Source organism: Rana temporaria, chromosome 4, assembly GCF_905171775.1.
Source record: "Rana temporaria chromosome 4, aRanTem1.1, whole genome shotgun sequence".
Lineage (NCBI taxonomy): Eukaryota > Metazoa > Chordata > Amphibia > Anura > Ranidae > Rana > Rana temporaria.
The window spans coordinates 12398758-12470846 of NC_053492.1; the positions used below are offsets into that span (position 1 = coordinate 12398758).

Genomic DNA, 72089 nt, shown 5'->3' on the forward strand with positions numbered 1-72089 from the left:
TTCTTCATCAATTAAGCAGGTAAAATGTCTGGATTTGATCCTAGGTGGGGTATTTGGAATCTATTGCTGTGAACCTACATCATGCGTTTAAAGGAGCTGTCCATGCAAGTAAAACAGGCCATTGTAAGGCTTCAGAAATTAAACAAATCCATCAGAGAGATAGCAGGGACATTAGGATTGGCCAAATCAACAGTTTGGTACATTCTGAGAAAAGAAGAACACATTGCTGAGCTCGGCAACATAAAAAGTCCTGGACGTCCATTGAAGACAACAGTGGTGGATAATAGCAGGATCCTCTCTATGGTAAAGAAAAAAAACCATTTACAACATCCAGACAAGTGAAGGACACTCTCCAAGTCTACAATCAAGAGAAGACTTCACGAGAGAAAATACAGAGGGTTCACCAAAAGGTGCAAACCATTCATAAGCCTGAAGAATAGAAAAGCCAGATTAGACTTTGCCAAAGAACATCTAAAAAAGCCAGACCAGTTCTGGAAAAGAATTCTTTGGACGGATGAAACTAAGATTAATCTGTACCAGAATGACGGGAAGAAAAAAGTGTGGAGAAAGCTTGGAACAGCTCATAATCCAAAGCACACATGGTCATCTTTAAAACATAGTGGAGGCAGTGTGATGGCATGGGCATGCATGATGATGTGACAGAAGCAGACAAATTAATTCTGCAGTGTTTAGAGATATAGGGCCAGATTCTCTAAGAATCTGCGTTGGCGTAGTGTAAGCCATTTACACTACGCCACCGCAACTTACAGGAGCAAGTGCCGTATTTCCCAAACACTTGCTCCGTAATTTGCGGCGGCGTAGTGCAAATGGCCCAGCATATGGCCGCGTAATTCAAAGGGGCTGCCTTGTATTCAAATTAAGCGCGCCCCCGCCCTGATTGAACTGTGCATGCGCTGGCCTGAAAAATAGCCCAGTGCGCATGCTCCAGCTCACGACGGAAAACGTCAATGACGCCGACGTGAGCGTCATTGACGTAAAGTCGTATTCAAGAACGACTTAGGAAAACAACGTAACCGACGGAAAAAGATGACGCAGACCCGATGCCATACTTAACATGGCATACGGCGGACTGGCGTAAGGTTACCCCTCATATAGCAGGGGGAAACGACGTAAGCGACGAGTACGCGACGCAAATTCGTTCGGGAATCGGCGTATCATTTGCATAGTCAAATGAGAACTGAACGTAAACGCCACCTAGCGGCCGGCGTTGCATTACATCTAAGATCCGACGATGTAAGTGACTTACACCTGTCGGATCTTGGCCGTATCTATGCGAAAATGATTCTAGGAATCACTCGCATAGATACCCGGGCTCAGAAACAGAGATACGATGGTGTTTCCTGAGATACACCGTCGTAACTCTTCTGAGAATCTGGCCCATAATGTCAGTCCAGATTCAGCCAAATACAGCAAAGTTGATTGGACGGCGCTTCACAGTACAGATGGACAATGATCCAAAACACACTGTAAAAGCAACCCAGGAGCTTGTGAAGGAAAAGAAGTGGAATATTCTGCAATGGCCGAGACAATTGCCTGATCTCAACCCAATTGAGCATTTCACTTGCTGAAGGCAAAACTAAAGGCAGAAAGACCCACAAACAAAGAACAACTAAAGACAGCTGCAGTTAGAGCCGGGCAAAGCATTAAAAAGGAGAAAAGCCAGTCTTTGGTCATTTCCATGGGTTCCAGACTTCAGGCAGTCATTGCCAGTAAAGGATTCTCAACAAAATATTAAAAATTAACATATTATTTATGATTATTTTAATTTGTTCAACTACATTTGAGCCCTTGAAAATGGGGGGACTATGTATAAAAGTGGTTGCAGTTCCAAAAATTTGGACTTGATATTCATGTTCAACCCCTTGAATTAAAGCTGAAAGTCTGCACTTCAAATTAATTTGGATTGTTTTGTTTACATTTTATTCTGGTGGCATACAGAGCTGAAAGTATGAAAATTGTGCCTGTGTCCAAATATATATAGACCTAACTGTATGAGATGGGCGGAGTCTGCAGACATACTACAGGACACGGTCAGAGACATATTACTGTATATAAGACTTTAGGAGATCATGAATTCCATTCATATATCAGTGCTGCCATATTTGTTCTCCCTACAGTCCGCTAAAAAACTGTATCATCATCACATGAAAGGGTTGACCAAGTCTGTGGTAGCCTTAAACCAGCCAATATCCTCCAAAGAAAACAAAAGGAGAGCGTCAAACAAATCATGGAGGACTCTACACAAATAGCTCAATATAAACAGCAGAAGATCATCAGTAACAATCTGTCCAATATTCACATGTAATGCTGGCTGATTTACGATCCGCCGCCGCAAGTGCTTAATTCAGAAAGGCGAGTGCTTAATTCAGAAAGCACATACCTCAAAACTTGCGGCGGCGTATCGTAAATCCCCCGGCGGAATTCAAATTCCGTGGCTAGGGGGCGTGTACTATTCAAATCAGGTGCGTCCCCGCGCCGATCGAACAGCGCATGCGCCGTCCGCAAATTTTCTCAGCGTGCATTGCTCCAAATGACGTCGCAAGGACGTCATTGGTTTCGACGTTAACGTAAATTACGTCCGGCCGTATTCGCGAACGACTTACGCAAACGACGTAAAAAATTCAAAACTCGGCACGGGAACGACGGCCATACTTAACATAGGATACGATGCACTTACCCCAGGGGTAACTTTCCGCCTGAAAAAGCCGAACGCAAACGACGTAAAAAAAAGCGCCGGGCGGTCGTTCGTTTATGAATCGGCGTAAATGCTCATTTGCATATTCGATGCGTAAAAGACACGGAAGCGCCACCTAGCGGCCGGCCTGGAATTGCAGCCTAAGATCCGACGGTGTAAGTCACTTACACCTGTCGGATCTTAGGCATATCTATGCATAACTGATTCTATGAATCAGTAGCATAGATACGACCGGCCGGCCTTAGAGATACGACCAGGCCCGGACTGGCCATACGACGGCGTATCAGGAGATACACCGTCGTATCTCCTATCTGAATCCGGCCCAGTGTGTTCTCCTGGTGTGCATTGTGCAGCTAATCAGTGTGTTATTGGTGAGAGTGGAGATGACCCATCTATAAGGATATACAGTACATACACACACAGCACAAGACCGTGTTCACACTACAAAATGTTTCTCGGGCCTGCAGTTCCAATTAGCTCCACAAGATGGTGATATAATTTGTAGTCAAGAAGATAGCAAGTCTATGGAAGAGAGTAAGTGGTGCCAGGTACCGACAGGAAGTTCCAGGTGAGAGGTGAGTCGGGAGGAAGTAGAGAGGAGACATTGCTGGAAGGGGCAGCAGCGGAGGTAATTATTATACAGGATTTATATAGCCCCAACAGTTGTGCAGCGCTTTACAACTTGAAGGCAGACAGTACAGTTACATTACAATTTGGCAAAAGAGGACCCTGCTCGTTAGAGCTTACAATGTTTTGGAGGGATGGAGCTGGAGTGGGTAGACACGGGTGGGCAGGGTGCTCGATTTCTGTAATCCCTCAGAGCTCAACCTCGAGGAGGAGGAGCCGGGAAATGGAAAGGAGGGCCACGGTCAAGGGCCTCAGAGAGGCCAGTATTTCCTCCAAGGGAAAGGTGGGGGGGACTTGTAGTAGGGAAGAGGGGACCCCAGAAATCCACAAAATGTCAAGAATATTTTATAAAAAATGTCGGAGATAAACATTATATCTTATAATGTTAGGGGCCTAAATGCACCCATTAAGCGCGCATAGAGTTGCCACCTCATCCCTTTAAAACCGAACACATATGAATTACACAGGTTCTGAGGCTAATTTAATGCAGGTAAGGCACCAAATGATTCTAATTACCACCTTAATTAGCCACAGAACCTGTGTAATTAATATGTGTTCGGTTTTAAAGGGATTAGGTGGCAACCCTAAGCACGCAAATATAATGAAGGAGCTTAGCTTATTGAAGGGGGATGTGATCATGTTGCAGGAGACCCATCTTACCATAGAAGCAAATCGCAAAAATATGACACAACTTTACCCGGCATGGTATTTTGGAGATTCTCCAATTAGTCGAGCGAAAGGGGTCGCTATAGGTTTTGCAAAGGAGATCCGGTTAATAATAGATGAGAGAAGGGCAGATCCTGAGGGCAGATATTTGTTCCTGAGAGGAAAACTGAATGGAGCAGAGATCTCATTGGCAAACATATACTGCCCAAATAAAAATCCTATCCGCTATGTAATGAAAACGATAACTGAGTTTATGGAGTTTAAACGGGGAATAGCTATAATAGGGGGGGACTTTAATTTTCACATGGATCCAGATTTAGATAGTACATTTCGTGCACAGGGGACCGGAATGGCATGGAGAAACAAATTGAAAAAAAAACGTCATCAATCTCAATTAGTAGATGTATGGAGGATACAACATAATAAACAGCAGGATTATACATTCCGCTCCCCAGTACACGAAACCTACTTGAGGATTGACTTTTTTTTGATAGAGCATAGGTTTCTAGAAAATATAAGTGATTCCAGCATAGGTATAGCAACTTTCTCTGACCATGCACCAGTTTCATTACGACTAAAAATAGGGGAGAAACGGGTAAATAATATGAAGTGGAGGCTTAACGAAGAACTCCTTCAGGACAAAGATATAGAATCCAGGTTAAAAAGGGCATTGGAGGAATTTTTTGAAATAAATTTAACAGAGGACGTCTCAGAGGCTATAGTCTGGGATACCCATAAGGCTTTTGTGCACGGAGTACTAATTAAGATCGGGGCGGAAAAAAATAAGGAGAACAGAATAACTCTCACAAAATAAATGTATAACTTAGAACAACAACATAAACAAGATAGAAATAAAGAAACTTTACTAAAATTAAATATCAAGAGAGAAGAGTTAAGAGAGCAAATGGAACAAGAAACCAGAAGTACATTTAATCAAGTAAAGAACGAGGTATTTATGGGATAATAAACCAGGGAAACATCTAGCAAAATTATTAAAAAGAAAAAAAATCTTAACTTTATTGAGAAAATTCAAACAAGTCGGGGTGAAGTAGTGCACAAAACTAGTGAAATAGTGGAGAGTTTTAAAGAATACTACGAAAAACTTTATTCTATTAATAAACAGGAGACTATGGAAGAGCAAAGCTTAAAGAGGAAAAAAATATATGAATTCTTAAAGGAAATAGAGTGGGAGGCAATATCTGAAGACAATACTGTATCAATAAGCTTGAAGCCCCGATCTCAGAAAAGGAAATGAGAGAAATAGTCAAAAACGCGCCAAACGGTAAGAGCCCAGGACCGGATGGTTTAACGGTTCTATATTACAAAAAGTTTATTGACATTCTGGCCCCAAAAATGTGTTCGTATATGAATGGCTTAGGTGAAAAGTGGGACATGAGTAGAGAAGCTATTGAAGCTACTATTACTCTAATCTTAAAAAGAGGGGAAGGATAGCACACTTTGCTCGAATTATAGACCTATCTCTCTATTGAACTGTGACACCAAGATTTTCTCTAAAATATTAGCAGAGAGGATGAAGGGAATAATGCAGGACCTGATCCACTCTGACCAGGTTGGTTTTGTACCAGGACAGGAGGGGAGAGATAATGGGATAAGAACATTGTTAGCCATCCAGAAAATTTGTGATAGTGGAGCCCCAGGTCTACTCTTATCAGTAGACGCGGAAAAATCGTTCGATAGAGTGGACTGGGGCTTTATATACAAGACATTAGAGAGAATAGGAATAGGCCCAAAGATTTTAAACTGGATTAAGGTATTGTATAATAAACCTGGGGCAAGAGTAAAAATTAATGGGACCCTTTCAGGAACCTTTGAACTTTACAATGGCACAAGACATGTCCCTTATCCCCCCTATTGTTTGTCCTAGCACTAGAACCACTATTAAGGAGAATAAAAGGCATAGAAGTAGGACGGGAGGAACACAAACTCGCGGCCTACGCGGATGACATCCTGTTCTACTTAACATGTCCGAGAATAACGTTACGAAATTTACTAAAACTAATGAAACAATATGGAGAGCTCTCTAATTTCAAAATGAATCCAACTAAATCCGAAACCCTTACTATCAATATAGCTAAGAAAGACCAAAATAATTATCAAAAGGAGTTCCCATTTGTGTGGGGGGAAAAAGGAAATAAAATATCTAGGTGTTAAAATAGCAATCTCAAAAGAGAGGATTTATAAAGTAAATTTCGTACCCATGCTGGAAGATATTAAAATAGAACTTAGTAGACTCACTGCAGGTCAGATATCCTGGGGGGGGGGGGGGAGAATGAATATTTTTAAGATGGTAATCTTGCCCAAAATCATGTATAAGATACAGATGTTACCGATTGCTTTACCCCAGAAGTATTTTAAGACTCTACAAACAATTTTACTAAAATTTGTTTGGCAGAGTAAAAAAGCTTGTATCAGCTGGGCAACCTTAAAAAAAATAAGACACAAGGGGGATGGGGTGCACCAGATATTAGAAGTTATTATGAAGCAGTAATTCTCACAAGAGTGATAGACTGGATTAGGGACACTAAGCAAAAAAGGTGGGTAAGCATGGAATACCAGATGAGCAACGTTCGATTAGGGAGTGTTATCTGGATTCCAGATAAATACAGGGAGTTAGGTAAACAATCACATAGCATTACACGGCACGCTATCAAAATCTGGGACAAAGTTCACAAGAGGGAAAAATGGGATTTCAATTCACCATTTATGCCATTAAAAGACTCAAAATATTTTGCACCGGGGTTAGAGAAGATATTTGGGAAATGGATTAAAAAAAATGCTCAGTTGAAGGATGTCATGACGCGAGATAAATTAAGCACCTATGAGGAATTAAAGGACAGAGGGGAGGTAATTGACATAAACGAATGGCGGTATGGCCACAGCCGTGTAGATCTGCGGAAGACCTACATCCCCTCGAGAGAATCAGTCCCCCCTCCCCCGAAAAGGTGCCAATTGTGGCACAGGAGGGGGGAGGAATCAGATGAGCGGAAGTTCACTTTAACTTTAAACCAACTAGGGATGTCCCGATACCGATACTAGTATCGGTATCGGTACCGAGCATTTCCCGAGTACTTGTACTCGGCTGAAATGCTCCGATGCTTCACCCGATACTTGTCCCCCTCCGTGCGGCTCTCCCCCCGTGCTGTATTCTCACTCTCCGTGCGGGTCTCCCCTCGTGCTGTATTCTCCCTCTCTGTGCGGCTCTTCCCCCGTGCTGTATTCTCCCTCTCCATGCGGCTCTCCCCCCGTGCTGTATTCTCCCTCTCCATGCCAGTCTTCCCCCCATGCTGTATTCTCCCTCTCTGAGTGCTGTGATAGATAGGAGGAGAGAGCAGAGTCTTGAAGGCAAAGAGAGCAAAGTTTTTTGAGGAGGAGGGGGTTGTCAACAGTATCAAAGGCTGCAGAGAGGTCACGTAGTATGAGTATGGAGTAGTGGCCATTAGTTTTAGTAGGTCATTAGTGAGTTTCAGTAGGGCAGTTTCAGTGGAGTGTAGCAAGTGAAAGCCAGACTGTAAGGGGTCAAGTAGGTTGTTGTCATTGAGGTAGGAGCCAAGACGATTGTAGACTAAGGGCCAGATTCAGGTACAACTCGCCAACGTATCCGTTGATACGCCACGTAAGTTGTAGTATGCGCCGTCGTATCTATGCGCTGTATTCAGGAAACCAGATACGCCTGAATTTCTGCTTGATCCGACCGACGTAAGTCTCCTTACACCGTCGTATCTTGGGTGCATATTTACGCTGGCCGCTAGGGGCGCTTCCATTGCATTACGCATCGAATATGTAAATGACCTAGATACGCTGATTCACAAACGTACTTGCGCCTGTCGCAGTAAGCTACGCCGTTTACATAAGGCGTACGTCCGGCGTAAAGTTATCCCTCATAAAGCAGGGGTAAGTCATGTTAGGGTATGGACGTCGGAACAGCCGTCGGATTTTACGTTGTTTGCGTAAGTCGTACGTGAATGGGGCTGGGCGTAGGTCGAAAGCATTGAGCCGACGTATCGTAGGGAGTATTTGCGACGTGATTCTGAGCATGCGCGCGCATGCGCCGTTCGTTCGGCCATGCATTTACATGGGGTCAAGCTTCTTTATAATACTACATGCCCACTGCCTTGCTACTTTGAATTAGGCGGGCTTACACCAGCCATTTTACGTTACGCCGGCCCAAGAAAGGGAGCAAGTGCTTTGTGAATATAGTACAAGCCTCTCTATGTTACGTCGGCGTATCGCATATCAGATGCGCTACGCCGCTCTAAAGATACGCCGATCTCTCTGAATCTGGCCCTAAGTGTTCCAAATGTTTTGACGCAAACAAAAGCAAGGAGATGGGTCTTAATTCTTCAGGCTGGTGGGATGCGATCAGTGCTTTTTAAGTATGGAGGTGATCAGGGCATGTTTTAGAGGGGAGGGGAAGGTGCCAGTAGATAGGGAGAGATTGAAGATGTGAGTGAGGAAGCATAAGATAGAAGAAGAGGGTGACTGTAGTAGATGTGAGGGAAAAGGATTCAGGGGACAGGCTGTAAGGCGGGCTTCTGAGAAAACGTTAGCAACCTCTTTGGTAGTAGCAAGGTCAAAAGAGGAGAGTGGATTTGTACAGGGTATGTTAAGTGGGTTAGATGTCTGTGCAGTAGAGATGTCCCCACGAATTGCATCAGTCTTATTTTTGAAGTCACTGGCAATCTCGTGAGCAGTGAGCGAGTTACTGGGTGGAGATGGTGGTGGAGAAAGTAGAGAGGTAAATATAGAGAAGAGACTGTGGGAGATGAACTGATGGAAAGTGAAACAATGTATTAGAAGCAGGATAGGCTTCTTTAAAGAGAATGGTTTACAGGGAACGTCTAAAGATGGATAGATTAGGGGACAGTTAGACAAATTGGGGTAGGGAGTTCCAAAGGATGGGAGAAGCTCTGGAGAAATCCTAGAAGCGAGTGTAGCACTACCCTCGTAGGAGCTGCTGGTTAGTTTTGGGCCTGCACGTTACCTCAACACTTGTTGTCTAGGAGAAGAAAGTCTGAAATAATTCCAATGTCCACACAGATGTAAAACCTCCAACTGTCAGGTTTTATTCTTTTGCTGAAACTTGTGAAGAAGGGGAAGGGAAGGTTCAGGTACACGGTACAGATCACTGGGGGAGAAGAAAACTAAACTTCAAAGTAATTCGCCACTCCCTCCTGAGTGGGTATTGCTCACCCAGATAGACCCCTCTCACCTGGCCTAGCAGCCGGAATGATGCACGAACAAGTTCGATAACAGTCTCTGCCACAGACTGCTAGAGAACAAATTGAGCGGTCCGGAATCCTCTGCCACAGGATGTATCACCCGAACTTCCAGCCGTACAGTTAAAGAGCCTTAGGACGAACTGTAGGACAACTTGAATTGTGGATCCCTCCTTAATAAGGTCACCAGGCTTATCCCGAGACATAAGCCTTCCGCTTGGTCTCCTCCAGGGCAGGTCCTCCCCCGGTTTCCTTCATTAAGTGTAGCTTCCTTCACTTAGATGGACAGCTTAGGATCCCTCTTGATTTGTAGACCCCAGCCAGCATAACTGGGCCTACTAGCAGAGATGCAGCCTCGGGCCAACGTGGTCCCGGGGCTGTAAATCACACAACACATACCTTGCGCCAGGAGGGCCACGAGGTGAAGGACCCCAAAACATGGTGTCTGCCCCTTAAGTATCCCTTCCCGGCATGCACAGCGGGGCACCACTCCCACTTGACTGCTCCCAAGAAAAGACACTCAATGACCTATGGCTTGCCCGTGTTCCAACACTGACCTGTGGGGGTATCGCCACCTACAGGCAACAGGGAGAAAATGCTATCAGGCACCGCCACTGCCAGGACAGAGGCTAATTTAGAATAAATCATACAGTCTGAGCCACCTTATCGCTCAGACACCCACTAAATTTAGCATAGCGCCCAGTCATTTGGGAGCAGGGCGCTACACGAGCATGCGAGGCGGTGACAAGGGAACTAGAGATCAGGAGGTCTTGGGAGGAACGAAGAGAGCGGCTGGGTTGGTATTTTGAGACTAGGTTAGTGATGTAGCTGGGGGCAGAGTTGTGGATGGCTTTGTAAATTATTGTTAGTATTTTGATTTTTGTTCATTGGGTGAGTGGAAGCCAGTGGAGAAATTGTCAGAGAGGGGTAGCAGACACTGAATGGTTGGTAAGGTGGATGAGTCTTGCAGCAGTATTCATGATGGATTGAAGGGGGGATAGTCTATGTAAAGTTATTCCAATGAGAAGGGAGTTGCAGTAGTCGAGGCGAGAGATAACCAGGGAGTGAATTAGAAGCTTGGTGGTGTCATTGGTTAAAAAGGGGTGTATTCGAGAAATGTTGCAGAGGCTAAGGCGGCATGATTTGGACAGGGATTATATGTCGGCCTAAAAGGACAATTCAGAGTCTAGGGTTACCCCTAGCACCCTGGCATGTGGGGATGGACTGATAGTTCTGCCACTGATCTTGACAGAGAAGTCAGGGGAAGGGGTACGTGGGGGAGGAAATATGAGCCTGGCTTTTGATTTATTGAGTTTGAGGAAGTGATATGACATCCAGACTGATATGTCTGTTAGCAAATCAGTGATGTGTGAGGAGACTGGTGGGTAGAGAGTTAGATGTGGGTATTATCGGCATATAAATGGTAGCGGAAGCCATGGGAGGCTATCAGCTGACCCAGGGAGGATGTGTAGATCGAGAATAGTAGAGGTCAGAACCTTGGGGGACCCCAACAGTAAAAGGAATTGTCGAGGAGAAAGAGGAGTTGTAAGTGACACTGAAGGTGCGGTGAGATAGGCAAGATTCGAACCAACGGAGAGCGCAGAAATAGAGACCAAGCAAAATTAGTTTTTTGATTAGGAGGGGGTGGTCAACTGTATCAAAGGCAGTGGAGAGGTCCAAGAGTAAGGGTACAGAATAATTATTGTTGGTTTTAGCTGTTAGTAAGAAAAAAACTAAATTTCATGTGCATCAAACGTATGGTGATAGTACGGATGCACTGGTACTAGGTGTGCCATCACCCCGATATTGTAGAATTGAACTAGGGACTAGTGAGTTGGGCTTTAAAGGCACACGATACAAAAATTGTAGAAAACTAGAAAAGATTTATTATGGATACAGAAATATCATAGAAACAGTTATGAATAAAAAATCACGAAGTGAAATTGAATTAACAACTGGTTTACCACACACGGTTAACATTCATTTTATGATTCTAACATAAAAAGCTTAAAATGAAAAGCATAATTATAAAAGTGTTATATCACAAGTGACCAGATGGTTATCCAGAGGAACAGGAGGATTTGCTCGACATGTTGCGCGCTTTTGGAATTAGCGCTTCCTCAGGAGCATAGATATCTCATTCTAATAAAACATATACAGGAAACAACATCAGTCTACAGGTATATGTACAGCAGGCAAATATTAAGAATTTTATGAAAAACAATAAAAATTATTACATAAGCGATACATACAAATATCCAACATGCAGCAAAAGTCGCATATTGGACAGTTAAATAAAAAACTATAAGGTATTATCTTAAAGCAGCTATGTGTAACAGAGCAGAAAAAAGCACCCCATGAGGCCTCCATGAGAAAAGGGGATGAATTACATAGAAACGAAGACACAAGAAAGAAAAATATACCAATATCAGATCAACTAATTTTATAGAACCAGAGCCAGGGATTTAAAATTTACAAAAAAAAAGAGTGGAAGAGCCTTACCATAAAATTGCAATTTTATGGTAAGCCTCTTCCTCTCTTTTTTTTTGTAAATTTTAAATCCCTGGCTCTGGTTCTATAAAATTAGTTGATCTGATATTGGTATATTGGAAATTATGATTTATACTTTCATAATACTATCCACAGATAATACTCCCCTATCTGGTTGAAACTAAATTTCTTTGGGAATTACAACCTACGATAGGCAAACAAGAGACCGCTCGTTGATTATCAACAACGCAGGACACCCTGTGTAAGTTATATTTAACCTTTTTAGGTCCTCTGCCAACGTTGGGTTGTTCACCACCTATTTGATGTGATGCATCACATACCCTCAATATAAGAATTCCTATATGATATGACACCGTTTTCTTTTTAACTTTTCTTGTTCTAATCTTTTTCTAATCTTCTTTTTTTTTTTTTTTTTTTCGAGCAAATCCTCCTGTTCCTCTGGATAACCATCTGGTCACTTGTGATATAACACTTTTATAATTATGCTTTTCATTTTAAGCTTTTTATGTTAGAATCATACAATGAATGTGAACCGTGTGTGGTAAACCAGTTGTTAATTCAATTTCACTTTGTGATTTTTTATTCATAACTGTTTCTATGATATTTCTGTATCCATAATAAATCTTTTCTAGTTTTCTACAATTTTTGTATCGTGTGCCTTTAAAGCCCAACTCACTAGTCCCTAGTTCAATTTTAGCTGTTAGTAAGTCGTTTGTGGGTTTTAGGAAATCAGTTTCTGTGGAGTGCTGTGGACGAAATCTATATAGAAGATAGACAGGAAGTGATGTCAGGTATAAACAGGAAGTTCCGGGAGAGAGGCGAGTCAGGAGGAAGTAGAGAGGGGAAATTGCTAGAAGTTGCAGCAGAGGAGGTAATAAGATCTTATTAATTTATTTACACCCAGTAACCCCCCAGCCGTCATGTCCGTCCTCTTCCTCCAGAGTCACTGTGATATCTTTTATCCACAATATTAATCACCTTTTTATATATGTAGTCACAGGACACTACAGGGGCAGATACCATCCAGAGAGGCTGAGTCTTTAGTCCTAGAATTACTGTTTATTATCCTCTATATTATAGTCCTATTATACAAAATATAGATGTTCTTTGATACTCATGCCCACCATTGAGGGGAAGCCCCTATAGATGACAACAAGCAGCACTAAAAACATGAGAGTTTGTCAACTTTATTTGGGGTATTTTGGGACCTTATACATTGTACATTGTAGTGTGACTTCAATCTTAGTGGGTATTATAGCTTTGGTAACTCTGCAAGCAACAGCTTTTAAAAATACAAACACTAGAGGGAAGCCGCTCCCTACACATGTGCCGATTCCTACTGGGGGAAACCCGACTATTAACCCCTTACATCTCCATCCTAATATTGTACAACCAATACAGTCCAGATAATTCTCTGTCTACAGAAAACCTGTATAGTTCACATGACCACATCAATGAAGATGGAGGAGGACTGGACTCACATGACTGAGAGGATACTAAACCTCACCCTGGAGATCATCTACCTGCTGACTGGAGAGGTGAGGAGGATTCTGGGAGGTCACATGACATCACTCATCTCTATTAATAAAACACAGACCTACCCGGAGAGGTGAGGAGGATTCTAACATGATATTCCTATTGGTTTTCCAATACAGAGATTTCATCTTCTGAAGTCAGGAGATCATATGACCATCACAGTGCCTCTATGTGACTCCCTAAAACCTGAGAGAGACAACATGCAGAAGATTCTAGAAGTCACCAAGAAGATGATGGAGCTGCTGACAGGAGAGGTGAGGAGGATTCTGGGAATTCTGGGAGATTATCCAGTAACAGACAAGGGATGTGTCTGGATGGTGACTGTATCATTGTGTGTGTCAGGTTCCTATAAGGTGTCAGGATGTCACTGTCTATTTCTCCATGGAGGAGTGGGAGTATTTAGAAGGACACAAGGATCTCTACAAGGACGTCATGATGGACAATCTCTGATAGTATCATTAGAACCTGCACGTTATCTGTATTATTACAATCTATGTAATGTTTTTATATATTCAGAGTGAAAACCTGAGAGATTGCAAAGTTGAGGTTAAAACAAGAAGAGGAGACGTATGTTTATTAAAATTAATGTTTTATTATGTTTTTCAGAGCGGAAACCACAGGGATAATAATATTGTTAAAGAAGAGTATAAACAGGAGGATGAGGAGTATGGAGTGATGGAGGCATTATCAGAAGGACAAAAGGGTATGATGGAGCCACCTAATACCAGGAGATGTCTGTATTCCCGGGATTCCACACAGGAAGGTCACACCATCCCTCACCATCATCAGGTAGATGAGGAACAATCACTGATAGTATCATTAGGATCTGTACATTATCTGCATTGCTCTAATTGATGTCATTTTTATTATATATTCAGAGTGGAGACCTGAGAGATTCTAAAGTTGAGGTTAAAGAAGAGATAAAAGAGGAGGATGATGAGGATGGGGTGATGGAAGAGTCAGAGTTTCTCAAAGAACGCAAAGATCTGTTCCAAGACAATATGGTGGGGTCATTCAGTGACAGAAACCCACCAGAGAGATATTCCCATCCTCTGTATTCCCGGGATTCCACACAGGAAGGTCACACCATCCTCCACCATTACATGGTTAGTGGAGTGGAGCATCTAGAACATGTACAAGTGGAAACGATGTATAGATTTTGTTGACGTGGTATCACAAGATTAACTCTTTCTTTACAGATGATGTTTTTGATAATTTTTTGGTTTAGGGTGAAGATCTGATAGATATAAAAGTTGTGGTTAAAACAGAAGAAGAAGAAGAGACCTTTGTGATGAATAATCAGCAGTCTATGGAGGAGGATGGAATAACGGGGACATTTATAGAGGAGGACACTCCTACAGAGATCAGCACAGGTGGGTCATTAACATTAAATACATTCCTCCACCCATACTGCTCACTGATTGGTCCAGAGTAAGGCAAGGACTGGGTTGAAAATAATCATATAATGAATTTGAATTTATTACGTCGTTTGCGTAAGTCGTTCGCGAATAGGGCTGGACGTAATTTACGTTCATGTCGAAAGCAATGAGGATTTGCGTCGGAATTTAGAGCATGCGCACTGGGATTTTTTCACGAACGGCGCATGCCCTGTACGTAAAAAAGTAACATACGCGGGGTCAACCTAATTTGAATAAAACACGCCCCCCTCAACATCATTTGAATGACGCGCGCTTACGCCGGCCCCATTTACGCTACGCCGCCGTAAGTTAGGAGGCAAGTGCTTTGTGAGTACAGCACTTGCCTCTCAAACTTACGGCGGCGCAGCGTAAATACGATACGCTACGCCACCCCAAGAAGGGGCGCAGCTACCTGAATCCAGCCCAATGTGTTTTTCATCTCCTTCCCTCTAATTAGAACCCCCAAACATTATATATATTTTTTATTCTAACATCCTAGAGAATAAAATGGCAGTGGTTGCAATACTTTTGTCATACCGTATTTGCGCAGCGGTCTTACAAGCGCACTTTTTTGGGGAAAAAATACACTTTTTTTAATAAAAAAATAAGACAACAGTAAAGTTAGCCCAATTTTTTTTTTATATTGTGAAAGATAATGTTACGCTGAGTAAATTGATAGCCAACATGTCACGCTTCAAAATTGCGTCCGCTCGTGGAATGGCGACAAACATTTACCCTTTAAAATCTCCATAGGCGACATTTAAACAATTCTACAGGTTGCATGTTTTGAATAACAGAGGAGGTCTAGGGCTAGAATTATTGCTCTCGATCTACCAATCGCGGCGATACCTCACATGTGTGGTTTGAACACCGTTTACATATGCGGGCGCTACTCACGTATGCGTTCGCTTCTGCGCAAACCTTTTTAGCTGGCTCCTAGATTCCAAGCAAATTTGTCAAACTATGCAATAAGATCTCTGACAGAACAATTCTCCCGGGTTACTTGCGCTGCTGGCTGTGTCGGGTGGAGGGATATGTCTGTATAGTCTCAGACCCAAGTCACTGAGTGCAGTCTCAGGAGATGGGAGGCAGCGGTGTGGGATCTCTGCAACCTGTCTCAGTTAAGTAAACAGTACTGAAAACCAACTACCGATCATTACAATATATCATTTATATGGCACATTATGTAGTCTTAAGCCCTGCACTTTATACTCTATGATATGTACCTCTCCCCCCGGAGAGGCCACTGGAAAAAATAGATCCAACCCGCCAAGGTACCAGGGTAGTGTCCTCCAGCAAATGTCTTTAACCACTTCCACACCAAAGGCCGTCATTTGACATCCTCGGCTTTCAGTGGTGATATCTGAATGATGGGTGCAGCTGCAGGCATCATCCAGATATCATTTTCAGCCAGCGATTCCCTACACCATAAGAACAATCATGGCAGCTGTTCAGTCGCTTTATCATTCTTACCCGGTGGCGGTGCTTCTCCGGGCTCGCCCAGGCAATCAGCGCGCCAGAGAAGGAATCCACCGGTGCCAGAAGGAAGCCATAGAGAAAACCGAGGAACAGGTGATCCCCGGCAATCTCTATGACTCTGAGACCCAGGCGCGACGTTATGACGGGCAGGCAGAAGTAAACAAAGCCGGGGACATGGCAGGAAAGCCTGAAATACTTCATTTTTTTTTTTTTAAGAAAGCACAGCGGAGGTAAGTATGACATGTTGTTTTTTTTGTTTGTTTTTTTAAACCTGAACCTTTACAACCCCCTTTAAAGTGTGACATGTGAGGTATCTATTTACTCTGTGTAACATCTTCTGTCACATTATACAAAAATTTTGGCCATTTACTGTTTTTTTTTTTTATTATTTTTATTCATGAAAGTGTTTTTTCCCCCAAAAAATTGGATTAAAAAAATCACTGTGCAAATACCGTGTCACATAAAAAGTTGCAATGAGCGCAAAAAAGTTGCAAAAAAATGATGATTTTACATGTAGGAGAGGAGTGCTGGAATTGGCGCGGGAGTGGTTACCTTCAAGTTCTATAAGGCCCTCAGCCAAGCACATGCCCCATGTATAGAGCTTCTAGGACTGAGAGAGCTCTGAACAGTCCTCCCAAATGTTTATTTTGCCCCAGCCACCTTCTGGGAACTCCCTCCCAGGGTTTGGCTGTGGAGGGATAACTATTAACCCACCTACTCTATTTCTGGAAGCTTCTTCCAGAGGCAGTTAGGTGCAATCAACCACCAGACTTGGGGAAATCTGATCAGACATAGAAAAAAGATTGCTGCTCCACTGAGTACAGCAGAGACCAAACAAAATATATCCAGCCTGGGGCAGTTTGATACATGTAGAGTACATTGCGTAGTTCTGATGCTATAGTAGTCTGTGACTTGTACAATATGTTACATACTTGTGACCCCTGCACTAGTATATAGTCACTACATCAGGGGTGTCCAAAGAGGGCCACATTTTTTGAAGTGAACATGTGTGAGGGCCGACCATTGAGTGAGTGAGTGAATAACTTGTATAGCGCTGCAAATGCGAACTGAATCGCCTCAAGGCACCTTTTTCCGTCCAGTGTCATCCTGATCCATCAGAAGAGGTGGGTCTTAAGTTTTTTCCTGAAGGCCAGATGGTTTTCTTCCATGCAGATATTTGTGGGTAGAGCGTTCCATAGCCGTGGTCCTTGAACTGCAAATCCTCGCCATTACCATGAATGCAGCCTTACCATTGCCATGAATGCAGCCTCTGAATGCAGCCTCACCAGTGCCATCAGTGCAGCCTGATTGAAGCCCATCTGCAGCCTCAGAGGGGACATGGAGGGGGGCAGGACAAGCACCAACAGATTTCATACAGGAGAATCTTCTGTTTACACGGTGGCCTTTTTAATACAAAGTCCCGCCTCCTTTGATAGACAGAACAGTCATCCAATGGCAGCCCAGGAGACAGGACTCCCCGTTAAAGACGCTGCCGAGTAAACAGGAGATACTCCTGTATGTAGTTTGACGCCGTTCGTCCCACCCCCTCCCTGTCCCCTCTGAGGCAGCACCGATAAATAAATTTTATATATATATATATATATATATATATATATATATATATATATAAATTACCGGGGGGGGGGGGGGCACATTAAACCAGAACATAGGGCGGACTTTAGACATACTTGCTCTACATTGTACGTTACATAATCCTGACCCCTGCACTATATACTCTATGCTGTACATTACATAAGGTCTGCTACTACATACTGTAGTCCTAACTTTTGTACTCTATACAATATGTTGTACATTACATAGTCCTGATTTCTGCCCTCTAACCACTACTACAGGTATATACAGGTATATATAAACATAGTATGTGTGCTCTTTTGTTACATTTATTTTCTACCAGCTGGAAATTTTATACCTGATGATTTGATTGGAGCACAGACTTTTACATGTTGATAATAATGTGATAACATCCTCAAACTTTGTGATTTTAAACAGAATGTGATAATGGGGGAGGAATCAATACCCAATGATGGTGGTCTTCAGGATCAGTCAAGTCTTCATCTTGGTTGTTCTCCCCATCCTCACTCTCTGACCTCTGGTAGGGCTCAGCCCTGATGTTATTCATGACTAAATCATGGACTAAATAAGGAAGTGCAGGACTTCTTGTGTTGGGAAGATGGCAATGAGTGATAGAGGGGGTGGGGACACTCGTCTATAATCCCCTCATCACTGTCACTCCTATAAAAGACAGTTCTTGTTTTTTCCTCACTCTCTGACTAAGGTTCATGAATAAAGAAATGATCTGGTAGGAGATCAGAGGACCCATTTACTAGTTACCCTGAGGGGGGAATTGTAAGATCCTCAGGCCGCGTACACACGATCAGTCAAAACCGATGAAAACGGACTGAAGGTCCGTTTCATTGGTTAACCGATGAAGCTGACTGATGGTCTGATGTGCCTACACACCATCGGTTAAAAAAACGATTGTGTCAGAACGCGGTGACGTAAAACACACGACGTGCTGAAAAAAAGTAAGTTCAATGCTTCCAAGCATGCGTCGACTTGATTGAGCATGCGCTGCCTTTTGACCGATGCTTTTGCATACTAACGATCGGTTTTGACCCATCGGTCAGGCTTCCATCGGTCAAACTTTAAAGCAAGTTCTATTTTTTTTTGACCGAAGGATAACTGACCGATGGCGCCCACACACGATCGGTTTGGACCGGTGAAACGAACCTTCAGTCCATTTTCATCGGTTTTGACTGATTGTGTGTACGCGGCCTCAGAGACAAAGCTGCTTGATGTGGGCGGAGTCCTGGTTTAGGGGAACCAATCTGCTCATGTCTAGTAATAATCTTTTTATTTCTATTTTAGTAGATGGACAGGAGATGAGGAAAACCTCAGAGGATTGTCTCACTTTGTCTCCAGACTGTAAAGTAGAAGATGAGGTCATCACACAGTATAGTCCAGGAGAAAACCCGACTACCTCAAATGTCCATCCGGCACCACACAGTGTAGATGGACCATCGTATTCCTCTTATCCTGAGGAACCTCAGACTGTGAGGGACGGTGCCGGACCATCGTATTCCTCTTATCCTGAGGAACCTCAGACTGTGAGGGACGGTGCCGGACCATCGTATTCCTCTTATCCTGAGGAACCTCAGACTGTGAGGGACGGTGCCGTCCTTCCAACAGAGAAGAGGATTTCCTGTACTGAGTGTGGGAAGAGTTTCCATTCTAAATCCAGACTTAATGAGCATAAAATCTCTCACACAGGTGAGAAGCCACATTCCTGCCTTGAGTGCGGGAAATGTTTTTCACAAAAGTCCGGTCTTTACAGACATCAGAAATCTCACACGGGGGAGAAACCGTATTCCTGTCCTGAGTGTGGGAAATGTTTTTCAGACAAGTCTGAATTTAACAAACATCAGAGAGTTCATACAGGTGAGAAGCCGTATTCCTGTCCTGAGTGCGGAAAATGTTTTTCACATAAGTCCAATCTTTATATTCATCAGAGATTGCACAAAGGTGAGAAGCCATATTCCTGTCCTGAGTGCGGTAAATGTTTTGCACAGAAGGCCAATTTTTTCAATCATCAGAGATTGCACAAAGGTGAGAAGCCGTATTCCTGTCTTGAGTGCGGAAAATGTTTTTCACAGAAGTCCAATTTTTATATTCACCAGAGATTGCACAAAGGTGAAAAGCCGTTTCCCTGTCCTGAGTGCGGGAAATGTTTTTTAAACCAGTCTCATCTTTACAGACATCAGAGATCTCATACGGGGGAGAAGCCGTATTCCTGTCCTGAGTGCAGTAAATGTTTTGCAGAGAAGTACAATCTTAACATACATCTAAGGTCTCACACAGGGGAGAAGCCGTATTCCTGTCCTGAGTGCGGGAAATGTTTTTCAGTGAAGTACAGTCTTGACCAACATCAGAGATCTCACACGGGGGAGAAGCACACCCTGATATACACCTCAGATATACTTCATGGCTGATTTTCATCATGTAAGAAACACTTCATAAGGAGATCAGAGATCACCAAAGACATGGATGAAGTGTTGTACCGTGTTGGCCATTGATGGCAGTAAAAAATAAAAATTGAGTAATTGCCTGTTGTTGGCTGAGTACATTTTGTGGTGTAATCTTTCACAAACACTTAAAGTCGTATTTTTTAAAAATATGAGCTAAACAAATGTGAGCAGAATTCACTCAGCCATTGCTAATGTTGCGCATTTTTTATTTCATACAGTGATTTCCTAAGACCATTGGCTCCATCTGTGGCCATAATGTGGTATTGCTCTATTTTTCCTGATGGAGGTGGTTCAGAAAAAATACCCCATTATGGCCTTTAGAAGGAGCTGACTATTATGGGAAATCACTGTGTTAATTGAACATTAAACTATGGCCTGAATTTATCACAGCTGGGCAAATACTTGTCCCACTTATCCAACAAGTGTTCTACTTATTGACCCCCTAGGTTACCATTTCAGTCATGGTTTCTTGGATTTTTACCTTCATTCACACAGAAGGAATGTACGTGCACTTTCATCGGATGAATTGCGATGACGTTTTTTATGAATGGACCCTCTAAATATCAGGAGACGTAAATTTAACTGGTGATTGGTGTGTCCCCCGGACACAGCAGATCACATTACCACTGTGTCCGGGTGATCATGTTGTCTTGTACCATGTGATTGCTGTGTCCAATCAAAATATTTAATGGAAACTAAATGTAAACATTGATTCTCTCTGTTCTCACACAGATCAGCTGTGAGAACAGAGAGAACCGATGCTGCAGCCTGTGAGTGTACCCTGCCCCTCACCCTCCATGTACACTCTCAGATTGCAGTACCAGTGTCGCTGATCACTGCCCCCAGTATAATACAAATAAACAGTGCAACCATCCCTCTGTAACCTGTCCCGGTGTCACCAGTGCTCATAGTAATTGGTAGAGGAAAAAAAGGATGGACAGCCGCACTCCAAAAAACCATAGGGTTGTCTTTTAATATAAAAATGCACTACAAAAACAAGCAGAGAACGGGAATAACAGCCTACGCATTTCACACTACAAATCAGTGCTCATAGTAACACTGCCATATCCCATACCAACGTCCTGATCACCTCCATACACGTTATCAGCGTCCTGATCAACTTCATACACCATACAAGCATCCCGATCAACTCCATGCACCATACAAGCATCCCGATCAACTCCATACACCATACCAACTGTCAGGGCTGGGCTCAGCCCTTCCTTCTCTGAGCTAGCCGCTCAGTTGTCGGCTAATTGCCAGCTCCTATCTCTCTACAGTGACTCACCTGTTGATGATCCGACTCGTCAGTCCTGCCTACTTAAGCCTTTCAGTTCACTTGCTCTCTGCCTTCGCCTTGGTCAACATCACAGAGACTTTCTCCTGCGTTCCTGTTGAAGACTTGCTCGGCTGACATCCCTTCTATCTCCTAATCCTGCTTGCTGTTCTACTACGTATATCTCTGGCTGTCTGACATTTGGCTTTGGCTGATTATCCGATCCGGTTTCTGAACTCTGGTTATGTTTTGAGTACGCTTACTCTGTTTACCTTTTCATTATTATTATTATTAACCACTTCCCTACCGTAGGACGTCATATGACGTCCTGGACTTTAGGGGGGATATCTGAATGATGCAGCTACAGGCATTCAGATATCCTTCTTTTCAGGCGCACCATTAGAATGATCATAGCGGCGGTTCCGCCGCTTGATCGTTCTTGTAGGCGTCCCCCCTCCCGCCGCCATCCGGTGCTTCTCTGGGCTCTCCCGTGCCATTGGAGGCGCGGAGAACAAATCGGCCGCGGCCGGATGAGGAGGATAGAGATTTCCTCCGACGGTCATAGAGATGACCGGTGACCTGGTCACCGGTCCACTATGACTGTCGGAGGCCCAGGTGCGACGTTATGAAGTCACGCCCGGGTACGCAGAAGTGAATTTTTTTTTCCCGATCTCATGCTTTCCAGCCTGGAGGAGAGATGCGGGGTCTTATTGACCCCGCATATCTCCATAAAGAGGACCTGTCACACACTATTCCTATTACAAGGGATGTTTACATTCCTTGTAATAGGAATAAAAGTGCTCGCGCTCAGAAGCGAATGCGCACATAAGTCCCGCCCACATATGTAAACGTCGTTCAAACTACACATGTGAGGTATCGCCACGTGCGTTAGAGTGAGAGCAATAATTCTAGCACTAGACCTCCTCTGTAACTCTAAACTGGTAACCTGTAAAAAACATTAAAGCATCACCTATGGAGATTTTTAAGTTCCTTAGTTTGGCGCCATTCCATGAGTGTGCGCAATTTTAAAGCGTGACAAGTTAGGTATCTATTTATTCAACGTAACATCATCTTTCACATTATACAAAAAAATTGGGCTATCTTTACTCTTTTGTTATTTTTTAATTCATGAAACCGTTTTTTTCCCAAAAAAAGGCGTTTGAAAAATTATTGTGCAAATACCGTGCGAGATAAAAAAGTTGTAATGACTCCCTAGGGTGTCTGCTATAAAAATGTATATAATGTTTGGGGGTTCTGAGTAATTTTTAGCAAACATTTTTTACATGAAGGAGAGAAGTGGTTAAACACGTGTGATTTAACTGTACTTCTGTCTTGGTCTGATTCATGGTTTCTAACACCGACGTCCTGATCACCTCCATTCACCAAAGCAGCATCCTGATCAACTCCATACACCATACCAGTGTCCTGATCACCTCTATACACCATACCAGCATCCTGGTCACCTCCATACCCCATACTATCATCCTTATCACCTCCATACACCATACCACTCTACTGATCACCTCCATACACCATACCAGCATCCCGATCAACTCCATACACCATACCAGCGTCCTGATCACCTCCATACACCATACCAGCATCCCGATCAACTCTATACACCATACCAGTGTCCTGATTACCTCCATACACCATATCAGCATCCTGGTCACCTCCATACCCCACACTAGCATCCTTATCACCTCCATACACCATACCACTCTACTGATCACCGCCATACACCATATACGCATCCTGATCACCTCCTTACACCATACCAGTATCCTGATCACCTCCATACACCATACAAGCATCCTGATCACCTCCATACACCACACCAACATCCTGATCACTTCCATACACCATACCAGCGTGCTAAACACCTCCATAACCCATACCAGCATCCTGATCACCTCCATACCTTATACCAATGTCCTGATCACCTCCATACCCCATACCACTGTACTGATCACCGTCATATTAGCATCCTGATCACCCCATACACCATACCAAAGTCCTGATCATCTCTATATCACATACCACATATCACATACCAGCATACAGATCACCTCCATACACCATACCAGCATACTGATCACTGTCATACCAGCATCCTGATCACCTCCATACACCATACAAGCATCCTGATCACCTCCATACACCACACCAACATCCTGATCACTTCCATACACCATACCAGCGTGCTAAACACCTCCATAACCCATACCAGCATCCTGATCACCTCCATACCCCATACCACTGTACTGATCACCGTCATATTAGCATCCTGATCACCCCATACACCATACCAAAGTCCTGATCATCTCTATATCACATACCACATATCACATACCAGCATACAGATCACCTCCATACACCATACCAGCATACTGATCACTGTCATACCAGCATCCTGATCACCTCCATACACCATACCAGTGTCCTGATCACCTCCATACACCATACCAGTGTCCTGATCACCTCCATACCCCATACCAATGTCCTGATCACCTTCATACACTATACCAGAATCCAGATCATCTCTATACCAGCTCCCTGATCACCATCATAGCGGTGTCCTGAGAAATATTACTGTATATAGGACTGTTGGAGATCATGAATTCCATTCACATATCAGTGCTGCCATGTTTGTCCTCCCTACAGCCTGCTAACAGACTACCATCATCACATTGGATATTTCCAGCAGCAAGATCAATTATAAAAGATCCAATGGAAGAACAATGGTAAAGGACAGCAAGGCAAACAATAAAAGAAAACTAAACGGTTTGATGAATCTGATGAAGACTTTCCTTCACTGGTATGAGAACATCCCCAGACAGGGAAAACACTGCCTACATGATGATAATGCTTTGGGCTGCACAATAAGCAGGACACAATGTGGCCCTTGGGCTGCAGATTGATCCTGAACCATCTTGTCATTAGGGATGAGCCGTACACCCCCTGGTTTGGTTTGCAGCAGAACATGCGAACAGGCAAAAAATATGTGCGAACACCGTTAAAGTCTATGGGACGTGAACGTGACAAATTCAAAGTGTTAATTTTAACCCTTTTATAACTGCCTTTTTTTGACATTTGTTGCTTGAAAGTTAAAATCGATATTTTTTGCTAGAAAATTACTTAGAACCCCCAAACATTATCTATATTTTGCCCCTTGTTAAATTTTTCTCCTCCGCTTCTGAGCCCTTCCCCTTCCTATATAATAAGCCTATGCCGTCCGTCCTAACAAGTCTGTTGATAAAGGAGCGCTGCTTGCCGTGCGATCGCAGTGCGCCTGCTCAGAAAACGCGTCCACTATTGGTGTTGCCATCTCTCTGCTGCCACCCCTGCCCTGAGCCTCAGTCTGACATCGAGTTCATAGTTACATAGTTAGTCAGGTTGAAAAAAGACACAAGTCCATCCAGTTCAACCACAAAAAAAATACACAAACAAAATAAAAAACATAGTACAATACCATACAACAAACTCCATACCCACAGTTGATCCAGAGGAAGGCAAAAAACCCCAGCAGAGCATGATTCAATTTGCTACAGCAGGGGGAACAAAATTCCTTCCTAATTCCCCAAGAGGCAATCGGATTTTCCCTGGATCAACTTTACCGAGCTGGCCAGAACCACCTCTGGAGGGAGTCTGTTCCACATTTTCACAGCTCTTACTGTGAAGAAACCTTTCCGTATTTGGAGATGAAATCTCTTTTCCTCTAGACGTAAAGAGTGCCCCCTTGTCCTCAGTGTTGACCGTAAAGTGAATAACTCAACACCAAGTTCACTATATAGACCCCTTATATATTTGTACATGTTGGTCATATCCCCCCTTATTCTCCTCTTCTCAAGAGTGAATAAATTTAGTTCCTCTAATCTTTCCTCATAGCTGAGCTCCTCCATGCCTCTTATCAGTTTGGTTGCCCTTCTCTGCACTTTCTCCAGTTCCCAGATATCCCTTTTCAGAACTGGGGCCCAAGACTGAACTGCATATCGCAGATAAGGTCTTACTAATGATTTGTATGGGGGGGCAAAATGATATCTCTGTCTCTGGAGTCCATATCTCTCTTAATACAAGAAAGGACTTTGCTCGCTTTGGAAACCGCAGCTTGGCATTGCATGTTATTATTGAGCTTATGATCTACCAAAACCCCCAGATCCTTCCTCCATACCACCTCAGCGAGCACTGAAGCAATATAGATGAAGGGAGCAGCCTGTAGGAGTGGCCACCTTGACTACATTAGGACCGATATGCTCATAATATTACATCTAAATGTGAGTGCATAAACCATATGCTTATTAAAGTTTTTCTGTTCAAACGTATACTCTGAGGCCCCGTACACACGACCGAGTTTCTCGGCAGAATTCAGCCAGAAACTCGATCGGAGCTGTATTCTGCCGAGAAACTCGGTCGTGTGTACACTTTTCAGCGAGGAAGCCGACGAGGAACTCGTCGGGCCGAAAAGAGAACATGTTCTCTATTTCCTCGTTGTTCAATGAGGAAAGTCGGCCCGCCGAGATCCTCGGCGGCTTCAACCCTGAACTCGACGAGGAACTCGATGTGTTTGGCACGTCGAGTTCCTCGGACGTGTGTACGGGGCCTCAGAGGTGCCTCTTTCCTTGTTGTTCTTTTGCAGTTTTGGAACCTGGTTTCTGTTCTCCATGACGGCAGCCCTAAGAGCCCCTGGACATTGTCCCCTTATCTTCCCCATACACTAACTTCTTTTACATGGACCCTGTGAGACTATTGTTGCGTTCATGACGTGAAAAATATATATTTTTTTATGTCAATAAAAAAGACCGTGTGTGAGCTCCAGAGCATTTTTCGCAAAGTGAAAAATGGCCATTAAAAATTTAGAACATGCTCTAAATTTTCGCATTGTTTTTCACGTCGTGAAAATCGGTCGCGTGTAGGCTTAAACTACGTGAAAAAAACGTGCATGCTCAGAAGCAAGTTATGAGACGGGAGCACTCGTTCTGGTAAAACTATCGTTTGTAATGGAGATAGCACATTCATTACGGTGTAACAGACTGAAAAGCAGGAAGACTGAAAAGCGCAAATCGTCTCTCACCAAACTTTTACTAACACAAAATCAGCAAACGCAGCCCCAAGGGTGGCACCATCTGAATGGAACTTCCCCTTTATAGTGCCGTCGTACGTGTTGTATGTCACCGCGCTTTGCTAGAGCATTTTTTTTCACAATCTTGTGTAGGCAAGGCAGGCTTAACAAGAATTGGGTTGAAAAAAAGTTTTTTCTAGACCATTAAAAATGGTCGTGTGTGCGCAGCATATGTAATTGGGGGAAATAAATGAGTCTTAGCCCTTGCGCGTATACCTGTATTTTTTATACAGTATCCCAACATGCAATGCAGAACTTTCTCTCTGCCAATTGCCAGGGCTGTAACATATTGAAGAGAGGAGGGAATGAAAGAATGGACTTTATAGGCACTTGTATATAAAAATACAAAAATTTAATAGTACATGGAAAATAAATACAAATAAAGAAAAAAGATTAAATTAATGTTGAACACAGTATAGGTTATTGAAATACAAAAGAAGTGGGCCGTGCTGAGTGATTCTCTTGGTATAGAACTCTGAAGGCCTTCAATTGGCACGTTGGTCCACTCTTTGTTCAATCCTTAGACCGTGTATGATTGTTCCAGATAGTGCTCTACTAGTTTCACGGATAGATTCCGCTTCATCGGGAGCTTGGAACATATAAAATGGTTAATGGTTCAAATGAGGAGCTTTATGTACAGAGGCACCACCCTGCGGAGGAATCCACCTCCTGAATGACCCAGCCGGGTCAAAACACGGATATGGGATCCTATGTGGCAAGCGCCAATGGCACCCGTCGGACCAATCCTGGATTAACCTAGGGGGGACCACTGGTACTGAAAAAGATAAACAAAACTATATGCCGCTGAAGTAGAACAAAGGCACACAATAGCAGCGTTACCGGAGCCAATCAGTGTGTATGGGTTGCTGGAGGACTAGAATTTCCTGGCCACCGCAGCAGCGATTGTGACTGCAGCTCAGCTCCACTAGCTCGTGGAGCTGAGCTGCAGTCACAATCGCTCATAGATCCTGCTCACTGGTATTCAGGGAGCACTCTAAGGCCCCGTACACACGACCGGATCTGTCCGCTGGGATTTATCCGCGGATCAGTTCCAGCAGACAAATCCGGTCGTGTGTATGGCCTAGCGGACATTTGTCCAGCCGACCGTTTTCCAGCGGATAAAAATTTCTTAGCATGCTAAGAAATCTATCCACTGGAAACCTGTCCGTCGGACTGATCCGGTCGTCTGTACAGACTCACCGGATAAGTCCGACCGATCCCCATCCCTTGCATGCGTCGAAGTGATTTGACGCATGCATGGAAGTATTTAACTTCCAGGGTCGCGCACGTCGCCGCGTCATCGTCGCGGCGAAGGCGCGGCCACGTCACCGCGTATGTTTTCCGCGGGGATTTTGATCTGATGGTGTGTACAGCCATCAGATCAAAATCCGGAGCAGAAATGTCCGATGGAAACGGTCCGGCGGACCGTTTTCATAGGATATCCGCTCGTCTGTACAGGGCCTTAAGTTTCCAGTCTCGTGACCTCTGATGTGTAAATGGAGCTCCCTTCTAGCAGCCATAAGGGCATCAAAACTGGCAGGGGTAGGGTCTGTAATATACACCTAAACTTGAGCAGTAATATGATCTTGAGGGGCTTTGGTGTCGGCAGCCTGGTCTTTCTGAACCGTTGTAATGGCTGAGATGAAATGTCCCCTAGTACATGCCTTGAAGGTGTCCCAAGTGATAACGGGTGTCGGAGCCCTTGTTTCAGAGCCAATAATTGTCCAATAGGGGAGGAATTGCGTTAGATACATCAGGGTGGGAGAGTAAATAGGTATCTAAATGCCCCACTAATTAAGGTGACCAGATTTTTAAAATGAAATCCGGGGACATATTTTTTCTTTACTAGTAATGGCAACAATCAGTGACTCTCTGCCCGTCGCCGCCCACCTCACAGCCTCTCAAGTCTTACTCGGGCCCCGGCTACTACTGGATGGGGAGCGGAGGAAGATCACTCTGCCAGGGAAGGCAAGGAGATAGGGAGGTGGCTGACCAGGATTTGAGCTAAGGCAGGAGAATATGCGAGCAAAGCTGAATGGGCATGCGCCCGAAACGGAAGAAATATTCCCTCCGCTCCGACCAGCACATGATCATCAGAAAGGGGCACAGATAATGGAAAAAGATACACCCCCTAAGCTAGTAGGAACGGCGGAGCGGGGGGGGTGTATTTCTAATTTTTTTATTTTAATTCTGCACTGACTGTCTTTGAAATTGCCCTTGCCCCTTAATAAATCCACTAAATCCCCACTTACAACTCTACTTCCTCCTCTCCTCTTCCTTTCTCTGTTGTGGTTCCCCAAGTTTCTGTTCTTGAACCTCTCCTATTCTCAATCTAAACCTCCTCCCTGGGTCAGTTGATTGCCTTCCATGGCTTTCAATACCATTTCTACACCAATGACACCCGAATCTATTTCTCTACCCCTCAGCTCACTCCTTCAGTCTCCTCGCACATCACTAATTTACTAACAGACATATCAGCCTGGATGTCACACCACTTCCTCAAACTCAATGGGCTAGATTCAGGTAGCCGGGCGCATTGTTACGGCGGCGTAGCGTATTGTATTTACTCTACGCCGCCGTAAATTTAAGAGGCAAGTGCTGTATTCACAAAGCACTTGCCTCCTAAGTTACGGCGGCGTAGCGTAAATGGGCCCGGCGTAAGCTCGCCTAATTCAAATGAGGATGAGGGGGCGTGTTTTATGTAAATGGGTGGTGACCCAATGTGATTGACGTTTTTTACGAACGGCGCATGCGCCGTCCGTGTACATATCCCAGTGTGCATTGCTCCAAAGTACGCCACAAGGACGTATTGGTTTTGACGTGAATGTAAATTACGTCCAGCCCTATTCGCGAACGACTTACGCAAACGACGTAAAAAATTCAAAATTCCACGCGGGATCGACGTCCATACTTAACATTGCGTACGCCTCATAGAAGTAGGAGCAACATTACGCCGGAAAAGCCTTACGCAAACGATGTAAAAAAATTCCGCTGGGCGCACGTACGTTTGTGAATCGGCGTATCTAGGTAATTTGCATATTCTACGCCGAAAACTACGGAAGCGCCACCTAGCGCCCAGCGTAAATATGCACCCTAAGATACGACGGCGTAAGAGACTTAGGCCAGTCGGATCTTAGCCTAATTTCGGCGTATCTTGCTTTCTGAATACAGAAAGAAGATACTCCGGCGCAGCTTTGAATTTACGCGGCGTATCTATAGATACGCTGGCGTAAATTCTTGCTGAATCCGGCCCAATCTGTCCAAAACCAAGCTCATAATATTTCCTTCCCCACGTGCGTCTTCCCCTGATATCTCTCTGTCAAAATCAACAGCTCAACTATCAACCCATCCCTGCACGCCAAGGTTCTAGGTGTAATCCTGGACTCTGAACTCTCCTTTCGGCCTCACATCTATTCACTGTCCAAAGCTTGCCGCCTCAACCTCAACAACTAGAAAAAATGTCCCTTCCTAACCAATGACACCACAAAGCTCCTAGCTCACTCCTTGGTCATCTCTCACCTCAACTACTGTCACTCCCTTCTCATTGGCTAACCTTTACATAGGCTATCCCCCCCTTCAGCCTGTCATGAATGCTGCTGCCAGACTCATCCACCTTACCAACTGCCCAGTGTCTGCCACCCCTCTCTGCCAATCTCTTCACTGGCTTTTGCTCACCCAACAAATAAAATTCAAAATACTAATAACTTACAAAGCCATCCAGAACTTGTCCCCCACCTACATCACTAACCTGGTTTTAACCACATGCCAACCAGCGCACAACGATATACTGGGCAAATGGGCGTACAGGTATGTCCCCTTTAAATCGCGGTGTTGTGGGCAAGCGCGCCGCATGCTCCATGGCCGTGCCCGCGGGACCTGCATACTCGATGTCCGCCGGTGTCGAGCGATCGGGTCACGGAGAGGCAAAACGGGGAGATGCCTTTGAAAACAAGACATTTCCCTGTTCTGCCTAGTGACAGGACAGTGATCTACTGCTCCCAGCCCCCTCACAGTTAGAATCCCTCCCTAGGATACACTTAATCCCTTCAATGCCCCCTAGTGTTTAACCCCTTCCTTGCCAGTGTCATTTACACAGTAATCAGTGCATTTTTTTTTTATAGCACTGATCGCTGTAAAAATGACAATGGTCCCAAAATAGCGTCAAAAGTGTCCGATGTGTCCGCCAAAATGTCGCAGTCACGATAACAATTGCAGATTGCTGCCATTACTAATAAAAAAATGTGCAAAACAATCAATTTACGCTTTTTTTTATGTAGAAGAATACATATCGGCCTAAACTGAAGAAAAAAATAGTTTTTTATATATTTTTTGGGGATATTTATTATAGCAAAAAGTAAAAAATATTGCTTTTTTGTTTATAGCTCAAAAAATAAAAACCGCAGAGGTGAGGTGAATACCACCAAAAGAAAGGACGTCAATTTTTTTTGGGTGCAACGTCGCACAGCCGCATAATTGTCAGTTAAAGCGAAGCAGTGCTGAATCGCAAAAATGGCTCGTCATTCAACAGCCAATTCTGGGGCTAAAGTGGTTAAAATACAAACCAAATCGTTCTGTCTGTTCCTTCCAAAACATCCTGCTCTCTAGCTCCCCTGTCACCTTCTTCCATGGTCGCCTCCAGGACTTCTCCAGAGCCTCTCCCATCCTCTGGTACTGCCTAACCCAATCGGTCCGACTATCTCCTACTCTGTCCATTTTCATACCATCCCTGAAAACAAATCTTTTCAGAGAGGCCTATCCGGTCCCCACCTAACAACTGTACATTTATTTTTTCCATCAGCTCACCCCCCCACAGTTCCTACCTTTTTACCCTCCCTCTTAGATTGTAAACTCCAACGATCAGTAGTCTCTGTTTCCTACTGTATTAAACTGTATTGTAATTGTATTATTGTCTGTTGTAAAGCGCTGCGTAAACTGTCAGCGCTATATAAATCCTGTATAATAATAATATACAGTACATACACGCATAGCACAAGGCTGTGTTCACATTGTAAAGCCCTGTACTGTACACACGGGCCAGAATTTCGTCAAGAAAAAAACATAATTTTTCCTGACGAGATTTTTGGCAAGAATCTCTTGCTGGCCGAGTGTACACACACTCAATTCACAAGAACCGCCGTTCTTTTGAATGGCAAGAACACGGTGACGTCATCGAGTACGGCGAGCATGCGCTCGTCACATTCAATGCCATTGCCGCTGTGACGAGATCCTTTGCTCGCCCGGTTCTGCTCTCCCGACACTCCTCTGCTACCAGTGAGTCAGCTTGCAGATTGCAACGTCTGATGGTCCAGTCATCCAAAGTTCCGGGGTCCGAACTACAGCTATGTGCCGTTCAGACCCATTAAGAACAAACACCAGGCAGGCTGTATGTAAGTTCAAACAGGACTCTTTATTTTCAAGTACACAGCACACTTTTATACAGAATTTGGAACATCCCACTCCCAACAACCGCTTTCCTATTGGTCAATCGTAAAGTATATGCAGTCTTCACTCAGGTCCTCCTTGACCATGCAAATGAGCACTTGAAATAGTCAACAGGGATTGGTCCAATAGCTTGGATAGAAAGACTTGTGTATTGAGACAGAAGCCCCAGGGGGTAATCAATGTACACAATAACCCGGTCTACTTAATTACTACCTCTGAGAGGTTACATTCCTTTTAGACAATAGAATGCTAATTCAATACAGCTGACAGGAGGCTTCTAACCTTTAGAACAATACAAAGTCCCTTAGCGTAAACACACACATCTTCAAACATACATAATACATTCAATTAACCTTCAATCCACAATTCTAGCCAGACGGACTGTCTCCGACACCCGCTCTTAACCTGCAGAACACAATAAAAGGTATTTCACAAGCTGGTTCCACTTAGCATTTCAATAGTCTGAGCTAAGCATTGAAGGGTCATTGTCTATTGACCTAGTCAGGACAACTAAACCACTTGTAATGTGTCCAGTATCTCCTGCCATGAACTGTCAGTAATGTCCCATCTTCTGATATACATGAATTAGGATTTCAAGTAGAAACATTCTAGCACTGCAAGGCCAGGTCCATGACAGCCGCCATCTTGCTACACCCTACATTGCCCTTGGAAGCTACTGCGCATGCGTCAAAGTCATTTCGAGCATGCACAGGTTTTCCACGGCAACAGGTAAGTATACAGACGCTCGGGTTTCTCGGCAGGAAAACATTGCCGAGAATCACGACGAGGAAAATAGAGAGCAGGTTCTCTATTTTTCTCGTCGAGATTCTGGGCAGTTTTCTTGACGAAAAACCTCAAAGCCTCGTACACACGCACAGTTTACTTTAGAAAGCAGTTTTCTTGCTGGTTCTTGCCGAGAAAACCATGCGTGTGTATGAGGCTTAAAGAAGTTGTAAAGGAAAATGTTTTTTCACCTTAATGCAATATATGCATTAAGGTGAAAAAACATCTGATGCTGCCGGGCCCCCCTCGAGCCCCCGTTATACTTACCTGACACCTCGAAATTCCTGCGCGGTCCCGAGATTCTCTTTGCCGCTCAGCCTGGCCACTGATTGGCTAGAGCGGATGGATTAAGAGCAGTGCAGCCATTGGCTGGCGCTGCTGTCAATCACATCCAGTGCTGCGGCGCGCCGAGGGGCGGGGGCGAGTGATACAGTGAGCGGCTATGACTGCTCGCTGTATCACGGGAGCGCGCCCGCAATTACTGACCACCATGCGAGCTCTCGCATGACTGTGGTGAGTAATTGCGGGGAGGACCAGAGACAGCCGCCGAGGGACCCCAGAAGGCGTGGATCGGGGCAAAACGAACTGCACAGTGGAGGTAAGTATAACATGTTTGTTATTTTAAAGGAAATTATTTTTTTCCTTTAAAGCGGAGGTTCACCCTAAAACAATTATATACCATTACATCCAGCATACTTCCGACATCTACAGTATGCTGGTTTTTTTTTGTTGCCGTACATATCGTTTTATCGTTATTTTCCCCCCGGCTTCCGGGTTCTGGCTCCTGCGGGAGTGGGCGTTCCTATTGAGAGGTTAGATGATTGACGTCTGGTGAAAAACTTCCCTTGGCGCATAAGGCGCGTCACCAGTTTTCCGTAAATAGCCGACCTTCGAGTCAGCTCTACACGGCGGGCACAGGCGCCGTATAGAGCCGACTCGCAGGTCAGCTATTTACGGAAAACTGGTGACGCGCCTTATGCGACAAGGGAAGTTTTTCACCAGACATCAATCATCTAACCCATGGGTCTTCAAACTACGGCCCTCCAGTTGTTCAGGAACCACAATTCCCATCATGCCTTGTCATGTCTGAGAATGTCAGAGTTTTACAATGCCTCATGGGATGTGTAGTTCTGCAACAGCTGGAGGGCCATAGTTTGAGGATCCCTGATCTAACCTCTCAATAGGAACCCCAGCCAGAACCCGGAAGCGGCGGGAAAATAACGATAAAACTGTATGTACGGCAAAAAAACAAAACAAAAAAATAGCATACTGTAGATGTCGGAAGTATGCTGGATGTAATGGTATATAGACAGGGCTTTTTTTCAGCAGGAACATGGGGGAACGCAGTTCCGGCACCTCCTGGACTGACTGTATGTAATCACAAGGGGTGCTGTGGTGTGCTGCAGGGTATTGATGCTCACTGCTGGGGATCTATTCTAGCTGGAGGGGATCTCTTTTTGCAGGGGGGTCTATTGCTGCTGAGGAGGTCTATTGTTGCTGGGGGTGGGTCTTATGTTGCTGAGGGGTCAGTTGTTGCTGAAGCAGATCTACTGTTGGGGGAGGGGTCTATTGTTGATAGCTGCCAGACAGTCTAATAATGCTGGCTGTGCGGAGATCTGTTGGTGCTGCCGGGAGTCTATTGTTGCTGGGGGGAAATGTTATTGTGGGTAGTACATTATTGTTAGGGGGATCTATTGTTGCTGGCTAAAGGGATTCTATTTTACTGCTTTTCTTGATATCATTACCAAATTCCATACAAATTACTTAGCACTACAAAATTATACTTGGTTCTGTATTGTCTAAAAGGGGCGGTACTGGGAGGTGGGTAGGGGATAGGGTGCCCACGTGTCCCGGATTGCCCGGGACTGTCCCGCAATTGACATGTCTGTCCCTGGTCCCGGGCACCTTCATTCTGGGACAATACAATGTCCCAAAATGAAATAGAGGACACAGGCACCCCATACTAACTAGTAACTACATTTCCGGAACTGGTTGCTAGGGCCAGCGCTGCCTGGCATCTTGCAACCAGTGACAATTTACTCTCAGACAGTGAGACCGGGAGAGAGGCCTGCACATAGTGCAGCACTGCTGTCCCCACCCACCTCGGCACCTCCTCCTTCTCCTGCACCCAGCGGCAAGCAGCAGGGACTGGTGTGATATTCACTCTCCAGATAGTGACCCCACTCCTTTCCTTCTACGCACGCAGCTCATGCAGAGGGAGTGACAGCAACACTGCATCTGGTGGCAGGCTATGGGTGGCAAGCGACACTGCATTTGGTGGCAAGTGGTACATTCACCTGCCAAATAACCCACCGCCAAATTCCCCATCAACCCCGAGACTACATTAACCCCGCCCCCCTTAATCTTTTTTTGGGGAAGGTGAGAGAGGGGGTGTGTCCCTGAATGGCAGATTGGAAATGTGGTCACCCTAGTAGGGGATGGAACCAAGGGACGGTGCTCGAAGGTGGGTAGGGGTGGAGAAATGGGGTGACTCGGAAAAGGGGAGTTCCTGCACCTATTGTCTGAGAAAAAAAGCACTGTATATAGATGTTTTTTTTAGGGTGAACCTCCGCTTAAATAACCCTTTAAGATGTTGGGGCTACAGTTCCTCTAAGCTCCACAAGATGGTGATCTAACTTCTACCCAGACAGGAAGTCTCTATGGAAAATAGGAAGTGATGTCAGGTACAGACAGAAAGTTCCAGGTGAGAGGTGACTCAGGTAGCAGTAGAGAGAAGACAGTGCTGGAAATGGCAGCAGAGGAGGTAATAAGATCTTATTTTCTATTTACACCCAGTAACCCCGTCATGTCCGTCCTCTTCCTCCATAGTCACTGTGATGTCTTTAATCTGCAGCAGATGATGATACACACATATATAGTGTGGAAACCTAGATTAACACCTTCAGGGTCAGAACATTTCCCCACTTACAGGGCCGGAACATTCTCTTCATTTTGGAGATGTGTCACCTTTCCCACCAATGATCTTCTCACCTTATCAGTCTATACCAGGGGTCTCCAAACTATGACCCTCCAGTTCAGAAACTTCAATTCCTATCATGTGTAGCGGCCTGCTCCTGTTGGGCTGGCGCTGCCTTAAATTTAGGGGGAAGTCTGAGAGTTAGCTGACTCAGACTGTATGATTTTGAGCAAATTTGGCCTCTGTTCCAGCCATGGCTGTGCTGTGAGTCACCACTATTGTTCGCCTGGGGTGTTGTTATCACTCCAGGCCAAGGGTGGCAGCAGCTAGGTCAAGGTGATTTGGGTGTTCCCCCCCTCGGCAGCCAATCAGTGGGGTTTGATCGTCTCACTGTGCATGCTAGGGAGGGGTACTTAAGGGACAGACGTCATTGGACAGAGGTCGTCGATCCTGGTCTGTCGTCCCACAACCCCATGTGTGGCCCTCCTGGTGGGGGGTGCGTGTTCCTGTAATCCTGGCTCCGTGTCACGTTGGTCTGGGGTTGTGAGCTGTTGAGTAGGCCCACTAAGCAGATTGGGTCTACGTTTTCGAGGGTGATCCTGTGCTGTCCATCCTGGAGGGAGGAAGCCGCTTGATGAAGGACCTATCTTGGAGAGGACCAAGCACAAGGCTGGTATCTCAGGAGAGGTCTTGAACTTCATCGAAGGACGCATCATTACTGAAAGGCTTGATGGTGATCGCCTGTCAGTTCTAAGTTCTGCAAGAAGTTAATCTGGAGAGATCGGGGTGCTGAATCCTGTGCTACGAGGATTTTGGACCGAAAGTGTCTCCATCTGTGGGAAGGTCTGTGGCAGAGACTGTACCATATTCGTGCGCCATTCCGGCTGCTAGGCTAGTGAGAGAAACCTATGCGGGTGCGCAATACCCACTCTGGCTAGAGTGGCGACGAAAGCTGTGTCGCAGGAAGCAGGAGTGTTTCCCGATTGAAATACTGCACCTGAACACTTCTTTTATTTCTTTACCAAGTTCAGCAAATAAATCTTACAAAAAAGAAGTCTAAAATGTGGACATTGAACTTTCTCTACTCTCATCGATTACCCTGGACGGCGAGGAAATAAAGTTAACATGCCACCTGAAAATATCCAGCAGCTCCTTCGGATGTAGTGCTACACATGCATACTTGCCAAACGTCCCGGGTTGCCCGGGAAAGTCCTGCAATTGGCAGGTCTGCCCCGGGTTAGGCCCCAGGCACCTTCATTCTGAGACAATACAGTGTCCCAGGATGAAACTATTCAGCCCGTACGTGATATTGCATCGACTGCCTGAATGTTGATGATGTCACCCGGCTGGGCCAGCCCAGTGGTGTAGCATGGGGGGGGGGGGGAGCCGGTGCACTCTCCCCTGTGTGCAACCTTTAGTGCTGCCGTGACTGCCATTGGTTGCTGTCCCAAGAAGAGTTACCCAAGTGCTTCCTCCAGCCCCTACACCTCCGATGAGGCAGACTCTGCAGCACCCTCCTCCACGCCTGCCCTGTCCACCCTGATTCCTCAGGTGCGGGTCACGGGCAGCCCGTGTGTGTGTGTGTGAGAGGGGAAGGGTCTGTGCTCGGTGCAGACAAGCGTACGGCGGCTGCTGGCAGAGCTTCTGGCTTGTGGGGATAACAAGCAGCTCTGATATGAACACCGGCTGTGGGGTCTGATGGGGACACCTGCTGTGGGGGGGGGGCTCTGATGGGGACATCTGCTGTGGGGGGGGGGGGGGGGGCTCTGATGGGGACACCTGTTGTGGGGGAGGGGGCTCTGATGGGGACACCTGTTGTGGGGGGGAGGCTCTGATGGGGACTGTGATATAAAGGGAGTCCTCAGATGGGGGCCCTGATTTAAGGAGAGACTCTGATGGGAACTGTAATATAAGGGGGTCCTCAGATGGGGACCCTGATGTAAGGAGGGACTCTGATGGGGACTTTGATATAAGCTGTGTGCGCTGGAGGTCACTCTCTCCCCAGAATGTCCCTCATTCTGAACTTCAAAAGTTGGGAGGTATGCATCATGCCTAGTCATGTCTGTGAATATCAGAGTTTTGCAATGCCTCATGGGACGTGTAGTTCCGCACGGGATAATATGAATTTTATTAGTTGTGGGGGATAGAGGTTTATTTAGGGGGGATTGGAATATGTATGTCTTTATTTTATAAGGTTCAAATAGGAAGAAAGTGGGAAAATTAAAATTTGTAGTAAATGTTCTATAAACTTATTTTACCATAATTATCCCAGTCTCAGATATTCATCCTAAAATGTGATCAGTAAAGTCTCACAGAGATCACAGGAATATCATGTGTCTTGGCAAAGTCCAAAATAAAGTTAATCTTTCAGATTAGGAGAGGTGGGACGCACACAGGCCGTCGGGTAGACAAAGATAGCCGACGGCTCCGGAGCTAGGCCGAAGCCGCGGCCTTTCCTAAGGACGCGGCGGCGGTGCTCTCCGCGGATCGAATGCTGTGCCGATCCGTACAGGTCGGCCCGTTCGGATCGCGGATCGGACATGATCCGTTGCACCCCTAATTCTGAGACAATACAGTGTCCCAGGATGAAACTATTCAGCCCGTACGTGATATTGCATCGACTGCCTGAATGTTGATGATGTCACCCGGCTGGGCCAGCCCAGTGGTGTAGCATGGGGGGGGGGGGAGCCGGTGCACTCTCCCCTGTGTGCAACCTTTAGTGCTGCCGTGACTGCCATTGGTTGCTGTCCCAAGAAGAGTTACCCAAGTGCTTCCTCCAGCCCCTACACCTCCGATGAGGCAGACTCTGCAGCACCCTCCTCCACGCCTGCCCTGTCCACCCTGATTCCTCAGGTGCGGGTCACGGGCAGCCCGTGTGTGTGTGTGTGAGAGGGGAAGGGTCTGTGCTCGGTGCAGACAAGCGTACGGCGGCTGCTGGCAGAGCTTCTGGCTTGTGGGGATAACAAGCAGCTCTGATATGAACACCGGCTGTGGGGAAGGGGGCTCTGATGGGGACACCTGCTGTGGGGGAGGGGGCTCTGATGGGGACACCTGCTGTGGGGGAGGGGGCTCTGATGGGGACACCTGCTGTGGGGGAGGGGGCTCTGATGGGGACACCTGCTGTGGGGGAGGGGGCTCTGATGGGGACACCTGCTGTGGGGGAGGGGGCTCTGATGGGGACACCTGCTGTGGGGGGGGGCTCTGATGGGGACACCTGCTGTGGGGGGGGGGGGGGGCTCTGATGGGGACACCTGCTGTGGGGGGGGGCTCTGATGGGGACATCTGCTGTGGGGGGGGGCTCTGATGGGGACACCTGTTGTGGGGGAGGGGGCTCTGATGGGGACACCTGTTGTGGGGGGGAGGCTCTGATGGGGACTGTGATATAAAGGGAGTCCTCAGATGGGGGCCCTGATTTAAGGAGAGACTCTGATGGGAACTGTAATATAAGGGGGTCCTCAGATGGGGACCCTGATGTAAGGAGGGACTCTGATGGGGACTTTGATATTAGCTGCGTGCGCTGGAGGTCACTCTCTCCCCAGAATGTCCCTCATTCTGAACTTCAAAAGTTGGGAGGTATGCATCATGCCTAGTCATGTCTGTGAATATCAGAGTTTTGCAATGCCTCATGGGACGTGTAGTTCCGCACGGGATAATATGAATTTTATTAGTTGTGGGGGATAGAGGTTTATTTAGGGGGGATTGGAATATGTATGTCTTTATTTTATAAGGTTCAAATAGGAAGAAAGTGGGAAAATTAAAATTTGTAGTAAATGTTCTATAAACTTATTTTACCATAATTATCCCAGTCTCAGATATTCATCCTAAAATGTGATCAGTAAAGTCTCACAGAGATCACAGGAATATCATGTGTCTTGGCAAAGTCCAAAATAAAGTTAATCTTTCAGATTAGGAGAGGTGGGACGCACACAGGAGAAATTATTCTGTGCGTAAGGAAACCTCACAGAGCGCCCCTCACAGCTCCTCCCAATGTCCTGAATCCTATGACATCACACTGACCTCACAGCTCCTCCCAATGTCCCTCCAACCAGAGTCAGAGAATACTATGACATCACACTGACCACAGCTCCTCCCAATGTTCCTCTATCCAGAGTCAGAGAATCCTATGACATCACACTGACCTCACAGCTCCTCTTCCTAGGGCCCTGTGTGGGTAAATTAGACCTCAGCTTAAAGTGGGGCTTTAACCACTTAAGGACCCCTTCACGCCGATATACGTTGGCAGAATGGCACGGCTGGGCACAAGCACATACCTTGTATGTCCACTTTAAGTGCCCAGCCGTGGGGTTGCAAGCACGCCGCAGCACGCTCGCGACCTGGTCCGAAGCTCCGTGCCCGCGGGACCTGCGGACCCGAACGCCGCTGGTGTCCCACGATCAGTCACCGGAGCTGAAGAACGGAGAGAGGTGTGTGTGTAAACACACCTTCCCCGTTCTTCATTGTGGCAATGTCAGCCAACGTCTGTTCCCTGATATAGGGAAAGACGATCACTGAGGTCACATATCCAACCCCCGCCCCCCTACAGTTAGAAACACATATGAGGTCACACTTAACCCCTACAGTGCCCCCTAGTGGTTAACTCCTAAACTGCAATTGTCATTTTCACAGTAACCAGTGCATTTTTATAGCACTTTTCACTGTGAAAATGACAATGGTCCCAAAAATGTCTCACTATTGTCCGATGTGTCCGCCATAATGTCGCAGTCACGAAAAAAATCGATGATCGCCGCCATTAGTAGTAAAAAAAAAATATATAAAAAAAATGCAATAAAACTATCCCCTATTTTGTAAACGCTATAAATTTTCCCAAAAATATGTAGAAGAATACGTATCGGCCTAAATTGAAAAATGTATTTTTTTATATATTTTTGGGGCATACCGTGTATAACGCACTCCCACGTATACCACGCAACCCAAAAGTTGCCCCGAATCCTGTGAAAAAAATTTTTTTTTGTACTTACAGTTTTGGTGTCTTGCGCGGCCTCGTCGGGTCCGGCGTCCGTCTGCGGCTTCGGGTGTCCTCTTCGTCGGGTCCGGCGTCCGTCTGCAGCTTCGGGTGTCCTCTTTGTCGGGTCCGGCGTCCTCCCCGCTCGTTTCCCGTGCTGAGTTTGAATACTGCGCCGACATATTGTCGGGCAGGCTCGGCAACTCTCGCGCTGACGTCCTGTACGTCCAGGACGTGAGCGCGGAAGGAGCCGAGACTGCCCGACTATACCCGAGTGTACTGCGCTCGGTATATGTCGGCGCAGTATTCAAACTCGGCTTGGGAAAGCGGGTATCGGCGTATACCGCGCACCCACGATTTTGCCCTCAGGGCAAAAAAGTGAGCGGTATACGCCGATAAATACGGTATAGCAAAAAGTAGAAAATATAGATTTTTATAGATTTTAGATTTTTTTTCAAAATTGTCGCTCTATTTTTGTTTATACTGCAAAAACTAAAAACCGCAGAGGTGATCAAATACCACCAAAAGAAAGCTCTATTTGTGGGAAAAAAAGGACGCCAATTTTGTTTGGAAGCCACGTCGCACGAGCGCGCAATTGTCAGTTAAAGCAACGCAGTGCCGAAAAGGGGCAAGGTCCTTAACCTGCATAATGGTCAGGGTCTTAAGTGGTTAATAAAACAAAAAAATAATATCTAGTCGGAGAGATGAGGAGGAAGGCTGGGATGTCATTTGATTTTTAATAGTCAAGTTCAAATCTAGAGTTTTCATCCTGTGAAGTCTGGTGATCATATGACCACCTCACTCCCTGATAGAAGAGATAAATATTTTTTTTTTCAAAGTCACAAGTAAGATAACTGAGCTGCTGACAGGAGAGGTGAGCGGTGCTGGGAATTCTGGGACTAAGAGAATGCTATGACATCACACAGACCTACCAGCTCCTCCTCCCAATATCCTTCCAACCAGAGACACAGAATCCTATGACGGACCACGGACAACAACTCCTCACAATGTCCATTTATCCAGCACTCTTTTTTTCGATACTGTTAGGATGTGGGTGGATCCAAAGCATCCTCATGTGCAAAGCAGGACTGTTGGTCTTGTGTTGTATAGAATGCAAGCAAGAAACTTTTAACCTACAGAGTGTGGGGGTTCTGTGTTGGTAAATTATACTTCAGCCTCAAGTGGGGCTTCAATAAAATGGAAACCTGAACAGTGAGGTGAGGGGGATTCTGGGATTTGAGAGAGATTTTGAGAGGTCACATGACATCACTCTTATCTCTATTAATAAAACACAGATCTGACCAGAGTCTGGTGATCATATGACCATACCATTGCCTCCACCTCCCTCCCTTTTAGAATAGAGAAATAAAGAGAAAATAATTCTAGAAGACAAAAGCAGGGGACGTGTCTGGATGGTGACTGTATCATTGTGTGTGTCAGGTTCCTATAAGGTGTCAGGATGTCACCTTCTATTTCTCCATGGAGGAGTGGGAGTATTTAAAAGACTACAAGGACATCATGATGGACAATCAGCCGCCCCTCACATCACCGGGTAAGAAGAGACTTTATTGTAAAGGAGAGAGCAGTACGGCGGGTCCACCTACCTAGATCCCCCATCATCCGATAAACACATAGAAACAATGTTTATTTTTCGTACATCACGGGAGACACAGAGCTGGATAGTAATAACTATGTGGGCCACCTTCAGGTGATGGACACTGCCACACCCAAGACAGGAAGTCCCCTCCCCTATATAACCCCTACCATACAGGGAGTACCTTTTTTTTTTTTTTGCTAGTGTCTAAGGTGTTTGGTCACGGTTAAAGAAGTGCTTTGAAGAGCTCCGCTGGAGGATCCTCTAGGATCAAGCCTACTATACAACCGGATCCATCCAAAGTGCCATTGAGACCAAAGTGGATGGTACCCGGGCCCCGGATAAGAAGCGTGAGGTTTTTGCCTGTAATGCTTCTCTTAGGTGAGCTGGACCCGGGAAACCAGTACTTTGGTTATGTATCAGACACCAAAGTTTTCTGGCTGAGTATGATACAGGTCCAGGGGAGTGGAAACCTTATTGTTCGGAACCTGGTCCCTGAAGGCCTTTGAAATAGTCCGCCGTGATGGGCTGAAGCTTGGGTCTGACTGTTTTTTTTACTCAGCAGAATCCTGCGGGGAAAAGGTAAGTGAAGATTCCTAAGGAACTTTTAAGTGGAGTTCTTCTTTAAAGGGGTGGTTCCCCCTAAAACAAATTTCTAACAATACATTTGGAAGACTGCTTACACTGCGGGTAGGCTGGCTTTTTTTTTTGTACATACCTTGATCATATCGCATATCGCCGTTTCATCCCTCGGCTTCCGGGTATGAGTCTTGCTGGACCTAGTTGATTGACGTTCCTCCGACCAGCGCATACTGCGCGTCACGACTTTCCGACAGAAGCCGAACGTCATTGTGCAGGCGACGTTCGGCTTCTTTCGGAAAGTCGTGACGTCAAGTATGCGTCGGTCGGAGGAACGTCAATCAACTAGGAACGCCCACCGCCACAAGACTCATACCCCCGAAAGTCGAGGGATGAAACGGCGATATCGATATGTACGAAAAAAAAAGCCAGCCTACCCGCAGTGTAAGCAGTCTTCCAAATGTATTGTTAGAAATTTGTTTTAAGGGGGGACCACCCCTTTAAGTAAATGTGTCATGCCTATTTCTCACCACTAGAGGGTTTGTAAGCAACATACCTGTTCCTTCCATCCAGTGTGTCGCTGATTACAGCAGGCTTGTGTGCAGGCTTTCCTCTGGGTACAGTCAGCCATTTGGGTGATGTAGAGCAGGGAATTTTCAGCAGGCTGATTTGTGTGCGCCCCCCCATCTCAGGCACAGATCCCATCCTGTGGGTGGCTGCGGCGCTTTTTTCTCTCCCCCTGGGGGTTCTGGTGGAATCTTTCCTCACTCTCCGAAACCTAAACGGCTCGCGCGCAAGAAACAGCAGATTTGAATGCCGGAGGGCGTTCCAGCGAGGGGAGGATGGGCGTGGCTTAGAGCGGCACATGCGCGACCCGGCGTTCACGTTCTCACACAATGTATTCGCAGGGCGGTACATCCCCATATAAACATTGCCTCATGGAGGTAGGAGCTGACGGAGGGACACAGCAGCGGTGGGGGAACATGAGTGATTGATACAGGCACTCCCTAGTGACACATTTTATTTTGTATCAGGCTGAACAGTGGATAGCAGGAATTCAGGGACTAAGACTCCTAAAACGGGGGCAAATTCCTCAAAAAAGGCTCCTAAAGCATCACCATCAGTCTCTGAGGTTCCTGGTCATGACTCCGCAGTGCCAGCCTCTCCAGAAGTACCAGATGTGGCTGACCAAGGTGAGTCATCAGCCTCTGCCATCAGGGTCAAGGGAAAAGCTTAAGGTCAAACCGAGGGACACAAGAGGCCCTGGGAGCGGAAGCCTATTAAGCAGAGTCCTAAGGCTTCCTTAATGAAGGGGTGCCCCCGCTCGATTGGGTGGGGGAAGAATTCTGCAGTTCTCGAAGGAACTTGGCAAAAGGAGATCAGGGACAGATGGGTCATCTCTACCGTATCTCTAGGTTACAAACTGGACTTGCGAGAGTTTCCACCGCCTTGTTTCCTGAGATCAAGCTTTCCCAAAGATCCAGTAAAGAGAAGGTCTCTTTTCAGCGCTAGACCGGTTGCTGTCTCAAGGGGTGATTGTAAAGATTCCCACAGAAGAGTACGGTTTGGGAATTTATTCAAATCTCTTCACGGTGCCAAAATCAAATGAAGGTGTCAGACCCATCCTAGATCTCAAAGGTGTGAATCAATTCCTAAATGTTCGCTCTTTTCGCATAGAATCAATCCGGTCGGTAGTCTCCACCCTTCGGGTGGCATCTACTACTACTAGCATCACTAGACATCTAGGATGCATATCTGCATATACCTATTTTCCCCGCTCACCAGAAATTCCTGAGATTTGAAGTAGAACAACATAATTATCAGTTTGTAGCCTTGCCCTTTGGTCTGGCTCCTGCACCCAGGTGTTTACAAAGGTTCTGGCCCCGCTCCTGGAAAGGCTAAGGGCTCAGGGCATCACAACTATAGCTTATCTGGACGATCTCCTGTTGGTGGATCAGTTGATAGACTGTTTGAACCAGTCTGTGGTCAGCACAGTCAAGTTTCTGAGATACTTGGGTTGGATTCTTAATTTTAGAGAAGTCATCCCTGCGATCGGTAAAAAGGCTGGAGTACTTGGGTCTGGTCATAGATACAGACCAAAGGAAAGTTTTTTTTGCCCAAGGCAAAAGTCAGCCCTATAAAGGAACTGGTCCAGGTGATCATGACAAAGAAAAATCCCTCAATTTATCTTTGCATGAGGTTGTTGGGGAAGATGGTGGCTTCATTCAAAGCCATTCTATGTGCCCAATTTCATTCAAGACTGTTATAAACAATATCCTTTCCGCTTGGAACAAGAATATCCAAGCTCTCGATTTGCCAATGTATCTTACCTCATGGGTGCGTCAGAGCCTCAGTTGGTGGTTGATGTCCATAAATCTGCAGAACGGGAAAGTCTTTCTTTCCTGTGGCCTGAAAGGTGGTAACAACAGATGCCAACCTTTTAGGTTAGGGAGCAGTCCTGGGGGAGATGACTGTCCAGGGCAGGTGGTCCGAGACCAAGAAGACTTTTCCCATCAACATTCTAGAAATTCGGGCGGCACACCTGGCTCTGAGGTCATGGTCGCTCAGGTTACAAAATTGTCCTGTCAGGATTCAATCCGACGATGCCACTGCAGTGGCTTATATCAATCACCAAGGGGGCACCAGGAGTCACGCAGCCCAGAGGGAGGTGAACCATATTCTGGCTTGGGCAGAGAGGCATGTTCCTTGCATACCTACAGTTTTCATTCCGGGAATAGAGAATTGGAAGGCATACTTCTTAAAGCGGGGGTTCACCCTTAGAGGGCACTTTTTCCCCTTAGATTCCTTCTTGTTTTCTCTAGGGGAATCGGCTATTTGTTTTAAAATATGTGCAGTACTTACCCGTTTACGAGATGCATCCTCTCCGTCGCTTCCGGGTATGGGCTGCGGGAATGGGCGTTCCTTCTTGATTGACAGTCTTCCGAGAGGCTTCCGACGGTCGCATCCATCGCGTCACGATTTTCCGAAAGAAGCCGAACGTCTGTGCGCAGGCGCAGTATAGAGCCGCACCGACGTTCGGCTTCTTTCGGCTACGAGTGACGCGATGGATGCGACCGTCGGAAGCCTCTCGGAAGACTGTCAATCAAGAAGGAACGCCCGCTCCCGAAGACCCATACCCGGAAGCGACGGAAGAAGATGCATCTCGAAAACGGGTAAGTACTGCTCATATTTTAATACAAATAGCCGATTCCCCTAGACCGAACGAGCAGGAATCTAAGGGGAGAAAAAAAAAAATTAATAAATGGGTGAACTCCCGCTTTAAGTCGCCAGCAGTTGTCTCCGGGGGGAAATGGTCTCTTCACCCTGACATCTTCTTGGCCATATGTCGGAGATGGGGGACCACAGATGTAGATCTGTTGGCATCCAGGTTCAACAAGAAGGTGGACAACTTTGTGTCAAAGACAAAGGATCAACTCGCTTATGGGATGGATACATTGGTAAACCCTTGGGATAAATTCTCACTGATTTATGCATTCCCCCCAGTTCAGCAACTACCGTGGCTTCTTCGCAGGATCAAGGTAGAAGGAAGGCCAGTGGTTCTTGTAGTTCCGGCCTGGCCCAGAAGGTCCTGGTACGTGGAGATTGTAAGGATGGCTGTGGGGAACCCATGGACCCTTCCACTACGTCCAGACCTGCTCTTGCAGGGACCAATATTCTACCCTTCTTTACATATGCTAAATTTAAACAGTTTGGCTATTGAATCCCACATTCTAAGGAAATGGGGGCTTTCAGGCTCAGTGCTGTCTACCCTGATTAATACAAGGAATCCGGCCTCCAGAGTCCTATATTATAGAGTCTGGAAGGCATATGTGACTTGGTACAAATCCAAGGGTTGGAATCCTCGGAAGTATGTCAGAAGTAGGATTCTTGCCTTTCTACAGTTGGGTGTAGAAATGAGGCTTGCCTTGAGTACTATCAAGGGTCTGGTCTCGGCCTTGTTGGTATTGTTTCAAAGACCGCTGGCTACGCATTCTTTGGTCCGGGCTTTCATACAAGGGGTAACATGGATCAGCCCGCCAGTTAGGTCACCCTTGTGTCCATGGGACGACTTGAATTTGGTTCTGTCGGCACTGCAGATGCAGCCTTTTGGACCTTTACGCCATATTCCCTTAGTCCTTTTAACAAGGAAATTGTTTTTTTCTGGTGGCTATAACCTCTGCCAGAAGGGTACCAGAATTGGCTGTTCTTTCTTGTAAAGAGCCATATTGGTTATTCATACAGCCAAGGTAGTGTTTTATGTCCTCATCCAACATTTCTACCTAAGGTGGTGTTCGGTTTTCATTTGAACCAAGATGTGGTTCTCCCTTCATTCTTTCCAGAACCTCGTCCTGCAGAAGAGAAGTCATTAAATTCGTTGGATGTAGTAAGAGCAGTTGAAGCCTATTTAAAGGTGACTGCTCAGATTAAAAAAAATTATGTTTTGTTTGTACTGCCAGAAAGTCCCAGGAAGGGGCTGACAGCATCGAAATCTACTATTTCCAAGTGGATTCGACAAGATATTTTCCAGGCTTATGGTTTGAAAGGCAGAGTTCCACCTTTTCAAATTAGAGCGCATTCAACCAGGGCAGTTAGTGCTTCATGGGCGGTGCATCACCAAGCCTCCATGACTCAGATCTGCAAGGCCGCAACTTGGTCTTCAGTATATACATTCACTATATTTTATCAAGTGGATGTAAAAAGGCATGAGGATATCGCCTTTGGGCGCTGTGTGCCGCAGGCAGTGGTATAGGTCCTCGTGTCTGATGCCGCCCTGCTTTAGTTTGTGTCTCCCTCCCCTCAGATGGCATTTCTTTGGGACATCCCATATAGTTATTACTATACAGCTCTGTGTCCCGTGATGTACGAAAAAGAAAATAGGATTTTTTATGACAGCTTACCTGTAAAATCCTTTTCTTCGAGTACATCACGGGACACAGAGCTCCCACCCCTCTTCTTGGGATGCTTATTGCTTTTCTATAAAGACTGAGGCACTCTCTGTATGGGAGGGGTTATATTGGAGAGGGGACTTCCTGTCTTCGGGTGTGCCAGTGTCCATCACCTGAAGGTAGGCCTGTAACCCGCATAGTTCTTACTATCCAGCTCTGTGTCCTGTGATGTACTCCAAGAAAAGGATTTTACAGGTAAGGTGTTATACAAAATGTATTATTCAGTCAGTGTGTGTGTTTCCTACAGATGGATCCAGTAATGGGAACCCACCAGAGAGATGTCCTCGTCCTCTGTATTCCTGGGATTCCACACAGGAAGGTCACACCACCCCCCACCATCATCAGGTAGATGAGGAACAATCACTGATAGTATCATTAGGATCTGTACATTATCTGCATTGTTACCATTGATGTTATTTTTATTATATATTCAGAGTAAAGAGCTGAGAGATTCTAAAGCTGATGTTAAAGAAGAGATGAAAGGGGAGGATAAGAATGGGGTGATGATGGAGTCAGAGTTTCTAAAAGGACACAAAGATCTATACCAGGGCACCATGGAGGAGTCATCCAGCTACAGAAACCCACCAGAGAGATGTCCCCGTCCTCTGTATTCCCGGGATTCCACCCAGGAAGGTCACACCATCCCTCATCATCATCAGGTAGGTGATTGACAATTATTTGTAGTTATGATTTATATTCGGCATGTTTGTTACAATGAATGTGTTTTATACAGTATATTCAGAGTGGAAACCTCGGGGATGACAATATTGATGTTAAAGAAAAGTATACAGAGGAGGATGAGGAATATGGAGTGATGGAGGAGTTTATAGAAAGACACAATAATAAGATGGAGCCACATAATACCAGGAAGCCACCAGAGAGATGTCCCCGTCCTCTGTATTCCCGGGATTCCACACAGGAAGATCACACCATCCCTCACCATTACAAGGTTGGTGGGGCGGAGAATCTAAAACATGAACTTGTGTGTTTTTTTTTTTTTCCTGTGATGTCACAATATTAAAGCTTATGTTTTACAGATGTTATTTTCTATCATTTTCTTGGTTTAGGGTGAAGATCTGATACATATAAAAATTGAGAGTCAAGCAAAAGAAGAAGAGAGGTATGTGAGGGATGATGAGCAGTCTATGGAGGAGGATGGAATAATAAGGACAATTATAGAGGAGGACACTCCTACAGAGATCAGCACAGGTGGGTCATTAACACTAAGTACATTGCTTCACCCATACTACTCCAGAGTAGGGTGGGGACTTTAACCACTTAAGCCCCCGAACCATTACCCAGGTAAAGGACCTTGCCCCTTTTTGCGATTTGGCAAAATAGGGGATAGTTTTATGGCATTTTTATTAATATTTTTTTTTTTTACTAGTAATGGCGGCGATCAACGATTTTTTTTGTGACTGCGACATTATGGCGGACACAGCGGACACTTTTGACTCATTTTTGGGAATACACTGATTACTGTGAAAATGACAATGGCAGTGAAGGGGTTAACCACTAGGGGGTGCTAAGGGTTAAGTGTGCCCTAAGGGAGTGTTTCTTACTGTAGGGGGGCGTGGCTGTAGGTGTGACGTCACTGATCGTCGTTCCCTATATCAGGGAACAGGTGATCAGTGTCACTGCCACACAGAAGAATGGGGAAGGTGTTACACACACCTCTCCCCATTCTTCAGCTCCCGATCGCGTGACACCGGCGGGGCGGTCACGGAGCTTCGGACCGGGTTGCGAGCGCGCTCTTAAAGGCAACGTACAGGTACGTGCCTGTGCCCAGCCGTGCCCTTCTGCTGACGTATATCGGCGTGAAGGGGTCCTTAAGTGGTTAATAAAACTTAAGATTGTATTTAAAAGTGGGTATTATTTTACTGAAAGAGTAGTTGATGCTTGGAATGGACTTCCAGCAGAGGTAGAGAGTCAATCAAAAGTAAGTGGCTTCAAACATGCTTGGGACAAACATAGATCTGTAGTCAGACAAAGCCTGTAATCCCCTGGTCACTTTCCTGAGCTGTGTTCCCCGTCCTGTATTCCTGTATTCCTCTCGGATAATCTTCCTTCTCTGTGCTGCAGACACAATTTATGTATCTACACTGGATTTATGGAGATTCTGCATTTAAGGTGGCAGCAGAATATTAATTTTCATCATAGGCATTGCTCTACCTAGGCACCCAAGGATTGTGCCTTTGGTCTTCTGCAGGGTCTATGAATATCTCTGACAGAGGAATTTTTTCAGGGTTACTGATTTCTTCTGGCAGTGATGGGTGGAGGGATATGTCTGTAAAGTTAGACCCAAGTCACATGGTAATAATAATGTGATAACATCCTTAAACTTTGGAACCTTAAACAGAAAGTGATAATGAGGGAGGAGTCAATAACCCAATGATGTTGGTCTTCAGGATCAGTCCAGTCTTCATCTTGGTTGTTCTCCCCTATCCTCACTCTCTGACCTCTGGTGGGGCTCATCCCTACTGTTATTCATGACTAAATCATGGACTAAATAAGGAAGTGCAGGACTTCTTGTGTTGGGAAGATGGTAATGAGTGATAGAGGGGGTGGGGACACTCGTCCTATAATCCCCCTCATCCCTGTCACTCCTATAAAAGACAGTTCTTGTTGTTTCCTCACTCTCTGACTAAGGTCCATGAATAAAGAAATTATATGGTAGGAGATCAGTCAGAGGACCCATTTACTAGTTACCTTGAGGGGGGAGAATTGTAAGGTCCTCAGAGACAAAGCTGCCTGATGTGGGCGGAGTCCTGGTTTAAGTGAACCAATCAGCTCATGTCTAGTAATAATCTATTTATTTCTATTTTAGTGGATGGACGGGAGATGAGGAAAACCTCAGAGGATTGTCTCACTTTGTCTCCAGACTGTAAAGTAGAAGATGAGGACATCACACAGTATAGTCCAGGAGAAAACCCGACTACCTCAAATGTCCATCCGGCACCACACAGTGTAGATGGACCATCGTATTCCTCTTATCCTGAGGAACCTCAGACTGTGAGGGACGGTGCCGTCCTTCCAACAGAGAAGAGGTTTTCCTGTACTGAGTGCGGGAAGAGTTTCAATTTTAAATGCAATCTTAATGTGCATAAAAGAACTCACACAGGGGAGAAGCCGTATTGCTGCCCTGAGTGCGGGAAATGTTTTTCAGATCAGTCCAGTCTTTACAGACATCGGAAATCTCACACGGGGGAGAAGCCGTATTCCTGTCCTGAGTGTAGTAAATGTTATTTATTTAATTCGCAGCTTGTCACACATCTGAGGTCTCACACGGGGGAGAAGCCGTTTCCCTGTCCTGAGTGTGGGAAATGTTTTTCAGATACGATTTATCTTTCCAGACATCAGAGATTGCATGAAAGTGAGAAGCCGTATTCCTGTCCCGAGTGTGGAAAATGTTTTGTAAAAAAATCACAACTTGTCTCACATCAGAGATCTCACACGGGTGAGAAGCCGTATTCTTGTCCTGAGTGTGGGAAAAGTTTTTCAGATAAGTCATATCTTTCCAAACATCAGAGATTGCACACAGGTGAAAAGTCGTATTCCTGTCCTGAGTGCGGAAAATGCTTTTTAAAAAAATCAGGACTTGTTAAACATCAGAGATCTCATACGGGGGAAAAGCCATATTTATGTCCTGAGTGCGGAAAATGTTTTTCAGAGATGTCCAATTTTTATAATCATTTGAGAATGCACACAGGAGAGAAGCCATATTTATGTTCAGAGTGCGGGAAATGTTTTGTACAAAAATCAAACCTTGTCACACATCAAAGGACTCACACAGGGGAAAAACCGTATTCTTGTTCTGAGTGCGGGAAATGTTTTTCAGACCAGTCCTCCCATTACAGACATCAGAGATGGCATGCGGGCGAAAAGCCATTTTCTTGTCCCGAGTGTGGGAAAAGTTTTGTACAAAAATCTGAACTTGTCACACATCAGAGATCTCACACGGGGGAAAAGCCGTTCGCCTGTTCTGAGTGCGAGAAATGTTATATTCAAAAATCACTACTTGTCGTACATCAGAGATCTCACACGGGGGAAAGGCCGTTTTGCTGTACCGAGTGCGGGAAAGGTTTTTCAAAGACGTCCAATCTTTATAGACATCAGAGATCTCACACAGGGGAGAAGACACTTTCCTGTCCTGAGTGAGGGAATTTTTTTGTAGACACCTTTGTTTCATTCATCAGGCATGGCTTCATAAATATTACAAGCTCCATGCAGCTTGTGGTTCCAGCGTTCACCCTTCTGTCTCCACGGTGCCGCCGCTGTGGCAGGACAACTTGACAATCCCCTGTGGGATCCTTCACACAGCCCACCCAGGCACAGACTGTCTCCCTGAATACGTCCTGTGATTTGAACCTGTCACTATGTTTTTATGTACACCTAATAAACTTTCTTACACTATTGGTTGCTTGGCGCCTTTTCTCCCTCCCCTCTACATGTCATATACTGTGTAGCCTGTGTTAAAAAATGCAGTGGTCAGGAGTGACTGGGCACACCCTAATCCCCCTGTGTGCCAGTGTTTCATCCTGTGTACAGAGGTGTGCGGGGCACACGACCCGATGGAAGGGGGACCCACTATAGCTGTGCCCTGTCAGGCACTGCACACTGCAAGTAATCAATTCTATTTTACCAGCAGCACTGGATCTGCTCACCTCCCTTGCTGGGGCGGGGTGGGTGGGGGTGCCTGTGAGCTGGGGGCAGGAGCACTGTACTGTGCCAATGCCCAGCACTCCACCTCTCATCCTATCCCTGCTATGTCTGCCCCACACTGCTGTGAAGGTGGCAGATTTCAATATACAGCACACAGCAGCTATAGGTCCTGGCTTACTGAGCCCAGAGGAGAGCAGCCTGGGACCATGAATGTGAGTAGCAGGCATGCTAAACACCTTCCTTCTTTCTCTCAGCCCCCTCTCTCTTTCGCATCCTCCTCCCTCTCGCCCCCACTCTCTTGCGCCTCTCACTCTCTCTCACTTCACTCTATATCTTTTGTCCTTTCCCTCTCACCCCTCCTCTCACTGCCTCCTCTCTTTCTTGCCTCTTTCCTTCTCTCTCTCTCTCTCTCTCTCTCTCTCTCTCTCTCTCTCCCCCCCTTTCTCTCTCTCTCTCTCTCTCCCCCCCCCCTTTCTCTCTCTCTCTCCCCCCCCTTTCTCTCTCTCTCTCTCCCCCCTTTCTCTCACTCACACACTCTCTCTCTCTCTCTCAAACCTCTCTCACCTTCACCCCCTCTCAACCCCAGTGTCCCTTTCTCTCTCTTCCCCCCCCCCTCTCTCTCTCAACCCCTCTATCTCTTACCCCTCCTCTTGCTCTCCTCTCTCTCTCTTGCCCCTCCTTTCTCTTGCCCACCCTTTGTGAGTAGCAGGCATACTAAACACCTTCCTTCTTTCTCTCAGCCCCCTCTCTCTTTTACATCCTCCTCCCTCTCTCCCCCACTCTCTTGCGCCTCTCACTCTCTCTCACTTCACTCCAAAGACATGCTGGTAGGTAATTTGGATCTCGTCCAAATTGGCCCAGTATATATGTATATATGTGTGTGTATGACTGTGTGTCCCTAGCGTGTCATGATCCTACGGGGTAAAAAATGACCGCACCAGCCAAGCAGATTCTGGCTGGAAAAAGCGCCCAGAGGTGATTCAGTTCGCATGAGTTGCGCTATACAAGTCATTCATTCATTCACTCTATATCTTTTGTCCTTTCCCTCTCACCCCTCCTCTCCCTCTCACTGCCTCCTCTCTTTCTTGTCTCTCTCTCTCTCTCTCTCTCTCTCTCTCTCTCTCTCTCTCTCTCTCTCATCTTCGCTCACCCTTACCCCCCTTTCTCATTCACACACTCTCTCTCTCTCTCTTAACCCTCTCTCACCTTCACCCCCTCTCTCTCAACCCCTGTGTCCCTTTCTCTCTCTCTCTTACCCCCCCTCCCTCTCTCCTTCACCCCTCTCTCTCTCTCAACCCCTCTATCTCTTACCCCTCCTTTCTCTCTCTTGCCCCTCCTTTCTCTAGCCCACCCTTTGTGAGTAGCAGGCATAATGTGAGTAGCAGGCATACTAAACACCTTCCTTCTTTCTCTCAGCCCCCTCTCTCTTTTGCATCCTCCTCCCTCTCTCCCCCACTCTCTTGCACCTCTCTCTCTCACTCCACTCTTTATCTTTTGTCCTTTCCCTCTCACCCCTCGCTCTCTCACCCCCCTCTATCTCACCCCCTCTTTCTCTCTCTTATGCCCTCTCTCTCACACTCTCCTCTCTCTCTCATCTTCGCTCAACCCTCACCCCCCCCCCCCATTCTCACACACACACACACTCTCTCTCTCTCTTATCCCTCTCTCACCTTCACCCCCTCTCTCACACCTCTCTCAGCCACTGTGTCCCTGTTCTCTCTCTTACCCCCCTCTCTCTCTCTCCTTCACACCTCCTCTCTCTCTCTCAACCCCTCTATCTCTTACCCCTCCTCTTGCTCCCTTCTCTCTCTTGCCCACCCTTTCTCTCACACCCTCTTTGTTAACCCCCTATCTCTCTCATACCTCTCTCTAAACCCCTGTTTCTATCTATCTCTCACCCCCCTCTTTCTCTTAGTCCCCTTTCACACTTATACAACTTGTCCCACGATTTTGGACTGCAAAATTGCATGACAAGTCATTCTCCATGATTTTCAATGACTTCCATTCACATTGGCACGACTTTAAGTCATGCCAACTTCAAAGTTGTCCCTGCACTACTTTGGTCCAACTTCCATGCGGGTTGATGTCCATAGACCTCGATGTTAAACCTTCAAGTAGCATTAAAATCGTACCTGAATAATATAGACACGATTTCAGTACGACTTTGTAAGCACAAGCAGCTTTTTGACCCTTGTCCCACCCAATCCTTTCAACATAGTAGCCCCTCCCAAGCACATTTTTCCACCAAACATTCACTTCCTGGTTATTCCCTCAGAAACAATGTGCTCCAAACAGGTAAAAAAAAGAGATGTCCTTGTCCTCCGCTTCTCCTCCTCTTCTTCCTCATGCACTGCTACTGCTGCAGCAGCAGCAATGACAACTGCTGAGGCAATCTATTGAGTAGCAAACATTTTCTGTCACAACTCACCACAACAACCAGAAAGCAAATGTGAACTGGAAACAACTATGGCAGGAAAAGGAATTACCTCACACCATGTATGTTTTCATTGGTTACAAAGTAGTACTGATCCGAAATTGCGGCAAAAGGGCCTAACTCTCTCTATCACACCCTCCTCTCTCATCTTCACCTCTTCTCTCTCCTTCACCCCCTCTATCTCTTGCCCCCCTCAACCTCCTCTCTCGTCCTTTTCTCTTGCCCACTTTCTCTCTCCCCTCTCCTCTCTCTCACCCCCTCTCTCTCTCTTACCCTCTCTCCACGCAACCCTTCCCCACCACGTTTTCAGGGCTCTGATGATCCACTTGCGAGCCTGGTGCTGACATGGTGAGTGCCACTCGAAGCGGCTCAGCGGACCTCCTTTTGCTCAGCCTCCCTCCTGTACACAGACCAAGAAGTGACATTAATGATGTCACTTTCTGCACCTTCACCTAAGGAAGGGGTCCTCAAACGTTTTAAACAGGGGGCCGGTTCACTGTCCCTCAGACCGTTAGAGGGCCGGACTATAAAAAAAAACAATGAACAATTTCCTATGCACACTGCACATGTTATTTTGAGCCCACCCTCGCCATCATTTCAGACCATCATTGCAAGACCCCCCTCACCACCATTTCAAATTCAAGCCATCATTTCAAGCCCCCCCCCTCACCATTGCAAGCCCCTCATGATCATTGCAGCCCCTCCCCTTTCATCATTATAAGCCCCTCATTGCAAGCCCCCCCCTCACAATCATTAATTGCAAAACGATCATGATCATTGCAAGCCCCCCCCACCTCACCATCATCATTACATCATCATCATCCCCTCATTGCAAGCCCCCCCTCGCCATCATCATTGTAAGCCCCTCATTGCAAGCCCCCCCCCCTCACAATCATTAATTGCAAGCCGATCAAGATCATTGCAAGCCCCCCCAATCATCATTCCATCATCATCATCATCAGCCCCTCATTGCAACCCCCCTCACCTTTGTAAGCCCCCCTCACCATCATCAGCCCCTCATTGCAACCTCCCCCCCCCACCTTCATCATTACATCATCAGACCCTCATTGCAAGCCCCCCCCCCCCCCACCATCATCATTTCATCATCATCAGCCCCCCCACCATCATCATTTCATCATCATCAACTCCCCCCCCCCCCACCATCATCATTACATCATCAGCCTCCCTCACCATCGTAAGCCCCTCACAGCCTTTCTCCTTACTGTGCCAAACTGCTGTCATGGTCCCGCTGTGTCACGAAGCTCACAGTGTTGGTAACAGTTCGGGCGTGCTGTGATAAATGTCCCGCCCTCCTCCTCCTAGACCAGCTCGTGTGATAGACAGAACACTGGCTCTATCACACAAGCTAGTCTAGGAGGAGGAGGGCGGGACATTTATCACAGCGCGCCCGAATTGTTAACACTGTGATCTCCGTGACACAGCGGGATCGCTGTGTTACAACCTGCCGTGTAACCGGCGTTGCCTGTCAGGGTCGGGTGGGCCAGTTAAAAGTCCTCTGCGGGCAGCATGTGGCCCGCGGGCCGTAGTTTGAGGACCCCTGACCTAAGGTGAAGAGAGCAGTGGTCAGAAGCATGTCATATGTGGCCCAGTTTAAAGATTGCAGTGATTGGGAGCTTATTATATACAGCTCAGCGTACAGAGTGAAGTGGTTAAGAACTTATTATATACAGCTCAGTGGTCAGGAGCTTGTCAAACGAAGCCTGACATACAGATTGCAGTGGTTATGTCATATGCAGCCTTGTGTATAGAGTATTACAGATATATAGGGATGAGCGCATTTGGTGTGTACGAACATGACCGCTTCCAACTGTCAATGATTGTTAAGGAAGCAGTGGCTGCAGTTCTCACACACAACATGGGCATACCTAGATTTACACCTCAAACATATTCTGCTACTCCTTCCAAGTATAGTGAAGCCACATGTGTAAAGGCCTGTACACACGGTCAGACTTTTTCCCAACAAACTTCAAAATGAGCAAGTTTGCAAAAAATCGGACTGTGTACGCTCCATCGGACAAAATTTTTTGTTTTTCATCGGACAAAAGTTCGCTCTGCAAACGGACAAACTTTTCGGCAACAAAAGTCCGATGGTGCCTAGTCCGACCGTGTGTACAGCAAGCCATCGGACTTTTGTACAAAGTGCAAATATGCCTGCCCAGAACCAATGTTAAAATTAACCAACAATAGCAGATGTTGACCAAAGGGTGGCGGTAAAGAGCAGAAAAACCACGTGATGTTGGGAAAGTTTTAGAAAAGTTTGCAGAAAAGTCAGAGCGTGTGTATGCTATGGGTGTGCCCGGCCAACTCCCTTCGGACAAAACCCCCCAAAAAAAATTGTTTGAAGTCTGATTGTGTGTACGAGGCTTTAGACTTCACTTTTTGGACTGATTATATACCAGACATTATATCTTATGTAAAAAATATTCCTTATAGTGCAGCGCTACTAAATCAATTCTAATATATACACCTTATGATCTTGGTCATCCATAAATACGTTTATGTCTCATTATTGTATTGAGCCTGCATCTCTTTCCTCAGTGAATTTTGGGTTAAGAATCCTGTTGGTTGACGGGACAAATTAAAACTATTTTTTTGTTCAGCTTACCCACCCGTGTGGTCTGGCTAGTTATTTCCCACACGTAGGCTGCCATGGAGTCTGTCAGGAAAAAGGAAAATTTATTATCAGATACTTAGCGTAATTTTTCTTTCCTGATGGACTCCATGGCAGACGGAGTTCCTACCCTAGAAAAGAAAGTAGTCGGCTAGTTACGGAACACGGTACTGGAAGGTGAGCTGACTTTTATGGGTATGGGGTCCTATAGAATTGGAGAGGAGGTGGGATTAACCCACACGTAGGCTGCCATGGAGTCCATCAGGAAAGGAAAATTACGGTAAGTATCTGATAATAAATTTTCCATTTTCTATAGCCCTCCTGCCTACACTCCTCAGTCCACCCAGACTGACACTCACCAGCCCACCTGGATGTCTTCTGGAATACTCCTGGATGTTCTGACTCTCTCCCGCTGTCCTCACTCCTGCTCCTGTGCATCCAGGACAGGATTCCTCCGTGTGTTGTAAAAGATCCCTCCAGCATCCATGCCCCAGTCCAGAGGTTACCCCCCCAGACTAGGAGGCACCCTCAAGGACCACTGACAGCCTCCTCAGCATTCCTTCTCTAACTTCCAACTGATTACCCCCCGCTGGCATGACTTAGGAGTATTTATCTCCCACAGCCATACGTTTTTTGTTTTTTTTGCAGTCATTAGTTAATGTCATACTTAAACAGTACTCACTTTTTAGCTGTTTTTAGTCCTCCGCTTTCCGATTTCGTATGGAATTCAAACCTATATTCTCCCAGTATCGCCGTTTCCATTTTGCTTGTGGGCATAAGAAGCCCACAAGCACTAATTTCCTTATTGCATCAGCATTTACCGCTCGTTCCTTCGGGGAGGGACGCCAGCTTCCGGGTTGCCATAAAAACTGGGGCGGCGTCATAATCAAAAATTACTGCCCCATTGTTATGGTGAGCAAAGCCCGGGTGATAAATGCCGTACAAAGCATAGCTCAGTATGGGAGAGACCTACAGCTACGTCAAATCCGTTTTAGGAAATATTGCGATAATTCGTCCTGGGAGCAATGACAAAAGCTCCCAGGAGACATTGAGGTTAAAGCGGAGGTTCACCCCTACAATATACTTTTTCCCCTTAGATGAATGCTCGTTTTGTCTAGGGGAATCGGCTAGTTGTTTTAAAATATGAGCAGTACTTACGGTTTACGAGATGCATCCTCTCCGTCGCTTCCGGGTATGGGCTGCGGGACTGGGCGTTCCTATTTTGATTGACAATCTTCCGAGAGGCTTCCGACGGTCGCATCCATCGCGTCACGATTTTCCGAAAGAAGCCGAACGTCGATGCGCAGGCGCAGTATAGAGCCGCACCGACGTTCGGCTTCTTTTGGCTACTAGTGACGCGATGGATGCGACCGTCGGAAGGCTCTCGGAAGACTGTCAATCAAGAAGGAACGCCCGCTCCCGAAGACCCATACCCGGAAGCGACGGAGAAGATGCATCTCGAAAACGGGTAAGTACGGATCATATTTTAAAACAACTAGCCGATTCCCCTAGACAAAACGAGCAGGAATCTAAGGGGAAAAGGTCACAATATTAATAAATGGGTGAACTCCCGCTTTAAAGGATATGACGAACTACCCGCAATCTACCCGCACAAGAGAGAGACAGGAAGCCGAGTGACAGATGGTAAAAACAAAGGTACTGTCACAAAAAAAAAAATGTCCGTTCTGTAATGCATTTGGGTATACTATTTGACTATGATAATGTTTATAAATAGGGTGGAGCTCCGCTTTAAGAGGTGCCCACCCCCTGTCAGCCCTCTTGCTGGGGATTGTCTGGGGCCCTCCTCAATACTCCAAGCATCTACTCCTAGACTCCATCATCTACTTCTGGAAGCTTCTTCAAGGCTCCAGAGAGCAGGGGGAGCTGCTAGAGGTGCTGCTTGATGAGTCAACCAGCCTCCCTGAGTCACTCATCACTGACCCAGATTCAACCAAGGCCTAGCTGCCCTGTATTCAGGTGGACATAGCAGTCACAGGATCTGTCAAACATAGCCGCTGTGCACCCCCATTGGCGCACCAGGGCACAGTTCTGGGAGGAATGACGCTTGATCTGCCCAGCCGTATGTGTACAATGGCTGGATGGGAAGCAGTTATGGGTTACTGGGCTCAATTCATAAAATGTTAACTATCGCATTAAAATTTGGGGTAAAACAGCTCATAGTGTTTTTCAAACTTTTTTTTGCAATTCAGTAAAAACTCTACTAAAATACCACATGCACTATTTCTTGAAGCAATGCAGTATTTTAGTAGTGAAAACTGTGTCGTATTTTAACACCAGCAGCTACCGATGTCTTTTAAAACCAGTAAATAGCTAGCTGTTAAAGAACCGGCACCCACTGTGTCCTTAACAGCCATTGACTCATCTGCTGTTTGCTGGATTCCCCACTGACAGCAGAATGTAAACAAAAGAAGAGCTGGCAATAATAAGCAAAAAACAAACAAACTAAAAATGTGGGGGCCCTTTGGGTCTGGTGTAGATTTTGAGGGGGACCCCATGCCAATTTTTTTTTAACAAAGAGCATGCAGGAAACAAAGGGAAGTGTGAGTGCCACCCCCCCTTCTGCGAGCATTCCAGGCCACATGCCCTCAACATGGGGTGTGCTTTGCCAGGAGGGACACCCGGCAAGGCACCCCTTCCCTATGTTGATGAGGACAAGGGCCTCCTTCCCATAAGTCCATGGAGCAATGTACCTCTGTCCCTCTTCCCCCCTCATTTTGGTCTGATCCTTATAGTTGTATATAAAATGCATTTTTTCCTTTCAAAAAGTGTTTCCCAGCCAGTGTTAGGCCCCTTTCACACATGCGGACAGTATGGCCGTATTTCATCCCTCCGTTTTTGGATGAAATATGGACATGCATGTATCCCTATGGGATAGCGGGTGTCAGCTGATGAACCCCGCTATGGTCCGATTTTGCAGATGGAGGAAAATCCTATTTTTCCACCCATCATCAGATTGGGTGAACACGAACAAACTTTTATCTGATCCCCCCCATTTGGGAGAGCGGAGATCTGATGGGGAGGTCCCTGCACAGTGTGCAGGGACCACCCTGTCATCTGCCGGCTCAGTGGGGATCAATAGAGCGATCCCCGCTGAGCAAGCGGATGAGACATGTACGGATCCTTACGGGATTCTAAATTCTAAATTGCTGCATTTGCAAATTTTAAAAGCCAATATAAAGGAATAGTAGTGGTAAAAAAAAAAAAGCCCTTGTGGATTTAATTAACTGTTTTTGGTTGATTCTCCTTTAAGGGGGTGTGGCAGGGGGCGTTTCCCATGCCTACATACAATTGCTAGTAGGTGTCCCTCATTCCTATCTCAAAATGTTGGGAGGTATGCAAGTCCCCTGAAGTAAATCCAGGATAAATCACAATGTCATTGGATAAATTGGGGGGTGGGGGATGTCAAACAGCTTTCAAGGCAACATGGGAAGGTTTGCAATAAGCAGCAAGCCAATTTCTTATAAGCAGTGACACAAAAAGGCAACTTAAGACTAAATCTGTTATCAGTTTTTTAAAATCAAAGGTGCCAAATCCCTTCTGCTCATCCCAAATAGTAATATATTTATATCCCCTTTGGTTGGAGTGGAGACAGGGCCGGCCTTTGGGGTGTGCTAGCTGTGCTGCCGCACAGGGCGCCATGGGCAACAGGGGCGCTGTGCGGCCATCCAGAGGCGTACTAGGGGGGGGTGGGGGCGTACCACACACTGGGGGGGTGTCAGACCAGCAACGGGGGGGGGGGGGCTACTCTGAACGGGGGTCTGCATTGAAGGGGTGAATACACTGAAGGGGGGTCTGCACTGAAGGGGGGTCTGTGTAACATGCAGGGGGTCCAGAGCTACAGGGTTCTGTGTAATGTAAAGGGGTCCAGTGATGCAGGGTGCTGTGTAATGTAAAGAGGTCCAGAGTGCTGTGTAATGTAATGGGGTCCAGTGATACAGGGTGCTGTGTAATATAAAGGGGTCCAGAGTGCTGTGTAATGAAATGGGGTCCAGTGATGCAGGGTGCTGTGTAATGTAAAGGGGTCCAGTGATGCAGGGTGCTGTGTAATGTAAAGGGGTCCAGTGATGCAGGGTGCTGTGTAATGTAAAGGGGTCCAGTGATGCAGGGTGCTGTGTAATGTAAAGAGGTCCAGAGTGCTGTGTAATGTAATGGGGTCCAGTGATGCAGGGTGCTGTGTAATATAAAGGGGTCCAGAGTGCTGTGTAATGTAAAGGGGTCCAGTGATGCAGGGTGCTTTGTAATGTAAAGGGGTCCAGTGATGCAGGGTGCTGTGTAATGTAAAGGGGTCCAGTGATGCAGGGTGCTGTGTAATGTAAAGGGGTCCAGTGATGCAGGGTGCTGTGTAATGTAAAGGGGTCTTTGTGTATGTTTAGGTGACCAGGGGGTGAGGGGTGAAGATGGGGGGGGGGGGTGCCACAGGATTAGCTTGCACAGGGCGCCTGAACACCTAAGTCCGGCCCTGAGTGGAGATGACCTCATCTATAATGATATTGATGTACGGTACATACACACACAGCACAAGGTCGTGTTCACACTACGAGACGTAGTAGTTCTTAGGACTGCAGTTCCTCTGAGCTCCACAAGATGGTGAGCTCTTGTCTACCCAGATAGGAAGTATCTATGGAAGACAGGAAGTGATGTCAGGTACCGACAGGAAGTTCCGGGTGAGAGGTGATTCGGGAGGAAGTAGAGAGAAGACATTGTTGGAACTGGCAACAGAGGAGGTAATAAGATCCTATTTTCTATTTACACCCCCCCCCCCCCCCGTCATGTCTGTCCTCTTCCTCCATAGTTACTGTGATGTCTTTTATCTCCAGCAGATGATAATATACACATATATAGTGTGGAAATCTAGATTAACAACTTCAGGGTCAGAAAATTTCCCCACTTACAGGGCCGGTGTAGTGTCACAGTGTGCTGCCTATCCTAGAATGCTGCGGAAGTCACGTGGCGGCCAACTGCGCATGCGCGAAGTGTTCCAAACGCAAGTGCGATGCATTCTAATGGATTTTCGACAGTACACACCAGCGAACCCGGCATTCAGGGCGACGTGGATTTAGAGGAAAGTGGCCAGTCGGCCTCACGTCCTCGCTTCGCTCGGACGGCTCGCTCCGCTCGCTCGGCCTCCTGGCTCTTTTTTTAACATCCTACAATCCACAGGGATGTTAAGGAAAGAGCCTGGATGCCGGCCGAGGTTTCACTGGTGTGTACTGTCATGAATCCATTTTTAACGCATCGCATTTGCGTTTGGAACGCATCGCGCATGCGCAGTTGGCCATCACGTGACTTCCGGAGCATTCTAGGATAGGCAGCAAACTGTGACAATACACCGGAACATTCTCCTCATTTTGGATATGTGTCACCTTTCCCACCAATCACCTTCTCACCTCATCAGTCAATACTAACGGATAATTGTTTATTAGTGGGGGGGGGGGGGTTATTTAAGGGGGATTGGAATATGTATGTCTTTATTTTATAAGATTCCAATCGAAAGAAAGAGGGAAAATATCATTTGTAGTAAATGTCCTGAATAAGACCTAACCAGAGAGGTGAGGAGGATTCTGGGATGTCATTTGATTTTAATAGTCGTGTTCAAATCTAGAGTTTTCCTCCTGTGAAGTCTGGAGATCATATGACCCTCACATTGCTTCCACCTCCCTCCCTGATAGAATAGAGAAATAAAAATACATTTTTAAAGTCACAAGTAAGATCACAAGCTGCTGACAGGAGAGGTGAGCGGTGCCGGGAATTCTGGGACATTATCCAGTAACAGACAAGGGATGTGTCTGGATGGTGACTGTATCATTGTGTGTGTCAGGTTCCTATAAGGTGTCAGGATGTCACTGTCTATTTCTCCATGGAGGAGTGGGAGTATTTAGAAGGACACAAGGATCTCTACAAGGACGTCATGATGGACAATCAGCCGCCCCTCACATCACCGGGTAAGAGGAGACTTTATTGTAAAGGAGAGAGCAGTACGGAGGCTCCACCTAGATCCCCCCATCATCTGATAAACACATAGAAACAATGTATTCAGTCAGTGTGTGTGTTTCCTACAGATGGATCCAGTAATGGGAACCCACCAGAGAGATGTCCCCGTCCTCTGTATTCCCGGGATTCCACACAGGAAGGTCACACCATCCCTCACCATCATCAGGTAGATGAGGAACAATCACTGATAGTATCATTAGGATCTGTACATTATCTGCATTGTTACAATTGATGTCATTTTTATTCTATATTCAGTGTGGAAACCTGAGAGAGTCTAAAGCAGAAGTTAAAGAAGAGATAAAAGAGGAGGATGATGAGGATGAGGTGATGGAGGAGTCAGAGTCTCTAAAAGGACACAAAGATCTGTCCCAGGACACCATGTTAGAGTCCTCCAGCTACAGAAACCCACCAGAGAGATGTCCCCCTCCTCTGTATTCCCGGGATTCCACACAGGAAGGTCACACCATCCCTCACCATCATCAGGTAGATGATTGGCAATTATTGATAGTTGTGATTTATACACAGCATGTTTTTTACAATTAATCTTTTATTATATCTTTCAGAGTGGAAACCTCGGGGATGATAATATTGTTGTTAAAAAAGAATATAAAGAGGAGGATGAGGAGTATGGAGTGATGGAGGAATTGTCAGGACACAAGGACATCACAATGTTACCACCTAGTGCCAGAAACCCACCAGAGAGATGTCCCTGTCCCACACAGGAAGATCACACCATCCCTCACCATTACAAGGTTGGTGGGATGGAGCATCTAGAACATGGACTCAAGGGAGATGATGTGTAGATTTATTTTATATGATGTCACAATATCACAGTAAATATTTTAAAGATGAGATTTTCTCTCACTTTCTTTTGATTTAGTGTGAAGATCTGATAGATACCAAGGTTGAGGCTAAAGAAGAAGAAGAAGAAGAAGAAGAGATGTATGTGAGGGATGATCAGCAGTCTATGGAGGAAGATGGAATAACGGGGACATTTATAGAGGAGGACACTCAGGTCCGGACAGGTGGGTCATTAACACTAAATACATTCCTCCACCCATACTGCTCACTGATTGGTCCAGAGTAGGGCGGGGACTGGGTGATATCGGCCTGTAATCCCCTGGTGACTTTCCTGAGCTGTGTTCCCCGTCCTGTATTCCTGTATTTCTCTCGGATAATCTTCCTTCTTTGTGCTGCAGACACAATTTATGTATCTAGACTGGACTTTTGGAGATTCCGGGGGGGGTTCAGCTGGCAGCAAAATGTTGATTTTCACCAAGGTGTTGCTCAATCTAGGCATCTGGTGTATGTGCCTTGGATCTTCTGCCCCATGCCTGAGTCTAGCAAGATTTCAGACAGAAAAATTCTCCCAGGGTTACTTGCTCTGTTGTCTGCTGGCTGTGTCGGGTGGAGAGATATGTCTGTATAGTCTCAGACCCAAGTCACTGAGTTCAGTCTCAGGAGATGGGAGGCAGCGGTGTGGGATCTCTGCAACTTGTCTCATGTAAACATTTAAGCTTCCACTGATTACTGAATACCAATATTATGAGTCCTGACCATTACACTTTAAGTTGCATGCTACGTAGTCCTGACCCCTGTTCTATATACTCTGTTGTAAATGACAAAATTCTAATACTATATAGTCCTAGCTGTTGTACATTACATAGTCCTGACTTCATCTCACTATCCTCTCCCCACTGCTATAAATAAACATAATATGTATTCTCTTTTGTTACACCCATTTTCTACCAGCTGGACATTTTATATCTGATGATTTGATTGGAGCACAGACTTTTACATGTTCATAATAATGTGATAACATTCTTAAACTTTGGAACCTTAAACAAAGTGATAATGAGGGAGGAGTCAATAACCCAATGATGAAGGTCTTCAGGATCAGTCCAGTCTTCATCTTGGTTGTTCTCCCCCATCCTCACTCTCTGACCTCTGGTGAGACTCAGCCCCGCTGTTATTCATGACTAAATCATGGACTAAATAAGGAAGTACAGGACTTCTTGTGTTGGGAAGATGGCAATGAGTGATAGAGGGGGTGGGGATACTCGTCCTATAATCCCCTCATCACTCACTCCTATAAAAGACAGTTCTCATTGTTTCCTCACTCTCTGACTAAGGCCCATGAATAAATAAATGAACTGGTAGGAGATCAGAGGACCTATTTACTAGTTACCTTGAGGGGGGAATTGTAAGATCCTCAGAGACAAAGCTGCCTGATGTGGGTGGAGTCCTGGTCTAAGGGGAACCAATCTGCTCATGTCTAGTAATAATCTTTGTATTTCTATTTTAGTAGATGGACGGGAGAGGAGGAAAACCTCAGAGGATTGTCTCACTTTGTCTCCAGACTGTAAAGTAGAAGATGAGGACATCACACAGTATAGTCCAGGAGAAAACCCGACTACCTCAAATGTCCATCCGGCACCACACAGTGTAGATGGACCATCGTATTCCTCTTATCCTGAGGAACCTCAGACTGTGAGGGAATGTGCTGTCTTTCCAATAGATAAGAAGTTTTCCTGTCCCGAGTGCGGGAAGTGTTTCCATTTTAAATCCAATCTTAATATGCATATAAGATCTCATACAGGTGAGAAACCACATTCCTGTCCTGAGTGTGGGAAATGTTTTTCAGTCAAGTCTCATCTCTTCCAGCATCAGAGATCTCACACGGGGGAGAAGCCGTTTTCCTGTTCTGAGTGCGGGAAATGTTTTTCCCAAAAGTCCAGTCTTAACCGACACCAGAGATTGCACACAGGGGAGAAGGCATATTCCTGTCTTGAGTGCGGGAAATATTTTTTAAAGATGTCCAGTCTTTACAGTCATCAGAAATTTCACACAGGAGAGAAGCCGCATTCTTGTTCCGAGTGCGGGAAATGTTTTTCAGAGAAGTCCAATCTTTACAAACATCAAAGACTGCACACTGGAGAGAAGTTGTATTACTGTTCAGAGTGCGGGAAATGTTTTGTACAAAAATTAGCTCTTGTCACACATCAGAGGTCTCACACGGGGGAAAAGCCGTATCCCTGTCCTACGTGTGGGAAATGCTTTTCAGTTAAATCTAATCTTCAAAAGCATCAGACATTGCATGCGGGCGAGAAGCCGTATTCTTGTTCTGAGTGCGGGAAATGTTTTGTACAAAAATCAGAACTTGTCACACATCAGACATCTCACGCGGGGAAAAAACCGCATTCCTGTCCTGAGTGCGGGAAATGTTTTTCAGATAAGTCGCATCTTTACAGACATAAAAGATTGCACACAAGGAAGAAGTCGTATTCTTGTCCTGAGTGCGGGAAATGTTTTTCATTAAAGTCCCATCTTTCCAGACATCAAAGCTCTCACACAGAGGACAAGCCACCTTCCTGTTCTGAGTGTGGGAAATGTCACTCGTTGAAGTCCTGTCTTTATAAACATCTGAAATTGGACACCCAGGACAATGAACTTTCCTGGTCTGAGTGAGTGAATTGTTCCTCAGTGAAGTCCTGTCTTCCTGTACATCGGGGATCCCACACAACCCTTGAGGTGTTTTACTAACTCTGCAACTGCTGTTGCTATGGGGTCCCTTCTATTCTGCCACTTCCGGTCCGTGGCGTTTGACGTTATTTTCTTCGGCACCTGGGAGTTGTGTGTCATCCTTTCCTAGGAGTCAGTGGGCAGCACCAAGCGCTAGCATTGCGATATTTAGAAACCGGAAATGCGAGCAAAGGCTACTACCTATCAGAATATGCAACTGAAGGGAAGTTGCGTTGCGGCCATCTTGGTACACCCGCACTCGTCCGCAGTAAGCCTAGAGTTTAGAAGTCAGCAAGCGGACATCTTTATACACCCACCGGAGTCTTGCTTTTAACAGTTATTTTTTACCAGTGAACTCAGCTTATATAGCGAAATACAGTGTATAAATAAGCTGAGTTTACTGTAAAAAATAACTGTTAAAAGCAATACTCCGGTGGGTGTATAAAGATGTCCGCTTGCTGACTTCTAATTCTAGGCTTATTGCGGATGAGTGCAGGTGTACCAAGATGGCCACGACGCAACTTGCATATTCTGATTGGCATCCAGCATCACCATATGCCGGAAGAGACTGCTAGTGGGCTTCTCATGCCCACAGTAGCGATGGAAGTTCTCTGCACCTCAGGAATAAACAGTAAGGCCTCGTACACATGCACGGATTTCTCGGCAAGAAAACTGCTGGCAGAGCTTTCTTGCCGAGTATACCGTGCGTGTGTACGAGGCTTTGAGGTTTCCCGTCAAGAAAACTGCCCAGAATCTCAACGAGAAATATGGAGAACCTGCTCTCTATTTTCTCGTCGTGAATCTCGGCAGTGTTTTCCTGCCGAGAAACCCGAGCGTCTGTATACTTGCCTGTCTCCATGGAAACCCATGCATGCTCGAAACTACTTTGACGCATGTGCAGTAGCTTTCAAAGAATAGGTAGGGTGTAGCAAGATGGCGGCGACGGCGGCATCGAATGTGACGAGTGCATGCTCGTCGTAGTCGATGACGTCACCGCGTTCGTGCCATTCAAAAGAACGGCGGTTCTTTTGAATCGTACGTGTGTACACTCGGCCAGCAAGAGAATCTTGCCAGGTATCTCGTCAGGAAAAACAACGTTTTTTTCTGAAGAGAATCCTCGCCGTGTGTACAGGGCTTAAAGCGGGGGTTCACCCTAAAAAAAAATTCTAACATTACATTAAGCTCCATTCAGACATTGACTGTACGCTGATCTTTTTTTTTTTTTTTGCCGTACATACAGTTATATCTTTATTTCCCCCCCCCCCCCCCCCGGCTTCCGGGTAGTGAATCCCATGGGAGTGGGCGTTCCTTTGCACAGGCTAAGTGATTGACGTATGACATAAGCTTCCCCCCCGGCGCATACGGCCGCGTCACGTGTCGGTGCGCAGGCGCCGTATAGAGCCGACTCGCAGTCCGGTTTCTTTCGGCAACTCGTGACGTGCCCGTATGCGCCGGGGGGAAGCTTATGTCATATGTCAATCAATTAGCCTGTGCATAGGAACGCCCACTCCCGCGGGATTCACTACCCGGCAGCCGGAGGGGAAAATAAAGATATAACGGTATGTACGGCAAAAAAAAAAAAAAAGATCAGCGTAGAGTCAATGTCGGAAGGGAGCTTAATGTAATGTTAGAATTTTTTTTTAGGGTGAACCCCCGCTTTAAGTCATTTTAAAAACCGGGAATTGAGTGGTGATGTGTTGAATGGCATGTATTTAATAAAGTCCCTTTATTTCTCTTCAATAAAACATGAAAAAAAATTGTATTGGGAATGTTTTACAGCAGAAAATAAAAAAATATATATTTTTTCAAAATTGTCGGTCTTTTTATAGCACACAAAATAGACACCGCAGAGGTGATCAAATACCACCGAAAGAAAGCTCTATTTGTTCGAAAAAAGGAAGTAAATTTTATTGTCGGTTAAAGCGATGCAGTGCCGTATCGCAAAAAATTGCCTGATTATTAAGGTGGAATATCTTCCAGTCTGTAAGTGGTTAACCACTTCCCGCCCGGCCTATAGCAAAATGACGGCCGGGCGGTGGTTCAGTTATCCTGACTGGACATCATATGATGTCCAGCAGGATAACAGCCGCCGCGTGCCTGTGGGGGGGGGGGGGGCGCAGATCGGTGGTGCGGTGTGTCAGTCTGACACTGCTACACCGATCCCGGTAAAGAGCCTCTGACGAAGGCTTTTTAGCACGTGATCAGCCGTGTCCAATCACGGCTGATCATGATGTAAACAGGAAGAGCCGTTGATCGGCTTTTCCTCGCTAACGTCTGACAGACGCGAGGAGAGCCGATCGGCTGCTCTCTTGACAGGGGGACTCTGCGCTGATTGTTTATCAGCGCAAACCCCCCTCCTCAGATCCCGCCCAGGACCACCAGGATACTGCCGGGACCACCAGGCATGGCCACCACACTGGACCACCAGGTATGCCCCCCTAGACCACCAAGGAAATGCCAATCTGTGCCCAGGCACCTGTCAATCAGTGCCCATCCACAGTGCCACCAGGGATGCCTATCGGTGTCATCTATCAGTGCCATGTACTTATGGGTACCCATAAGTACCCATCGTTACAGCCTTTCAGTGCCTATAAGTGCCACCTCATCGGTCCCGCCTTATCAGTGCCCATTAGTGAAGGATAAAATGTACTTATTTACAAAAATACATTTTTTTAGATTTTCTTTTTTTATTTGTTTATCAAAAAATAAAAACCCCAGAGGTGATCAAATACCACCAAAATAAATCTCTATTTGTGGAAACAAAATAATAAAAATTCTGTTTGGGTACAGCATTGCATGACTGCACAATTGTCATTTAAACAGCGACAGCGTAGAAAGCTGAAAATTGGCTTGGGCAGAAAGGGGGTGTAAGTGCCTGGCATTGAAGTGGTTAAAGTAACGCAGTGTTATATCGCAGAAAAATGGGCTGGTCATTAAGGGGGTAAAACCTTTCCGGTGTTGTAGTGGTTAAACAAATGGTCAAGCATTCCCCAAGCCATGACGAATGTTGGTCATATTTTATTTCATACAATGATTACCTATGACAGCTGGCTCCATATAATGCGGTATTGCTATATTTCCTGAAAGACGTATTTCTAGAAAAATAACACATTATTGCCACTAGATGGAGCTGATCATCAAAAGAAATCATTAATTAAATAACGGCCAGAATTTGTAACAGCTGGAGGAATGCTCGTCACATTCTTCTTTTAAATAGACCCCTTAGTTTTCTTTTTCAGGCATGGTTGCCTTACTAAGAGAAATTACCAGGAGCTTGTTGTATACAGCCCAGCATACAGAGTGCAGTGGTCAAGAACATGTCATATGCAGCCCTATGTATAGAGTAGAGTATTAGAACCATGGCAGTCATATACGGCTAGATTCACTTACGGCGGCGTATCTTTCTGCCGGCGTAGCGCATCCCATTTGCACTACGCCGACGTAAGATAGTGAGGCAAGTACTGTATTTACAAAGCAGTTGCCTCCTAAGTTACGTCGGCGTAGCGCAAATGGCTCGGCGTAATTCAAAATGGGCAGGTAGGGGGAGTGTTGTATGGTAATGAATTCACGATTCATTACCATACATGTAAATGAAGCGCCGATCGTACGGCTCATGTGCGCGCATGCTCAGTATCACGTCGCAAATACTTCTTGCTTTCGACCTATGCCCAGCCCCATTCTGAATCGGTTTACGCAAACAACGTAAACAACGTGAAATTCGACGGCTGTCCGACGTCCATACTTAACATTGGCTGCGCCATCTTACGCCGGTCGTATCTTAGCAACATTTAAGCGTATCTCAATTTGAGCATACCGCTTAAAGATACGACGGCGCGGATTCGGACTTACGACGGCGTATCTACTGATACGCCGCCGTAAGTCTTTATGAATCTAGCCCATAGTCTCTAGTAGGGATGAATGTTTAGGGTGTAGGCAGGGACGGACTCGGCAGCTTCAGATCATCGATGGTAGCTAAGTAAGCAGAGGCTGCAGCACCTACTGTGTCCTTACCAACCACTAACGTCACCTGGCCCATTAACGTATATGGCTAGGAATCCAAGGACTACATGAGCAAATGGGCGAGTAATTACATAGATAGTCTGGTTGAAAAAAGGTCCATCTAGTTCAACCAATAAAAGGTGGGGAAAAAAATCATACAATCCCATATACACACTCCTTCAACCACAGTTGATCCAGAGGAAGGCCAAAAACCCCAGCAAAACATGATTCAATTTGCTACAGCAGGGGAAAAAATTCCTTTCTGATCCCCCGGGAGGCAATCAGATTTTCCCAGGATCAACGTTACCTATAAATGTTAGTACCCAGTTATATAATATGTACATTTAGAAAATAATCCAGGCATTTTTTTAGTGTAGCCGTTAACAGCTGTGGAACGTCTTCCTTTGTTGCTGCAGTATTATCCTTCTCCAGTGTGTACAGGGTAAAACTGAATATTCATTAATGCAGAAGTGCATCAGCCATCTATAAGGAGGCTACTTTGCAATGCTCATCTATGGAGTGTATCCAGTGCAGAGGGCAGTCATCTTGGCTGGGTCTGTGGAAGGTGTTTAGCTGATGCAATAGAGCAGTGGTCTCCAAACTGTGGCTCGGGGGCCAGATGTGGCCCTTTGCTTGCCTTTATCTGGCCCTTGGGGCAATGTTCCACCTAACTGACACCAATGATGGGGCACCATTCTCCCCTACAGCTTCTGACACCATCAATGGAGTACTATTCTCCTCATTGATATCAAGAATGGGTCACTAGTTCTCTCATTAAAACCGATAATGGGGCACTGATGCTGGGGCATCTTTTACACTCACTGGGCACAGTCCGGCCCCCCTAAAGCTTGGAGGACAGTAAACCTGCCCTTTGCTTAGAAAGTTTGGGACACTTCCGGTTCTGGCCCCGCATGGAGTAGCTGCCCCTCACCTCAGCTCCCGCAGCCAGACTCATAAAACGACTTGCAAAGCC

General features: G+C 45.9%; 2 protein-coding genes across 2 annotated transcripts; both read left to right on the top strand.

The window, feature by feature from the left end:
- Positions 1-16151: 16151 nt before the first annotated feature.
- LOC120935528 (zinc finger protein 420-like) lies at positions 16152-52268 on the top strand. Its single transcript, XM_040347578.1, has 8 exons — positions 16152-16336; positions 19354-20152; positions 43944-44102; positions 44772-44964; positions 45169-45328; positions 46414-46501; positions 48923-48979; positions 50853-52268. The coding sequence occupies exons 1-8, from the start codon at positions 16152-16154 to the stop codon at positions 52011-52013; spliced, it is 2802 nt and encodes a 933-aa protein (XP_040203512.1). The 3' UTR covers positions 52014-52268.
- A 13784-nt stretch (positions 52269-66052) lies between these two features.
- LOC120935910 (oocyte zinc finger protein XlCOF6.1-like) lies at positions 66053-67394 on the top strand. The gene has a single exon (XM_040347940.1). The coding sequence runs from the start codon at positions 66173-66175 to the stop codon at positions 67061-67063; it is 891 nt and encodes a 296-aa protein (XP_040203874.1). The 5' UTR covers positions 66053-66172; the 3' UTR covers positions 67064-67394.
- The last annotated feature ends 4695 nt before the right edge of the window (positions 67395-72089 follow it).

Coding starts and splice junctions, on each gene's coding strand:
- LOC120935528 (XM_040347578.1), top strand. CDS start 16,152: ATGGCAGCTGTTCAGTCGCTTTATCATTCTTACCCGGTGGCGGTGCTT. Junction 16,337..19,353: donor CAGGCGCGACGTTATGACGG/GCAGGCAGAAGT, acceptor GTATTCCTCTTA/TCCTGAGGAACCTCAGACTG. Junction 45,329..46,413: donor TTCCTGTGGCCTGAAAGGTG/GTAACAACAGAT, acceptor CATTCCCCCCAG/TTCAGCAACTACCGTGGCTT.
- LOC120935910 (XM_040347940.1), top strand. CDS start 66,173: ATGCATATAAGATCTCATACAGGTGAGAAACCACATTCCTGTCCTGAG.